We start from the raw sequence: 71,530 nt of genomic DNA, 5'->3' as shown, positions 1-71,530 counted from the left end.
AAGTTATGAAAGATTCCTAGCTTGTTGCAAAAGCTGATGAACTTCTCATTTTGAAATTCCTCTCCATGATCACTTCTGATAGCTCATATGTTGCTATAACATGTGTTCTGCGGTCTCTTTACAAGCTTTTTGAAATTTGGATATGCTTCCTTCTTTGAGTGTAGGAAAAGAGTCCAAGTAAACCTGGAAAAGTCATCTACAACTACAAGAGCATACAGATTTCCTCCAAGGCTCATAGTCCTAGAAGGACCAAAAAGATCCATGTGCAAAAGCTCAAGGGGTTTTGAAGTTGAAACACAATTTTTCAAATTAAAAGATTTTCTAGTTTGTTTACCCTTTTGACATGCTTCACACACATGTTCCTTTTTGAACTTGAGTTTGGGTAAGCCATGAACAAGTTCATTTGAATCAAGTTTATTTAAATGATTCATATGAATGTGTGCAATTCTTCTATGCCAAAGCCATGATTCCTCTTGTTTTGATAGAAGACAACCTATTGATGTAGAGATAGATATGTCAAGCAAATAAATGTTGTTAGACCTCTTACCAATGAGAAGAACATCCTTTGAATTAGGCAAACGAATCTCACACGAATTAGTTCTAAAGGTGACTTGATATCCTCTGTCACATAGTTGACTAATGCTGAGCAAGTTGTGCTTCAAACCTTCAACATAAAGCACATCATGAATAAGCAAGTTATTTTCATTAAGTATAGTTAGTACCTTTGCCAAGGATTTTTCCCTTGTTATTGTCACCATAGGTTACATGCCCATCTTGTTTGAGAGAGATGCTGATGAACTTGGATGCATCACCAGTCATGTGCTTAGATCAACAACTATCTAGATACCATAGGTGTTGTTTTCTCCCCAAACAACCCTACAAAAATTAAAACCAGGTTGCTAGATCTACTCCCCTTATGAATTTGGGTCCATGAGTGTTAATATGTTTCTAAGGAACATTAGAATCCTTAGGAACCCATTTCAGAATACCCTTAGGAACAAAAAACCTCCTGATCCTGCAGAACCTAACAGAGTGACCCTTTTTCATGCAGTGGAAACCACAAAGAACCGGTTGTTTCAACTAAAAGGTTTTGAAATCTTATTTCCTTTGTTTTGAGGATAGAACCCTAAACCAGCTTTTCCAAAAACACATTTTTGAGATGCAAGGACATCTTCAAAATTGGATTTCCCAGTTGTAAGAATATCCAAGGTTTTCAAAAGATAGTGAATCTTTCTTTCAAGATTCTCACAATTTTCACAAAGTTTTGATTCACAACTGCAAGAAGAGTTTTTGTAAATTAAATCAAGGTTTTCAAAATCTTCTTTTGTTTTCCTCAGTTCTTCCTCTAAAGACTTGACTTTATTTTCCAACCAGTTATTTAAACCTTTCAACCGGTTGAGTGAAAGTGCCAATCAGTTAGCTTTTTCATGAGTTTCATTAAAGGCATAAAGTAATTGATATCTTTACTTGAGGATGTAAAACTCATGCTACTTGATACTGAAGCTTTGAGCACATACACTAGTGCAAAAAGGAAAAACGAGTGCGGTTATTTTACATTTATAAGGGTGGCTATATAGCCGCACTTGATCATCACGCATTCTTAAATCGAAGATTTACAAGTGCGGCTATTTAGCCGCATTCGTAAATGTGATTTATAAATGCGGCTATGGTAAATAGCTGCATTCTTATTTAATTTTTAAAAAAAAAATTCAAACCCTAAACCCTAAGGCAGCAATAGCGGTGCCAGCAACAACAGCGGAGCAAATACGACATAGCAAAAACCCAAACAGCAGGCAATGAAGCAGTGGTGACCTTCGTCAATACAAGAAAACAAATTGATAAGAGAAACGAAAAAATATATATAAACCAATGGTGAAGAAGAAAGAGAACTCAAAACGAACTTACAATGGCACAAAGAAGACAATGAAGGCTCGTAGAAAACGAGAGGAAGCACGAGAGCAAAAACAAAAGAGAAAATGAAGAGTTAGAGAACCCTTTGTTAGAGTTAAGCAGTGTCTAAGTTCAAGAGGGGAGGGGTGAATTGAGCTTATCAAATTTTCGCAAAAGAGGCTGCTTTTCAGTTTAACAGAGGTGAAAAGAACAGATTGATATTAAATGAAACAGATTGTTTTACAGATGACTTTTAGCACAACCAGAACATGATCAACACGGTTTAGATCAACCAGCAGCAATATCAGAACCAAATAGATTAACTTTCACAGTTTATAAAGTTACAGTTTGTAGCACAAAATTAATCAATTTTACTTAACATAAGCCATCTAGAGTAATGAATCAAATGTCACAGTTCAGTTAAAGAAAACAGTTCACCCTTTTTACCCTATTACAGATTCACACAACAGCTTGATTTATGTTTAGAGAATTGATTAACAAATTAGAACAACAGATTTAACCAGGTCCAGAATTAACAGATTTTGTTTTAATAGAATAGATTCCTTTCTTGACAGATTATGTGAAAACACAGAATTAAGTGCAGGGATGAGAAAAGAAACACAAGAGAATTTTTATACTGGTTCACTCATCAAGAGCTACGTCCAGTTCACCTTACTCCAAGGTGGAATCCACTAAAAACAGATACAATCAATTACACACACACAACAGTTCTTGAACCCTTCAAGAACTTCAACAACCAAGGCTGAAAAACACTATTCCAGCATACCTTGCACTCCAAGAAACCCTATCTAGAGTGACTAACACTTATACCTATTACAAGAATGAATAAGGGAAAGATTACACCTGAAACTGTGTTGCAAGAACATAAACCAGTTGTTCTATTTGCTCCAAGGCAGTACCATCACCTTCAACCAGCACAAGGTTCTTCAAGAACAAGCTCACATGTATTTCTCTTTTGAAAAACCTTTGCAAAACCTTTTCAATTCTCTTTTTCACACACGAAATGTTGTATCTCTATCAAACTGTGATTGTTCAACATCCCTTCACGTGAGAAAGGCATTTTATTTTATAGAGAACAGTTTCTAACCACTTTTAAAAAACAATTACAGAGCAGTTTAAAAAACAACAGATTGATTCTAAAAACAACATGTTAAATGTTGATAAAACTGCCAGCTCAGCTTAACTGAAATAACAGACTGAGCTTTACCTTTGGTTCCCTAACAAAATTTCGAAAAGCCTTTAACAGAGAAGAAATAAACCGATTGCTTCTCAATAAAACAGATTTATTTTTGTACTGAATCAAACCATTTAAAAAAACTTTAAAAAGCTTTTCCAAAACCATTTAACCACATCATGAGCTTGATCTTACTACCTTGATTTGGCATCTAGGATGGGTCATGCAGCAAAAGGAAACCTTGAATACACACAAGCCTAAAATACATAAATACCTAAGACACATAGCCACTTTCAAAGCAACCTAGCTAAAGACTACATCAAACACACCAATGCAAGGTTGAGATGAGCTTCATCCATCTCCAACAATCTCCCCCTGTTTGATGGAGACAAAAACCTCTTTGCTTTGAATGGTTGATGATCAAAACTGCATTGAAATAGCTTCCAAGCAAACTCCACAACAACATTTAGAGATAAGACCAGAATATAACAGAATATGAGTTGTGTGCTACCTCCTTGCAGGTTGAGCCAAATCATCAACTTATGTGAGCACTCTTTCATCTGTCCTTCTCCCCCTTTGGGTTCATCAAACAGAGTAGAACATTGAATAAAAGAAGCACACCACAGATATGCATAACAGTTCAAACTAAAGCCAGTTTATAGGTCTATTACAAACCAAGACAGAATTAAAACCGATGCAGAAAGAAAAAGAGAACAAAAAAAACCAATTGTTCAACAAGACATAAAGGATAAAAACTTTGTAAAGATCACTTGTTATAGTGGTAGAGCTCGGCTAGCTGCTCCTGAACTCCTTCAATTTGTTCATCCAAGTGTTGAAACTTGGCTTGGGTCATTTCATAGTACTCCTTTTGGTCGTATGTGAGTGTATCTAGCCTTTTTAGCACTTGCCTTTCGAACATGGATAGAGGTTCACCTCTATGCACAGGTTCCTGATATGCTACCAATGCATTTTGGCTTGTAGCAGCAACATCCTCATTTGCAAAAGGGTGCACTGGTGACTCATCCATGTGCTGCACACCATCAGCATTTTCTTCTTCTTCATCTCCTGAATTAGCTGCTTCATTCTCAGCTCTATTTGCAGCATTCCTTCGAAAGATCCAACTGTCTTCCTCCTTTTGGAACCCCATTTTCAAGAGAGTGGAGTTGTCTATTTCACTGGCTGCCTTAATGGTGTCATTTCTCTCATTTGCAGTATCAACTTCAAAATAGTCAATTAGTTTTGATACAAAAATTGCATAAGGAAAACGATAATCGGGAAGCCTTGTGGATTTGAGCATATGCTCTACCATTGTACTTACCCAATTTACCTTGAGTTGATTCATTATACTGTATAGCATAATCAAATCCTCTTCATGAAGAGTAGCATGATTACTCCCTCTAGGAGTAAGCTGCCAAGCAATTATGTAGGCTAGAAGTCTTGGAATTAAGGTTAGATTACCAGCATGAAATCGAGCTACTGGTTCAACAGGATTTCTAACACAGCTCCTGTAAAACTGCATTTTGTTGAACCCTTGAATTCCAGCAGTATTCCCTTTGCTAACCTTCATTCCTGAATACTTGATTCCTCCCACATTGCTCCATATTTCCCTTATAATTTTCAGCTTCACACCTTTCACATGGGAGACCAGATTTTTGACATCTTGAACCAGATTGCTGTAGAACACTTTCACCAAGTCTGGATAGACATTTCCAGTCATTTCTAAGAAGCTTTTAAGCTTTTGATGCTTGAGCAGAGTTTTCGCTTCAATCAGATTTTCTTCTCTCAACCAAGAAATTCCAGCACCTTAGGCACATTGACTTGCTTTCTGCTTGTTTCATGGATGAACCTTGTCATAGCTTCAGAATCTCCAGCAAACCAGTTTTCTAGAATGCCTTGGCTGCTGTTGGATTGCTCTTTGGATTTCTTCTTTTTGTGTGATGAGGATGCCATGCTCTATCTGTTTTTACCTGCACCTGTTTATCAAATGACAATCCCAGCTAGAGAGAGAATCAGTAACAATTCACTTGTTCATGAGAAAATGGAAATTAATATTGTAAATGTTTTAAACCTGTACAGCTTGTAGTAGGGATGAGATAGTGTGCAAAACAATTGATCAATGCCAGGTTAATATAGAGCTTTAGATCAGATTTCAAGAATTATGGGTTTAAAAAAAAAATCAATTCAATCAGATATGCTTCAGATTTTATTCTTGTGGTACAGCAGGTTCAGGTGTTGATATACGCAAGAATATATTGGAACCAGATTTCAGTTTGACAAATCAAATCTGTTGCACCTACACAATATCCAATCAGTTAGGATACCCACATAATAATTGTCATAGACCTGCTGGTTAATAACCGTAAAAACAGTCAAAGATAAAAGGAGAGAGAGAGAGAGAGAAAAACAAATCTTTCTCTTTCCTAGTCACAGCTGTGATTCTGAAACAGAGAACAAAACACGTTAAAATATAAAATAACAGATTGAAATTTTTACTGCAGAGGACAATTTAAGCTAATGATACCCAATTCATTTAGAAGAAAATAAAACCTATCTTTAGCCAGAGGTTTAGTAAAAAGATCAGCCAATTGAAATTCAGTGCCAAAGAATTTGATATCACAAGTTCCATTAGCTATATGTTCTCTTAGAAAGTGATGTCTAATTTCAATATGTTTAGTTCTTGAATGCATGACAGGATTCTTAGACAGATTTATAGCACTAGTGTTATCACAGTTTATAGGTATCTTGTTTAATAGAATCCCAAAGTCACTTAGCAGCTTGTTGAAATAAGAGTGTTGATTGCCTTGCATTGCTCCATATCAAACCTCTTAATCAGCTCCTTGCAGTACTTTTCTTGACTTATGAAAATTCCATCCTTGAGTTGTTTCACTTGTAGTCCAAGGAAGAAATTCATTTCCCCTAACATTGACATCTCAAACTCGCACTTCATTGTTTTCACAAAGTCTTCACACATCTCTTCATTTGTGGATCCAAAGATAATATCATCCACATAGACTTGCACAAGTATAATGTCTTCTCTTTTCTTCTTTATGAATAGAGTTTTATCAGAATTGCCACGGTTATATCCTTGAGAGAGAAGAAACTCACTTAGTCTCCCATACCATTGCCTAGGTGCTTGCTTCAATCCATATAACGCCTTCTTAAGCATGTACACATGCTCTGGATTTTTATGATCTTCGAACCCTGGAGTCTGAGATACAAACAACTCTTCATTAATGTAACCATTTAAGAATGCACTCTTGACATCCATTTGAAATAGCTTGAAACCTTGTATGCTGGAAAATGCAAGGAGTAATCTGACAGCTTCAAGACGTGCTACTGGTGCATAGGTTTCACCAAAATCAATTCCCTCTTCTTGGTTATAACCTTTAGCAACCAGCCTTGCTTTATTTCTATTGATAGCCCCATGTTCATCCATCTTGTTCCTGTACACCCACTTGGTTCCTATGATATTCATCTCATGCCTTCTTGGAACCAAAGTCCACACTTCATTGTATTCAAACTGGTTTAGTTCTTCCTGCATTGTTGTTATCCAATTGTTGTCTTGTAGTGCTTCTTCCAGACTTTTAGGCTCAATCTGTGAAACAAAGGCCACTATTTTGCATAAATTATTAAGTGAATTCCTTGTTGAGACTCCTTTCTCAATTTTACCAATTACATTGTCTAGTGTGAGATCCCTGGGTGTCTTCCATTCTTTAAGCAATCCTGTATTCACAATAGATTCTCAGACAACATTTGGATTAGTTGCATCAAGCTCACTAGATTGATTCTTTTGCAAAATGGTTCTTAAATCATCCATACCAGGTTCATCCAGAACAGATTTAGGCACAGAACAATATGTTTCATCAAATACAACATGTATAGATTCTTCTACTGCAAGCAATCTTTTATTATACACTCTATAAGCATGTCCATTTATAGCATAACTAATATGTATTCCTTCATCTGATTTAGGATCAAATTTCCCCAAATTGTCTTTACCATTATTTAAAACAAAGCATTTGCAGCCAAAAACCCTAAGATGACTAATGTTAGGCTTCCTACCTTTATACAATTCATAGGGAGTTTTCTTAAGAATTGGTCTAATCAAGGTTCTGTTAAGCACATAAGAAGCAGTGTATACTGCATCAGCCCAAAAATATTTAGGTAAACCAGATTCATTTAGCATGGTCCTAGCTAACTCCTCTAATGACCTATTCTTCCTTTCAACTACACCATTTTGTTGGGGTGTCCTAGGAGCAGAATAGCTATGTGTGATCCCATGTTTTTCACAATATCTATCAAATTTTGCATTTTGAAACTCTCCCCCATGATCACTACGAATCTGTTTTATTCTATTTTCATTTTCATTATGCAGAACCTTAGCTAGTTTCTTAAAGGCTTTATATGCATCATTTTTATAAGCAAGAAACAAAGTTCATGTATATCTTGAAAAGTCATCAACAATCACCAAAGCATAGTAATTTCCAGCTAAGCTAGCAGTCCTAGATGGTCCAAACAAGTCCATATGTAAAACATCCAAGGCTTTATTTGTAGAAATCACATCTTTAGATTTAAATGAGGTTCTTATCTGTTTTCCCTTTACACAAGCATTACACAATCTGTTATTTTGAAATTTTATGTTTGGTAAACCAAAAACAAGTTCCTTAGACTTCTGCTTATTCAAGTGATTGGTATGGATATGAGCTAGCCTCCTATGCCACAGCCAGGACTCATCACTTTTAGACAACAAACACTCATTTTCAGAACAACTATTCATAATATCTAAGAGATAGATGTTGTTTACCCTTTTTCCTGTGAAAAGCACCTTACCAGAAATTTAATTTGAGATTGTACAAGTGTTGGCTTCGAAATTAACCTTGTATCCCTTGTCACACAGCTGGCTAATGCTTAGAAGACTATGCTTTAGCCCTTCAACATACAGTACATTCTCAATAGTGGTTGAGTCTTTAGTGCCAACATCTCTTCTTCCAAGAATTCTTCCTCTATTGTTATCTCCATATGTGACGTGTCCTTCAGCTTTGAGTTTTAGGCTTATGAATTGAGTCAAGTCACCTGTCACGTGCTTCGAGCACCCACTGTCCAGGTACCATTGATTTTTCCTGCTATTCTTCTGCAAAACAGATTCAACACATATGGTACCCCTTTTAGTCTAGGGTCCAGTATGATTAATACCTTTCCTTAGGAAGCCATTTGGCCAACCCTTTTGGAATAAGATACCTTCTAGCTTTACATGTTCTAGATATATGTCCAGACTTCATACAATAAAAACAAGTTGCAAAATACATTGTATTTGAACAGCTAAAAGAGGAAAAACCAATTTTGGAAGGAACAAAAAAACTGGACAGCTTTTTCACATTGCTTTTCATTCCAGGATTATATCCTAGACCATTTTTATTAAAAACAGCATTCTGTGAACCTAATAAAGTTTCAAGATTTTCTCTTCCTTTGGTGAAATTTGAAAGTGTTTTTAACAAATATTCAACCTGTTTTTCCAGCTTCTTACAATTATCACAGGTTTTTATTGATGCATGCAAACATGTTAATTCAAGGCTAACCAATTCAGTTTTAGCTTTGTGCAATTCTTCTTCAAGAGCTCTGACCTTAGGTTCAAGTACCCTATTTACTCTATTCAATCTGTTGCAAATGACAGCTAATCTGTTTGCTTCATCATGTGTTTCCTTAAAGGCAATTAACAGCTGATCATAATTTTCAGAATCAGTAGATAAATCACTTACTGAATTAGAGTTAGATTCTTCATCATTCACCATAAAGCACAAATTTGCTTCTTCACTTTCGGTTGAGGAATCACTAGATGAGGATACATCATTTTCTTCCCATGAGATGTATGCTTTTTTGCCTTTGCTTCTTTCACTCTTCTTGCTTGCTGATTTTTCTTTGTTTTGATTGTTTGGACAATCAACCTTTATATGACCTGGTTTCCACATCCAAAACAAGTGTAATTGGAAGAATTTGAATCATTGGATTTAGAATACCTCTTTCTTTGTTGAGTTCTGTCACGGTTTTTCTTTCTAAAAAATCTGCTGAATTTTCTGGTGAGCAGACTCAATGTCTCATCATGTTCAGGATTCTCTTCTTCCTCACTTGTATCATGTTCCATGGTAGTTTTCAAGGCAATTCCTTTGGCTCTCTTCTCCACAGTTTCTTGTTCTTTCAATCTTTTCAGCTCTAGTTCATGCTCCATCAACTTTCCAAAGAGTGCAGCAGTGGACATCTTGGATAGATCTCTGGATTCTGAGATTGCTGTTACCTTAGGCTGCCAGCTTCTATCAAGGCATTTTAGCACCTTTATGTTGAGCTCTTCCTTGTCAAAGACTTTACCAAGGCCAGTGAGGTGATTTACAATATGTGTAAATCGTTTCTGCACATCTGCAATACTCTCTTCTGATTGCATTCTGAACAGTTCGTATTCCTGAATTAGTGAGTGCTTCCTTGCTCGTTTCACATCATCCGTCCCTTCATGAGTTACCTCATGTACCTCCCACATCTCCTTAGCTGAGTTACATTGAGAAACTCTAAAGAATTCATCCATATTCAGTGCAGATGTGATGATATTCTTGGCTAGAGAGTCATATTGAGCCTTCTTCCTCTCGGTTTCACTCCATTCTGACCAAGGCTTTTTCACAATTTCTTCTTTGACAAGCTGCATAGGTATGAAAGATCCACTGACCACTGTATCCCAAATACCCATATCAATAGACTCCATAAAAAATTTCATCCTAATTTTCCAGAAAGCATAGTTAACACCACCAAACATAGGAGGTCTATTGATAGACGCACCTTCAGCAAAAGGCATTTTAAACTCAGACATCATGCATACACTTGAGCAAAATACAAGCCCTAGCTCTTGATACCAATTGTTAGAGTTAAGCAGTGTCTAAGTTTAAGAGGGGAGGGGTGAATTGAGCTTATCAAATTTTCGCAAAAGAGGCTGCTTTTCAGTTTAACAGAGGTGAAAAGAACAAATTGATATTAAACGAACAGATTGTTTTACAGATGACTTTTAGCACAACCAGAACATGATCAGCACGGTTTAGATCAACCAGCAGCAATACCAGAACCAAATAGATTAACTTTCACAGTTTATAAAGTTGCAATTTGTAGCACAAAATTAATCAATTTTACTTAACATAAGCCATCTAGAGTAATGAATCAAATGTCACAGTTCAGTTAAAGAAAACAGTTCACCCTTTTTACCCTATTACAGATTCACACAACAGCTTGATTTATGTTTGGAGAATTGATTAACAAATTTGAACGACAGATTTAACCAGGTCCAGAATTAACAGATTTTGTTTTAATAGAACAGATTCCTTTCTTGACAGATTATGTGAAAACACAGAATTAAGTGCAGGGTTGAGAAAAGAATCACGAGAGAATTTTTATACTGGTTCACTCATCAAGAGCTACGTCCAGTTCACCTTACTCCAAGGTGGAATCCACTAAAAACAGATACAAGCAATTACACATACAGCAGTTCTTGAACCCTTCAAGAACTTCAACAACCAAGGTTGAAAAACACTATTCCAGCATACCTTGCACTCCAAGAAACCCTATCTAGAGTGACTAACACCTATACCTATTACAAGAATGAATAAGGGAAAGATTACACCTGAAACTGTGTCGCAAGAACATAAACCAGTTGTTCTATTTGCTCCAAGGCAGTACCATCACCTTCAACCAGCACAAGGTTCTTCAAGAACAAGCTCACATGTATTTCTCTTTTGAAAAACCTTTGCAAAACCTTTTCAATTCTCTTTTTTACACACGAAATGTTGTATCTCTGTCAAACTGTGATTGTTCAGCATCCCTTCACGTGAAAAGGGCATTTTATTTTATAGAGAACAGTTTCTAACCACTTTTAAAAAACAGTTACAGAGCAGTTTAAAAAACAACAGATTGATTCTAAAAACAACAGGTTAAATGTTGATAAAACTGCCAGCTCAGCTTAACTGAAATAACAGACTGAGCTTTACCTTTGGTGCCCTAACAGAATTTCGAAAAGCCTTTAACAGAGAAGAAATAAACCGATTGCTTCTCAATAAAACAGATTTATTTTTGTACTGAATCAAACCATTTAAAAAACTTTAAAAAGCTTTTCCAAAACCATTTAACCACATCATAAGCTTGATCTTACTACCTTGATTTGGCATCTAGGATGGGTCATGCAGCAAAAGGCAACTTTGAATACGCACAAGCCTAAAATACAGAAATACCTAAGACACATAGCCACTTTCAAAGCAACCTAGCTAAAGACTACATCAAACACACCAATGCAAGGTTGAAATGAGCTTCATCCATCTCCAACACCCTTCGCCAATGCAAGAAAACAAACAAATAAGTGAAACGAAAAAAATTTATAAACCAATGGTGAAGAAGAAAGGGAGCATATCGAAACGAACTTACAACGGTACGAAAACACATTGAAACTCGCAGAAGAAGAGAGGAACACCAGAGCAAAAACAAAGAGAAAAAGAAAGAAAGTATGAAAGCGTAAGTGGCGCGCTTTAAAGTTAGGGTAAAAAATGATTTAAGAATGCGGCTATTAGTAATAGCCACATTCTTAAATCATGCACTTTGATTTATGAATGCGGCTATTATAAATAGCCGCATTCGTAAATCATGCGCTTTGATTTAAGAATGCGGCTATTTGTAATAGCCGCATTCGTAAATGAAATTAATTTCAAAAATGCCACCACGTTTTGAATGACATCGGCTAACCCTAAAACCGCATTAAATAAATAGTCATTGTTTATACATTTTGTGCTAGTGATATTTGCTTCTTCATCATCTGAAGAGCTTGAAGATGAAACTTCATTGTCATCCCATGCTACATAGACCTTCTTAGCTTTTCCCTTTTTCTCCTTCTTGAAGTCAGCCTTTTCTTTGACTTCATTATTGGGACATTCAGCCTTGATATGACTCTGTTCTCCACAACCATAATAAGTGTTGTTAGAATATATGGCCTTAAACAAGAGGGGGGTGAATTGTTTAAGAAAAATTTTCGCAAACTTTGAAGGTATAATGAAAGCCAATGAAGAATCACAGATAAGGAAACTATGGAAAACAATGCACAAAGTTGTTTTAGTTGATTTCTAGAAAATCAACCGGTTGTTTTTGCGATTCAACCGGTTGTTTTTATCATCAGTTAATAAAAACAACTTAAAATAGATATATGTGAGATCAGAGAAAGAGAAAATCACACAAACAGATTTATACTGGTTTTCTCTTACACCAAGAGCTACATCCAGTCCCCAGAAACCACTGGGTATTCCACTATGCAATCAAAACCAGATTACAAATACCACACACTAAAGTAGTGACCTTGATCCCCTCAAGAAACATACTACATTTGGCAAACCACACCAAAAGTGTTGATCTTGAACCCCTCAAGAACACACAACAGTCCCTGGCAATTATCAAGGAAGAAGGGAATAGAATACACATGGGTATTACAAAGCTAAAAGTTCATAATTACAACCCACAAAACTGGTAATTAACCCCACAAAACAGTGGTGGCCTGTTTATGGAAGCACCTTCCCCAAAAGGCATTTTGTCAACCATCAAAACTATTTTTCAGAAAAAAATAGAAACAAGAACTTGAGTAATTTTCAAGAACCTGGCTTTTGATGCCAATTGTAAGAATTGATGGCTTAAACAAAATGGGGGTGAATTGTTTAGTGAAAGATTTTCGCAAAGACTTGATTTAGAATGAATCTTTATCAAACAATCAAGATAAGCAATTAAGGAAAGCAATCAAACAATCAATCAGAAACTGTTATCGGAATTTTAACTGGTTAAAACTTCATTTTAGTTAGTTGTTTATACCAGCAGCAAAAATGAATTAACACAAACAGTTATAGAGAGTTTGATAGAATGAGAGATTTACACAATAGGTTTATACTGGTTCACTCACACAGAGCTATATTCAGTTCTCAAACAATCTCTGAGTTCCACTAATAATCACCACCAGATTACAATTCACCATAGAGAGGTGACTTTGAATCCCACAAAGCCTACTCACCCTCTTTGCAACACTTCACACCTCAAGATAGAACAACCCTCTGTCTTTACAGGATTTTCAAACACACAGAAGTTAAAAGAATTACTATTACAAGTAACTAAACAAGGATAGAAAACACCTGAATTTGCACAATACAGGAAACTCATATGATCAGAACTTGTTACCACAGCAAAGCTTGAACAACAATCTTGCACTTTTGGAAAACCCTTTTCAAAAAACGAATATCTTTCTTTGATCTCAAATCTATATCAATATTTGTTGTATTTGAATGTATATTTTGCTTTGAAAGAGAGACTATATTTATAGTTCTGAAATGTAGCCGTTTAAGACAGTTTTAATCACTGAATCAGTTAAAACAAGTTTTCAAAAAGTTGTTATGAAAGCACACATTTAACCGGTTGAAACCACGATTAAATCGATTGAATAAGTTAAGTTGTTGCATAACTAATTCAAGAAATCATAAACCTCAAGCCAGTTAAGTGACAAACAACTGATTATTTCGATGATTCAATCGGTTGTTTTCCCTTTGCTTGGAAAAACACTTTGTTTCTTTTAAAATTGATTGATCAAGCTTTGTGTAGAAATTAGAATTGATCTTAACAAAGATTCTAAACAACCTGATGGAGATCAAGCTCAAGTGGACATGGAGGCCAATCAACAAGATCAAGAAGAGGTAGAGGCACAAATGGAGGACGCCCATGGAGGTCAAAGCCCACCTCAAAGGCTTACAAGAAGCATGTTCAAAGCTTTAGGAGCTAGGGGACAATTATTTTCTCTTTTTGTAATTTCTTTGGTTGAAGGTGCTTAGAGGGAAACATTAGAAACTTCTTTTGTTATAGCATCTTTTAGGCTTTAGTTAGGAGCTTTAGGAGGGGGGGTGCGTTAGTAGATAGGTGTAGGAGTAGAATAGGAGGTGCCAAAGTGAAGGAAGAGGTCACACCTTCCTCATGCTTTGTAATTGGCGCTGGTTCTAAAAACTTTTTAGGAGGGAATTTTGAATTTGTGTAGCTTGCATTTCAGCACCTTAGGCTATAAATAGAGGTGCTCCCTTTGTAAAATTCAGATTGGAATTTAGAGTAAAGAAACTATACTCAAATTTTGAGTGAGCATTGGAGAGCTTTTGAGCCTTCTTCTCTAGTCTTATCTTGAAGGATCCATGGTGTCCTCAAGTGGCGGCAACACACTCATCTAGGAGCAACCATCCTTCTAGTGGCGTGATCATCCAACCTTACATCCATCTTCATGAGCATTCTTTTCTCCTTCCTTCCTTCTCTTTCAATTGTTCATGTTTAAGCTTGTTTCCTTGAAATTCTGTCTTGTGTTCTTGAGTTTAATGGTTCGTCTGTTCTTATTTTCCAGCAATCATTTTCAGTTCTTTGCCTTTTAATTTCATTTTGTTCGGTTCAATCTGTTTCTTATCCAATTCTGTTCGGTGTTTTTAAGTTTTACCTCTTTTTGTTGGTTCAATTTGACAATATGAGGAACTTCCATGTGAGTTTGGATTTGGTGCTAGTTTTGGTGAGTTCTTGACTTAGAACATTGATCCAATTCTAAGAAAAAGTGCCTAACAATTGTCCAACTCAAGTTGATTCCTAAGAATGTCAAGAATCATTCTCTTCTTTGCTATTGGAATCACATCATGTGGTATCAAGAGTTTAGGTGTGTTCTTGTTTAATTTTTGAGTTGTGTAGCACTTTAATTTCAAGAGCTCTTTATTTTCTTGCAATTTAAGTTTCTGTTTTAGGCTTATTTGAGTTTGCTTGCTGTTTTAATTCTTTTTCCTATCATATGTTTGAGTATTTTCCTTTTTGAATCCATACAAGTTTTGTCTTAGTCTTGTTTTTCCATAATTGTCATCACTTCTTGTAGTACTTTTATTGCTTTTGTTGTTTCTTGCTTTAGTGTCATATAATTTTCTGAGTTGATATTGATCCTTTGTGCATTTTATGTTTTAGTTTGAGTTCATGCTTGTATTCTAGACCTATACAAGTTCCTATACATCATGTTCCATTATGTCTTTGCTAGTTCATCATTCTGTTTTTCATTCCTATTAGGATTCCTCTGTTTCTGAAAAAAGTGCTTACTGTTTTTCCTTTTTGTAATTGATTTACTCACTGGAAAATTCTGAAATTCTGGATTTGTGATATTCAAAGTGTTAGAAAAAAGTAGAAAAAATAATTACTCAAAAATTCAAAGTACACAAAAAAATGATAAATAAAATAAAAAAAGTGTACAATTCTGCCGAAAAGAATACGGTAATCTGGCAGTGATTTTGAAAAATTTATCTCAATTAATTGGCTTACTGTTTTTAATTGATTCCAGTGCCATTATTGAGTTAACATCTTGAAGATTCTGTGGTTTAAATTTCATAATCCAGTTCGCTCTATATCATTCCAGTTAAATCAGTGAAAATCAAACACAGTTTGCATAAAAAAAATAAATTCCAGTAGCTAAATTTTTTGTTTTCTTCATCTACTCTAGTGCTTTTCCTTAAGTATTCTTTTGTGTGCCTACTTTCTCATTGAGTTCTTTATTTTTTCTTGGTTGTCTTTCATTCCTTACTCTTTGAGTTTGTCTTACATATAGTATTCCTTTTGCAATTACTTTTCTTTGCTTATACCTTTTCTTGTTTGTCTTTATTGTTTCATTGGTTTTGTGGTGGTTGCCTTTGAGATTGGTGTGCTTGCTTTGACAACTTTCATTTGAGGATTCCAAGACCTCAAGATCAGATTGGTGCAAGAACATTATTTCTTTGAGAGTGACCTCTTTTTCTGCCTCAATTCACTTCGGCATTTTGATTGAAACACTCACTGTTTTTGCTCATTTTATTTCTTAACTTGTTTGCTGTTTTGTGTGTTTGCTGTTTTTAATTCCAAATGGCTGGATTTTCAAGTGATGCATCCTACAAGCAGAATTCTCCTTCCAAAGCTTCCATCCTTGGTGAATTACATGAAGCACAAAGAACCATTAGACGCTTGGAAGAGAAATTGCAAAAAATGGAGGTGCAACAAGCTAGACCGTCTCCTTCAATCCATGATGAGCATCATAGACCTTCAACAAGAGCCTCTTCAAATGATTTTGGCCGTGAAGATGAACATAGGAGAAGAAGAACTCCACCCCAATTCCATGGACAAAGACATCATCATCAAGGGGAAAGACATCACTACGGCAATGGCTTCTATCAAGATGCAAAGTCTAGGCTTCCTTCGGTCAAGCTTCCTTGTTTTAATGGCTCTAGTGATCCTAATGTATATTTAGATTGGGAGGCTAAGTGTGAAAAAATATTTGAGATCCATGAGATCCAAGATGATCATAAGCTTAAGCTAGCCACCCTAGAGTTTAGTGATTATGCCATGAAATGGTGGCATGGAATTGTAAAGGACATTATCTATCACAAGGGTCCTCCCGTGGACTCTTGGAACTCCTTAAAGGATCATATGCGCGCTAGGTTTGTGCCCCCACATTTTAGGAAATACCTCATGTTGAGACTCCAACGGTTTCAACAAGGCACGCTAAATGTGGATGAATATTATAAGGAGCTAGAGACGCTTGTGCTTAAAATTGAATTAGAAGAAAGTGAGGAAGCTATGATTGCTAGGTTTGTGAGTGGTCTTAGGAAGGATATTCAAGACATTGTTGAGTTACAAGAGTATTCATCATTGGGCTCTTTAGTTCATCTTGCAATGAAGGTGGAAGCCCAACTTGCTAAGAAACACTCTTTCAAAAATGCTTCCAATGATGGATACTACTCCAAGTCTTGGAGAAACAAAAATTCTTTTTCTAAACATCCTTCCAAAGATTCTTCTTTCAAACCCAAGGAAACTAAGCCATCTACTTCTAGGCCTAAATCTCCCACTAGAACGTCTAATACTAAATGCTTTAAATGTATGGGTTATGGTCATATAGCTGCAAATTGTCCTTCAAAACGAAGTATGTACATGCATGAGGGCATTGTAGTTAGTGAGCATGATTCGGATTCTCCTAAGCATTCATTGCATTCTCATGCATCTAGTGAGGAAGAGAGCGAATGTCCACTTGAAGGGGACTTGTTAGTTGTGAGAAGACTTCTTGGACAAGTTTCACAACCTTTTGATGAAAGTCAAAGGGAAAATATTTTCCATACAAGATGTCTTATTCAAAACAACATTTGCTCTTTAATAGTGGATGGGGGTAGTTGTGCAAATGTGGCTAGTACAAGAGTAGTAGATAAGCTTGGATTGCCTACTATCTCTCATACAAAGCCCTACAAATTACAATGGCTTAGTGAGGTAGGAGAAATAATTGTCAATAAACAAGTCCTCATCCATTTCTCCATTGGAAAATACAAAGATGAGGTATTATGTGATGTTGTGCCCATGGAAGCCACTCGTGTTCTTTTGGGAAGGCCTTGGCAATTTGATAGAAAAGTTTTACATGATGGCTTTACCAACAAACTATCTTTTGAATTCCATGGTCACAAGGTTACTTTAAAATCTCTCTCTCCAAGAGAAGTCCATGAGGACCAAGTTATCATGAAGAAAAAGAGGGAGAGTGAAAAAGATAAAAAAGATAAAAAAAAGATAAGAGTTCTAAGCCTACACTCCTTGTGTCTAGGTGTGAAATTGAAAGGGAAATAGTGGCTCATCATCCTCTTTTCTTAGCCATCCCTAGAACTCTTAGAGTAGAATCACTTGTTGATAGTCCTCATTGCTTGGAAAATTTGGTAGAAGAGTTCCAAGATGTGTTTCAAGATCCTCCAAATGGACTTCCACCTTTGAGAGGGATTGAGCACCAAATTGATTTGATACCGGGCTCTTCTTTACCAAACCGTCCAGCATATAGGACCAATCCAAGTGAAACCAAGGAAATTCGCCAACAAGTTGAGGCTTTGATTGAGAAAGGGTGGGTGCAAGATAGCATGAGTCCTTGTGCTATGCCTATCATCTTAGTGCCAAAAAAGGATGGCACATGGCGAATGTGTTCGGATTGTAGGGCCATCAATAACATAACAATTAAGTATAGGCATCCCATACCTAGACTAGATGATTTGTTGGATGAATTACATGGTTCAAAAATCTTTTCAAAGATTGATCTTAAAAGCGGCTACAATCAAATCTGTATCAAACCGGGTGATGAATGGAAGACAGCTTTTAAGACCAACTTTGGTTTATATGAGTGGTTAGTTATGCCTTTTGGTCTAACTAATGCACCAAGTACCTTCATGCGCCTCATGCATCATGTTCTTAGACCATTCATTGGTAAGTTTGTTGTTGTTTACTTTGATGACATTCTCATTTATAGCTTATCTTTGAATGACCATAGGTTGCATGTTAGTCAAGTTTTAGAAACCCTTAGGAAGGAACATTTGTATGCTAATCTTGCTAAATGTATGTTTGCTCTTGATCATATAGAATTCCTAGGGTTTGCTGTGAGTTGCAAAGGGGTCCATGTGGACTAAACAAAGGTGATGGCCATTCAAAATTGGCCTACACCGAAATCTTTGAATGAGGTCCGAAGTTTTCATGGACTTGCTTCTTTCTATAGAAGATTTGTCCCAAACTTTGGTACCATTGCCGCACCACTCAATGACATAGTGAAAAAGGATGTGGTCTTTCAATGGGGAGAAGCACAACAAAATGCTTTTGACACTTTGAAAGAAAAATTGACTAATGCTCCCATCTTGGCCCTTCCTAATTTCACTAAGATATTTGAGATTGAGTGTGATGCTTCAAGCATAGGTATTGGGGCTGTTCTCCTTCAAGAGGGCCACCCCATAGCCTATTTTAGTGAGAAATTGAAGGGAAGTCATCTCAATTATTCCACCTATGATAAGGAATTATATGCACTTGTTAGGGCTTTGTTTACTTGGCAACACTATCTTTTTCCCAAAGAGTTTGTGATACATAGTGATCATGAATCTCTTAAATATTTGAAAAGCCAAAACAAACTTAACAAGAGGCATGCTAAGTGGGTGGAATTCATTGAGCAATTTCCTTATGTGATCAAACACACGCAAGGCAAAGTAAATATTGTGGCGGATGCTCTTTCTAGAAGATACACTTTGCTAAATCATTTAAGCTCTCAATATCTTGGTTTTGATCACATTAAGGAACTTTATCATGATGACCTTGATTTTTCCCTCATCTATCAAGAGTGTCTTAAGGGAGGACACAAAGACTTTTTTATACAAGATGGCTTTCTTTTTAAAGGAAAACGTCTTTGTGTTCCTCAATGCTCTATTAGATTATCTCTTGTTAGAGAAGCTCATGAGGGGGGTTTAATGGGACATTTTGGGGTTGCTAAAACTTTGGATGTGTTGCATGAACATTTCTTTTGGCCTCATATGCATAAACATGTTCATAGTTTGTGTGATAAATGCATAGCTTGCCGCAAAGCTAAGTCTAAGATGCATCCCCATGGTCTATATACTCCTCTTCCTATCCCTTCAATGCCTTAGGTAGATATATCTATGGATTTCATCTTAGGCTTACCCAAGACATCAAAGGGAAAGGACTCCATTTTTGTGGTAGTGGATCGTTTTTCAAAGATGGCTCACTTTATTCCTTGCCACAAAGTGGATGATGCATGCCACATTGCAAACCTCTTCTTCCAAGAAGTGGTTCGCTTGCATGGGATTCCTAGATCTATAGTGTCCGATAGAGATCCCAAGTTCTTGAGTCACTTTTGGAAGACCTTGTGGGGCAAGCTTGGGACTAAGCTTTTATTTTCTACCACTTGCCGCCCACAAACTGATTCAAACCGAGGTGGTGAATAGAACTTTGGGACAACTATTGAGATGTTTTATTTCGGGGAATCCTAGAGTGTGGGAGAATTTACTACCCCATGTTGAGTTTGCATATAATCGTGTCGTAAATTCTACCACCTCACATTCTCCTTTTGAGGTTGTCTATGGGTTTAACCCCCTAACACCTCTTGATCTTCTTCCTATTCCCCTTCTTGGAGATGTTTTGTGCAAAGATGGGGATGAAAAGGCTTCTTTTGTGAAAACTTTGAATAAAGACATCAAGAAGAGAATTGAGAAGAAGGTTGGCAAGTATGCTGAACTTGCCAATAAAAGGAGAAAAGCATTGTTGTTTGATGAGGGCGATTGGGTTTGGCTTCACTTGAGGAAGGATCGCTTTCCTACTCAAAGAAAGTCCAAACTAATGCCTCGAGGGGATGGACCTTTCCAAATCCTCAAGAGGATTAATGACAATGCTTATGAGTTAGATATGCCTGATACATTCTTAGGTAGTCATACTTTTAATGTCAGCGATCTAACTCCTTTTTCTGTAGGTCTCTAGAATTCGTGGCCGAATTCTCTCCAACTCGGGGAGTATGATGGAGATCAAGCTCAAGTGGACATGGAGGCCAATCAACAAGATCAAGAAGAGGTAGAGGCACAAATGGAGGACGCCCATGGAGGTCAAAGCCCACCTCAAAGGCTTACAAGAAGCATGTTCAAAGCTTTAGGAGCTAGGGGACAATTATTTTCTCTTTTTGTAATTTCTTTGGTTGAAGGTGCTTAGAGGGAAACATTAGAAACCTCTTTTGTTATAGCATCTTTTAGGCTTTAGTTAGGAGCTTTAGGAGGGGGGGGCTGCGTTAGTAGATAGGTGTAGGAGTAGAATAGGAGGTGCCAAAGTGAAGGAAGAGGTCACACCTTCCTCATGCTTTGTAATTGGCGCCGGTTCTAGAAACTTTTTAGGAGGGAATTTTGAATTTGTGTAGCTTGCATTTCAGCACCTTAGGCTATAAATAGAGGTGCTCCCTTTGTAAAATTCAGATTGGAATTTAGAGTAAAGAAACTATACTCAAATTTTGAGTGAGCATTGGAGAGCTTTTGAGCCTTATTCTCTAGTCTTATCTTGAAGGATCCATGGTGTCCTCAATTGGCGGCAGCACACTCATCTAGGAGCAACCATCCTTCTAGTGGCGTGATCATCCAACCTTACATCCATCTTGTACCGACCAGATAGTCGGGAGTGATGACGTGGTAGCAAGCGATAATATAGGCGTGTTGAGCGGAACACCTGGCTGGCAGAAGGGAAGTACATCGGGAAGTCTGTGTAGTCGCCAATCGTTAAGTTGGCGTACTCCGATCTCTAGCATATCTAAACCGGCGGTGACCAGGCTTGTATCATAGTCGCCGTATGTGAGTTTAGGCGACCAAGTGATCAGAGACCGCCAAAGGAGGGACATCGCCGAAAGATCAGGAAGGCTTGCTTAGGGCCTTCAGAGGGTACGAGTACGAAGGATAAAGTTATCAGATGATCATTCCCTAGCCAGAGGTCGAGGCAAGGGAACAGTTTACCAGAACATGCACGATGAGCAAGTAAAGCAGATCGTGATAGCGGCAGGCGAGACCACGGAGAAGGTGTGCATGGTGACACCCCGTGCTCGCCACTAGAAGAGATCGCGCTCCAAGGCAGCTATGCACCGAGTTGCTCCTCGCCTGAGAAACTTAGTCGAACAACCTGAAGAGTAGAAGTGACGCTCAAGTAGAAGACGCTCCAGATGATGACACGCGTACAGCTGGATGCGAGCCACGTGTCCAGAGGTGTAACCGTCAGGAGAGAGAAAATGCACAGGTATATAAGGAACTCTTAAACAGATTCTGAGGTACGCGCGTTTAGAACACTTCTTTACGCTTTTAGAACACTTGAGTACGCTGAGAGAGATTTTGCACGGTTCCTTGAGTTTTAGCTTTTCTCTCTTAGAGTTTTGGTGATTCCGTCACTGACTTGAGCGTCGGAGCGCGATCGGCCGCAGCGGCGCCACTCTTTCTTTTTCAGGTTCTTGAGGAGAATCGAGGTGTGAAGGACGGAAGCTAGCGTGGTGCAAAGCCGATCCAGAGGGAGATACCTTCGACGTGGCAAGACTCTTGCGCTCTGGTCAACCGGCAGGATCATCAGGCGCCCACCGTGGGGCCGTGTAAAACCTGTCCCCATCCACAGCGTGAGTTCTTGAAGTTTCTGCAGTTTCTGTGTGGTTATGTGCTGGTGCAACCATTTTTCACCGTTCGTTCGAGCTTCTGTTCGGTGAGTTGAAGTTTTCCACCGTTCGTTCGAGCTTTCGATCGGTTTCTTGAAGTTTCTCGCTGTTTGTGCGGTTTTCGATCGGTTGATTCGAAGTTTTACCGTTCGTTTGCGTTTCTGATCGGTGAATCGGGAGTTTTGCTGGAGAAGCGGTAGGTTCGTGGTGAGATTGCAAGTTTCTTTGAAGGTTTCGACATCCGAATCTATCGGCGTGCTGTTGTGGTTGCGTTCTTGGAAGTTCTTGGGAGTTTGAGAGCTTTTGACCGATTGATTGCTGGATCGATCGTTTGCTGGTGAAGGCTTTGTTCGCTGAAGTCTGATTTGCTGATTTTTCATGAGAAAAATGAGAAGCAACCGTTCAAGTCCCGTTGTGCCAGTTGCTGCAGAAGGCACCATGACCATGGTGCAGTTGATGGAGATCATGCGTGCGTTGCAGGCAAATGTGGAGGCATCGCGCATAGAGCAGGCGAAGATGCATGAAGACCTGGTCGCCTCTCAGGCCAGAAATGAGGAGCTCAGTAAAGTAACTGAGGAGTTGCATCAAGCTCTTCAGGAGCAGAGAGGACGCCCAGTTGTTGAAGAGGTCGCGCCGTCGTCGCCACCGCGCGTTTTCCCAATGCCGTTTGCTCAGGCGATCACGGACACGCCTATCCCTGCGAGCGTAGTACCTGTGAAAGCTTCTTTCACCGGCGTGGAGGACCCTGAGGCACATCTCACTACGTTCCACACGCAGATGATGCTGTCAGGAGGCTCAGATGCCGTATATTGCAAGATGTTTGTGAGCACGCTCCAGGGAACAGCGGTGGAATGGTTTGTGAGCTTGCCTACAGGTCACATAACCAATTTCCAGCAGTTTTCGAAGCTTTTCGTCAAGCAGTACATTGTGAACAAGGCGCCACCTAGGGTGTCTTATGACCTGTTCGACATAAGGCAGTACCAGGGAGAGTCCCTCAGGGACTATTTGAATCGTTTTGGAGCACAGATGGTCCGCTCGCCTGCTAAAGACGAGGAGATGTTGGTATACGCCTTCAAAAAGGGCGTGCTGCCGGGACCTTTCTGTGAGGCGCTGATTAGGGCTCACCCCGCCACGTTTGCTGAAGTTAGGCGACTTGCGGTGGCCCACATCGCCGACGAGAGTGAGGTCGTCGAGAAGAGAGGGAGCGTGGCCCCTGCTAGGCCACGTGCCCAGACTAGAATCCATCCACAGAGGGTGCTGGAGACGATGGCGGCCAAGAAGGATCAAAGGACTCGCCATCCTTATGATCCAAGGAAGAACAAGGGAAGGGGCCCAGGACGCCCCAGGGAGTATAATCGCCCACCAAAGTACAAGTTTGTCATGGGGTTGGCGGATCTGATCGCCATTCCCAACATAGCAGCCAGGCTTAAGGCGCCTGAGAAAGTGGGCGACAAGGTGTTGGGACCAAAACCAAACGCCTAGTGTGAGTTCCACCAGAGTTTTGGTCACACCGTTGATTCGTGTTTGGCCCTGGGATACAAGCTCGACGACCTAGTCAAGAGCGGTTTTTTGAATGATTACCTGCTGGACAAGAGGACGGGAGGTGCGTCGAGCTCCCAGCCGGCGAGTGGTGAGGCTCAGCAGCATGAGATGCCCACTCATGGCGAGATCCACACCATCGCTGGAGGTTTCTCGGGTGGTGGATGCACTGCATCACAGAGGAAGAAATACGCAAGGTCTGTGATGACGGTGGATATGTTCAAGGATCACTCGCCAGATGTGGACATCACATTCACAAAGGAGGATCTTAGGGACGTTGTGCCTCACGACAACGATCCCATAGTCATCTCGCTCGTCACGGCGGGAAGGAAAGTCCACCGGGTACTGGTGGACCAAGGAAGCTCGGCAGATGTAATGTTCTGGCCGACTTTCACGCAGTTGCAACTACCCCTTGACCAGCTAAGACCCTATGGAGGGTGCTTGTATGGGTTCGCTAGCGACCAGGTGGAGGTCAGGGGGTACATTGAGCTGAGAACAATGTTCACGAATAAGGTGGCCTCGAGGACGGAGAAAATCAAGTACCTCGTTGTGAACGCCCCTTCAGCGTATAACATTCTATTGGGGAGACCAACCCTCAACAGAATAGGAGTTGTGCCTTCAACCAGGCACATGAAGGTTAAGTTACCCTCAATGGAGGGGGTGGTGATCACCATCAGATCTGACCAGAAGGAGGCGAAGAAGTGCTATGAAAATAGCCTCAAGAATAAAAGGTCAGTAAGTTACATCACCACGACGCCGCCTCCCGGTGTGAAGCCCAGGCCAACAGAATGGCAAGTTGTTGACGCGGCGATGGAAGTGGCCGCCGGAGGCGATGTCACCATGGTGGATGCTGAGCCGGAGAGAGAGAGCGCCGGACGGGAAGAAGAAGCAAGGAACCGCCCAGAGGAAGCGAGGGAATCGGGAATCGCCAGGGCGGTGATCGCCAGGGAAACCAGACCCAAACCCGTCGAGGAGTGGCTCGAAAGGGAAATCGGGGGAAAGGTCTTCAAGCTGGGAAGATCTTTGGAGGTTGAGCTCCAAGACCAAATCGCCAAGGTGATAGAACGGCATCTGGATGCTTTTGCATGGTCTGCTTCGGACATGCCGGGAATTGACCCCGACTTCTTGTGTCACCATTTGGCAATGGACACACAAGTCAGACCAGTGCGGCAGAGAAGAAGGAAGTTCAATGAGGAGAGGAGACAGGCGATTAGGGATGAAACGCAGAAGCTCCTCGCCGCAGGCCATATCAGGGAGGTCCAGTACCCTGAGTGGTTGGCTAATGTCGTACTGGTGAATAAGAGCAACGGGAAGTGGCGCATGTGCGTCGACTTCACTGACCTAAACAAGGCTTGTCCAAAGGATTCATATCCTTTGCCAAGCATAGATGCCCTGGTCGACAGTGCAGCAGGGTGCAAGTTGCTGAGTTTTCTGGACGCCTTCTCGGGGTATAACCAGATAAAGATGCATCCTATGGATGGAGAGAAAACTGCCTTCATGACTGAGAGGTCGTGCTACTGTTACAAGGTGATGCCTTTTGGGCTGAAGAATGCGGGGGCCACGTACCAAAGATTGATGGATAAGGTACTTGCACCAATGCTGGGAAGGAATGTGCAAGCATACGTAGATGATATGGTCGTGACCTCGTCAGAGAAGAGCAAGCACGTCTCGGATCTGGAGGAGTTGTTCACCACAATTGCCAAGTTCAGATTAAAGCTAAACCCCGAGAAGTGCATTTTTGGCGTGGAGGCAGGGAAATTCTTGGGTTTCCTCTTAACTGAAAGAGGAATAGAGGCAAATCCTGATAAGTGTGCTGCCATATTGGCGATGAGGAGCCCGGCTGAAGTGCAGCAGCTTACAGGTCGGATGGCCGCCCTGTCTCGTTTTGTATCAGCCAGTGGAGAGAAGGGCCATCCGTACTTCCAATGTTTAAGACGAAACAACAAGTTTGTCTGGTCGAAGGAGTGCGAAGAAGCTTTCGTGAAGCTTAAAGAGTACCTGGCGAGCCCGCCGGTTTTGTGCAAACCTTTGGTGGGAACCCCTCTCAGGTTGTATTTTGTTGTAACTGAGAGGGCGGTGAGCGCGGTGCTCGCCCAAGATCAAGACCAGGCTCAGAAGCCTATTTATTTCGTCAGCAAAGTGTTGCAAGGCCCGGAGGTAAGGTATCAGGCCTTGGAGAAAGCTGCACTGACTGTAGTATTTTCGGCGAGGAGGTTGCGCCACTATTTTCACAGCTTTACAGTGCTGGTGATGACCGACTTGCCCATCCAGAAAGTCTTGAAGAAGCCTGATGTGGCTGGGAGAATGGTAAAATGGGTGGTGGAGCTGTCGGAGTTCGACATCAAATATGAGCCCCGAGGACCGATCAAGGGGCAGATTTTCGCTGATTTTGTGGTCGAGCTCTCGTCAGAAGCAGCACGAGTTGAAGGGGACAACTTTCGTTGGGTGCTTTCGGTGGATGGATCGTCTAACCAGCAGGGTAGCGGTGCTGGAGTCATTCTAGAAGGGCCCAACGGCGTGCTAATAGAACAATCCCTGAGATTTGCTTTTAAAGCCAGCAACAATCAAGCAGAATATGAGGCGCTGATCGCCGGAATCTTGTTGGCTAAGGAGATGGGGGCTAGGGTGTTGATGGCCAAGAGTGACTCACTGTTAGTCACGGGACAAGTAACAGGCGAGTTCCAGGCCAAGGATTCACAAATGGCGGCTTATTTGGAGTATGTGCAGGAGTTGAAGAGTTCCTTTGTCTCATTTGAAGTGGTGCATGTGCCCCGAGAACAAAATGCCCGAGCTGACTTGCTAGCCAAGCTCGCCAGTTCGGGGAAGGGGGGTAGGCAGAGGACAGTAATCCAAGAAACTCTGAAGACGCCTAGAGCATTTGTGGCAGACCACCTGGTCCTGCAGATAAGCAAGTCGACGGAGAAAGCGGCAAGGAGTCACAGGTCCTTGACCCAGGAGACCTTCAGATCGCCGAGAATAAGAGCATGTCGGGGGGAGAGGGTGAACATGACGCAGGTCTGCGCTATGCATGGGCCAGACACATGGATAACACAGTACCAGCGCTGCCTGGCAGATGGCCTTCTCCCGCTGGATTCGACGGAGGCTAGGAAGATAAAGAAGAACTCCAGCAAGTTCACCATGATAGATGGCGAGCTATATAGGTTTGGGTTTACACACCCACTCCTAGAATGTGTGCACGGAGAAAAATGCACTAGAATTATGGCCGAGCTCCATGAAGGGATATGTGGAAGTCACGTCGGGGGTCGAGCTCTGGCTGCAAGAACTCTCCGTGCAGGTTATTACTGGCCAACGATGAGGGAGGACTGCAAGAAGTATGCACAGTGTTGCAAGCAATGTCAGCAGCACGCCGATTGGCACAAGGCGCCTCCAGAAGAGTTAAAGTCAATTTACAGCCCTTGGCCATTTCATACGTGGGGAATTGACATTCTGGGACCTTTCCCATTAACGATCAGGCAGATGAAGTACTTGGTGGTGGCGATTGAATACTTCACCAAGTGGATCGAAGCAGAACCAGTAGCCTAGATCACCGCACACAAGATTGAGAGTTTTGTATGGAAGAACATCGTGTGCTGGTTTGGTGTGCCTAAGCGCCTGGTGTCAGACAATGGGACTCAGTTTGCAAGTCACCTACTGAAGAAGTTGTGCGAAGAGGTGGGAATACAGCAGGTGTTTGCATCCGTCGAGCACCCTCAGACTAATGGCCAAGTAGAGTCTGTCAATCGGGTGTTGCTAAGAGGTTTGAAGAGAAGGCTAGAGAAAGCTAAGGGATCGTGGGCTGAAGAGGTACCCCGCATAGTTTGGGCGTACCATACCACCGAGCAGTCAGGAACCCACGAGACCCCATTCAGCTTGGTCTATGGGTGTGATGCAATGATTCCAGTTGAAATCCAGGAGAGCTCGCCGAGATTCCAGAATTTTGTGGCGGAGGACTCGAACGAAGAAAGAAGGTTGAATCTGGATTTACTGGATGAGGTCAGGGAGGAGGCAAGGGTAAAGGCTGAGGCAGTGAAAAGGAGGATTGAGCGAAGATATAACTCGAAGGTGATGCCAAGGCAGTTTAGAGAGGGCGACCTGGTGATGAGGAAGGCCCATCAGTACGAGATGGAGAACAAGTTATCGCCTAAGTGGACAGGACCATTCAGAATAACCGAGGCGCTCGGGAACGGCGCCTACCGCTTAGAAACGTTAGAAGGAGGGGCGATTCCTCGCACCTGGAACGCCACGCACCTCAAGTTATATTACAGTTAAAGTTTTGTAAGTAAAAACGAACATGAAGAGATTTACAAGCTTTCTGTTAAAACAGTTTGAAGGGGGCACTCTTTTTTCCCTAAGGAGGGTTTTTAATGAGCCACCCAATAAAGAAGAGTTTTCAAAGTTTAAAGCTTCTAAGATTGCATGCTTGTTATTTCGAAAGTTTTAGAAAAAAGACCTTATCACTCGTACGTGATTCAAGGCAAGTTTAAAGTTATGCTGCATGCTTTCTAAGTAAAAGTTTTAAAGTCCCCATCGTTTTTCGACGATTGGCGGCATCAGTTAAAGTTTTAAAGTCCTCATCGTCTTTCGGCGATCGGAGGCACCAGCGATGACTAAAGACCTCAGCGCTCTCGTGCGTTTTGAGGCAAGAAAAGAAAAAGACCTCCTCGCCCTCGAGCGAGTGCAGGCGAGAAAGAGAAAAAGTCCTCAGTGCATCCAGGGGGGAGGAGATGTACACCCTGGGCAAGTTGAGGCACCAGATAAAGTTCTTCTCGCCTTTGAGCGAGTTCAGGCCAGATAAAGTCCTTCTCGCCGTTGAGTGAGTTCAGGCAAGAAAAAGTCCTTCTCGCCGTTGAGCGAGTTCAGGCAAGAAAAAGTCCTTCTCGCCGTTGAGCGAGTTCGGGCAAGAAAAAGTCCTTCTCGCCGTTAAGCGAGTTCAGGCCAGAAAAAGTCCTTCTCGCCGTTGAGCGAGTTCAGGCAGGATAAAGTCCTTCTCATCGTTGAGTGAGTTCAGGCGAGAAAAAGTCCTTCTCACCTCAGAGTGAGTTCAGGCAAGATGAACTGAAAAGTCAGGGGTGTTCGTGACCTTAAACGGCAGGAAGGGAAGGAAAACGCCTTTCCCCCTTTAAGTGAAACATCAATATTGACTTAGTAAGACCAGAGAAAACTTCCACGCTTGTAGGCGGTGTGAGGGCAGATAAAATCCTTCTCGTCCTGAACGAGTTCAAGTATAGCGTGAAGGGTGAAAGAGGTTTAAGAGATAGCTAAGGTAGGTTCAAAGAGAACACCTCGCTATCCAGTTCTTTGTTCTGAAACTCAGGGAGGTAGAGAAGGATCCGAAAGGCGCCTCTACCCCCTAGATGAGGGAACAATAGTCAAGTGATGAAGGCAAAGAAAGCTTACATCGCCAGAACCCTATGCCGATCAGAAGAATTCCAGGCGATGACGGGGGTAAAGGCTAACCCTGCCGGGCAGATCAGGTAAACTGTATTGTGACACCAGTTTAAGTTAAAACCTGCTGCCTAGTAAGTAGATTATGTTGAGGTTTATTGCCTTAAGTTTGCAAGTTGTATTAAATGTCATCGATTGAGAGTTAATAGTTGCTCAAGTTTTGGCTTTGAGTTAACAGTTTGATAAATTGTTATAAGATTAATAGTTTGTTCAAGTTCAAAGCAGTAAACGGTTAAGCCCAAGTATCATTGAGTTGATTTATTCGAGTAAGTTCTACCGGTTATGTTGGTTAATCACACAGCGAGTAAGGGTAAGAAGCATTCAGAGAGAAGTAGCATAAAATAACATCTTAGCAGAAGAAGTTATATAAAGCAGTATTAGTTCAAGTTTATACGCAAAACAGCTGTTACATATAAAGTTTTTACAAACAAAGATGAACGCCAAGTTTCAAAAAACAAGGTGATGGAGGGAGGCAGTTAGTCTTCAGTTGGCACGATCTTCCCATCCACCACCTCGTTGCAGATCGATACCATGGAGAGGTCGAGCTCGAGATATTGGCACGAGACTTGCTCCAAAGCGGCGTCGAACCCGGCGGCAAGGACTTGGGCGGAGCTTTGCTCGAGCTCTTGAGCTTGTTTCTTCAGCTCGTCAGTTTGTTTCTTCAGCTCTTCAGCTTCTTCACGAGCCCGAGTGATGTGAATGTAACTACAAGAACACATGATTCTTGACATTCTTAGGAACAACTTGAGCTGGATTTAAAAGGCACTCTACTTTAGAATTGGATCAATGTTCTAAATTCAAGAACTCACCAAAACTAAGCACCAACCAAGACTCATATTGAAGTCCATGTATTGTCAAATTGAATCAAAACAAAAGGAAAGAAGAACAAGAATTAAAACTGGACAGAATTTAAATGATAGCTACTGAACCAAAACAGAATTAAGAACACAATGCTGGAAACACAAAATAAATGGTAGAAAAAGAAGTAAACTCTAGGAATCAAAACTACCGAATGGAAAATTGAAGAAAAGGGAAGAAGAACACTTATAGAATAAGATGCTTGCTGGATTTTGAGAATTGGAAGAAGCCATTCACGCCACTTGGAACCTTGAACCAAGATAAGTGATGGAGTGCCACCACTTGAAGCTCACCATAGCTCACAAGATAAGGCAAAGAAGAGGAAGACTCAAAACTCACAAATTCTCTCCCAAATTGAGTATAGTCTCTCTACTATAAAATTCCAATCTGAATTGTACAAGCTAAGCACCTTTATTTATAGCCTAGAGGTGCTGAAAATGCAAGCTAAATGGCACACAAATGCAATGAAATTCGGTTTGGCACCCCCTAGGCTCCTATCTACACTCCCCACTAGACTCCCTTACTACTTACACCTTTTTATTACATTCACACCCCTATTCTATAAAAGAAATAAGAAGAGCCATTTTATTATACTCTTGTCCCAAAGCTCTTGCCATGCTCCTAGTAATTCGTTGGGCTTGGGCCCCTTGTTGGGCTTGGACCCCTTGATGGGCTTGGGCCCCTTGTTGGGCTTGGTCTTCATGGCCTAGAGCATCCTCTACTTGGTTTCCATCATGCTCCCCGGGTTGGAGAGAATTCGTCCACGAATTTGGGAAACCTGCAGCAAAAGGAGTGAGATCAGTAACATTGAAAGAATTACTACCAAGATAAGTAGAGGGCATATCTAACTCATAGGCATTATCATTAATCCTCTTGATGACTTGGAAAGGGCCATCACCACGAGGCATAAGTTTGGACTTCCTTAGAGAAGGAAATCTATCCTTTCTCAAATGAAGCCAAACCCAATCACCGAGCTCAAAGATTAATGCCTTTCTCCTTTGGTTGGCAGTGTCAGCATACTTACCAACTTTCTTCTCAATTTGTAACTTGATGCGGTTATGCAAATCTTTAACAAAAGATGCCTTTTCAAAACCGTCTTTGCATAGAACCTCATCAAGGACAGGAATGGGAAGAAGATCTAGAGGTGTGAGGGGATTAAACCCATAAACAACCTCAAAAGGAGAATGGTTAGTGGTGGAATTCACTACTCTATTATAGGCAAATTCAACATGAGGTAGTAAATCCTCCCAAGCCCTTGGATTCCCGGAAATAAAGCATCTTAATAATTGACCCAAAGTTCTATTAACCACTTCGGTTTGACCATCAGTTTGGGGGTGGCAGGTAGTAGAAAACAGAAGTTTGGTGCCAAGTTTCCCCCATAAGGTCCGCCAAAAGTGACTTAAGAACTTAGAATCCCTATCAGATACTATACTTCTAGGAAGTCCATGCAAACGAACAACTTCCTTGAAGAAAAGATTTGCAATATGGCATGCATCATCCACTTTGTGGCATGGAATAAAATGAGCCATTTTAGAAAAACGGTCCACTACCACAAAGATGGAATCCTTACCCTTCGATGTCTTGGGTAGTCCTAAGATAAAATCCATAGAAATATCAACCCAAGGCATTGTAGGGATAGGAAGAGGGGTATATAAACCATGGGGTTGGACCTTAGATTTAGCCTTCCTACATGCTATACATCTATCACAGAAGGTATGTACGGATTTGCGCATGTGAGGCCAAAAGAAATGTTCATGCAATGTTTCTAAGGTCTTAGCTACCCCAAAATGTCCCATAAGCCCACCCTCATGAGCCTCTCTAACAAGAGATTGTCTAATAGATCCTTGGGGAACACAAAGTCTTTTTCCTTTGAAAAGAAAACCATTATGTAAGAAAAAGTCTTTATGACCTCCCTTGGAACACTCTTGATAGATTAGAGAGAAATCTAAGTCATCATGATAAAGTTCCTTTATGTGATCAAAACCTAAATATTGAACATTTAAAACATTTAACAAGGTATATCTTCGTGAAAGAGCATCGGCCACTACATTAATTTTACCTTGTTTATGTTTGATCACATAAGGAAATTGCTCAATAAACTCCACCCACTTAGCATGTCTCTTATTAAGCTTGCTTTGGCTTTTCAAATATTTAAGGGACTCATGATCACTATGAATCACAAATTCCTTTGGAAAAAGATAATGTTGCCAATTTTGCAAAGCTCTAACAAGAGCATAAAGTTCTTTATCATAAGTGGAGTAATTGAGATGACTCCCTTTGAGTTTCTCACTAAAATAAGCGATGGGGTGTCCTTCTTGAAGGAGGACGGCCCCAATGCCTATATTAGAGGCATCACACTCTATTTCAAATGTCTTAGCAAAGTTAGGAAGGGCTAGAATGGGGGCTTTAGTTAATTTATCCTTCAAAGTTTGAAAAGCGTTTTCTTGCTCTTGTCCCCACTTAAAAACCACATCCTTCTTTACTATGGCATTTAAAGGTGCGGCAATTGTACTAAAGTCTTTCACAAACCGCCTATAAAAACTAGCAAGGCCATGAAAGCTTCGTACTTCGTTGACATTGGTGGGTGTAGGCCAATGTTGAATTGCTGCAACTTTTGTTTGATCTACATGCACCCCTTTATGACTAACCACAAACCCTAGGAAGTCTATATGATCTAATGCAAAGAAACATTTAGCATGGTTAGCATACAACTTCTCCTTCCTAAGGGTTTCTAGAACTTGTCTAACATGTGACTCATGATCTTCTAAGGACAAGCTATATATAAGAATATCATCAAAGTAAACCACAACAAACTTGCCAATGAATGCTCTTAAAACATGATGCATGAGTCGCATGAAGGTACTAGGAGCATTAGTCAAGCCAAAAGGCATGACCAACCACTCATATAAACCAAATTTGGTCTTAAAAGCGGTTTTCCATTCATCACCATGTTTAATTCGAATTTGATTGTAACCACTCTTAAGATCAATTTTGGAAAATATTTTAGACCCATGTAATTCATCCAACAAGTCATCTAACCTAGGAATGGGATGCCTATATTTGATGGTGATGTTATTTATAGCGCGACAATCCGTACACATCCTCCATGTCCCATCCTTTTTAGGGACAAGTATGACAGGCATAGCACATGGGCTCGTGCTATCTTGTACCCACCCCTTAGCTAATAAATCCTCAACTTGTCTTTGAATTTCTTTGGTCTCTTGGGGATTGGTCCTATATGCAGGGCGATTTGGTAAAGAAACCCCGGGCATGAAGTCTATTTGGTGTTCAATCCCTCTTAGAGGTGGTAAGCCTTTAGGAGGATCTTGAAACACATCTTCATATTCCTTTACCAAATGGTCCAAACATGTGGGACTATCCTTAGCCGACTCATATTCAATAGGTCTAGGAATAGCTAAAAAAATAGGCTTGTGAGTAACTATTACCTTTTGAACTTGTTGGGAAGATATGAGAAGGCTTCTCTTGGAATTTTTAATTTCTTTTTCTTTCTCTCTCTTTTCTCTCATTTTGACTTGGTCCTCATGTACCTCCTTTGGAGAGAGAGACTTGAGAATGACTTTGTGTCCATGGAAGTTAAAAGAAATTTTGTTGGTAAAGCCATCATGAAAACTTTTCTATCAAATTGCCATGGCCTACCTAAAAGGATATGAGTAGCTTCCATTGGAACAACATCACACAAGACCTCATCTTTATATTTTCCAATGGAAAATGTAATGAGGACTTGTTTGTTCACCACTATCTCACCCACCTCACTCAACCATTGTAACTTGTAGGGCTTGGCATGAGAGATGGTAGGCAATCCAAGTTTGTCTACCACTCTTGTGCTTGCCACATTTGCACAACTCCCCCCATCCACAATCAAAGAGCAAACTCTATCATTAATAAGACACCTTGAATGAAAAATATTTTCTCTTTGAGTTTCATCAAAAGGTTTTAACACTTGTCCAAGCATGCGCCTTATTACTAATAGGTCACCCTCATGTGGGCTTTCACTTTCACTCTCACTTGGGGATCTAGAAGGTGAGGAATGTCTAGAAGATTCGGACCCATGCTCACTACTATCTACCCCATCATGCATATACATAGTTCGTTTAGTAGGGCAATTAGAAGCAATATGTCCATAGCTTAAACATTTAAAACACTTCTTACTAGACGATTTTTGTGGTGATTTAGGCCTAGCATTGGAAGTGGAAGGCTTAGACTCTCTAGGTTTGAAAGTAGAGTCCTTAGAAGGGATGTTTGAAAAAGAGTTTTTATTTTTCCAAGAAGAGTGGTAGTAGTTATCTTTAGAAGAATTTTTGAAAGCATTTTTCCTTGCAAGTTGATTTTCAATTTTGCTAGCAAGGTGCACCACATTTTCCAAAGAAGAATATTCTTGTAACTCTACCACGTCTTGAATATCCCTTCGAAGTCCACTCACAAACCTAGCTATCTTAGCCTCCTCACTCTCATCCATATTAACTCGAATTAAAAGCGTGTCTAGTTGTTTAAAGTAATCATCCACACTTAGCGCGCCTTGATGAAACCGTTGGAGTTTCAACATAAGGTCTTTCCTAAAGTGTGGGGGTACGAATCTAGCGCGTAAACATGCTTTCAAATCGTTCCAAGAGACCACGGGCGGCCTCTTGTGTAGGTCAATGTCCATGAGGTATTGATGCCACCATTGCATGGCATAGTCCAAAAATTCTAAAGAAGCTAACTTAACCCTATGCTCATCCCTAACCCCATTTACATCAAAAATTTGGTCCACCTTAGCCTCCCATCCTAAGTATACATTGGGATCACTATCACCACTAAAACTAGGAAGTTTTACATTTGGAGAACAAGGGCCAGCCACATGTTGGCGCCTCTCTTCATGGTGATGATGTCTTGGCCTTGGATTGTCTTCATAATAACCATGGGAATGCCTTGAAGAATGCCGACTAGGAGGAGGAGTTCTTTTCTCACGGTTTTGATGCATTTCCTCTCGGTTTAACTCCAAACTTTGGAGCCGTGCTTCCATCTTCCTTATCACCTCAAGATAGTGAGCATTGGATTGCTTGGCATTCTTTAAGTCCTCATAAAGGGCTGCCTTTTGTGGTGAGCACGGTTTGGAGGACTCTCCACTAGAGAAATGAGCCATGAGCAGAAAATACACAAAAACAGAAAACAAAACAGTGAAAGAAACTTGTTAAACAATTAAAAACAGTGAGATATAGGTTGCTGGAAAAATGCCCAAGAAAGCACTCAAACCACTCCAAGAAAAAATTCTGTCCTCAACCAAGCCTTGCTTGTGAAATGGAGTAGCTTCAAGTGAAATATGTTACAGCAAACCAACTTACTTAAGAACAAGTCTCCACACAACTTTTAAGAAGAACAAAAAGACAAGCAAGAAAAAGGTGTAAACAATAAAAGCTAAACCAAAAACAGAGAGTAATGTATGACAAACTAGAAAGAATATGAATGAAAGACAATCAAGAAAAATAAGGAACTCAATGAATAAAGAAGGCACACAAAAAGAGTCCTAAAGAAAAGTGCTAGAGTAGATTAAAGAAAACAGAAAACAGCTACTGGAAATGTATTGTTTTTTTTTTTTTAAAGCAAACTGTGCTATGTTTACAGATTTAACTGTACCGATTGAAAGCGAACTGGACTGTGAAAAATTAACCACAGAAACTTCAATGTCTTAACTCAAAAATGGCACTGGAATGAGGTAAAAACAGTAAGCCAATTGAGAGAAATAATTTTTTCAAAATTGCTGCCCAATTACCGTATTCTTTTCGGCAGTATTGTACACTTTTCGTATTTTATTTATCATTTTTTGTGTACTTGGAATTTTTGAGTGATTCTTTTTTCTATGCTTTTGTAACACTTTGAAGTATGTAAATCCAAATTTTCACAAATTTTCAGTGAGCCAATTAATTGCAGTAAATTGAAAACAGTAGCACGTTTGTAAGAAAACAGAGTATCCTATTCAGGAAAGAAAAACAGTAAGATGAACTAGCAAAGACATAATGGAATTTGTGTAAAAGAACTTGTATAGAATGAAGATACAAGCATGAACTCAAATCTAAAAATGAAAATGCACAAAGGATCAAGCAATAAACTAAAAAACAGAAAGTAATACCAAAGCAAGAAACAATCAAAGCAATAAAAGTACTACAAGAAGTAATGACAATTATGGAATAACATGACTAAGACAAAACTTGACATGATTACAAAATTAAAAGACATATAACAAGGTATAACCACAAGTGAAAGGAAGCTTAAGGTCAGCTCTAGGAAGGAGAATGCCATTCCAAAAGAGCAGCCATACTCATATGAACAATGAGTGCTAGAGTCCTTTTCACAAACACATGGTGTAACAAAAGAAAACAGCAAGAAAACTCAAAATAAATCCTAAAACAGAATGGTAAACAACTTGAATTAAAGAGCTCTTGAAAGTAAAGTGCAATACAACTCAAGAATTAAGGAAAAACAAGCCTAGACTCTAGATACCACATGATGTGAATGTAACTACAAGAACACATGATTCTTGACATTCTTAGGAACAACTTGAGCTGGATTTAAAAGGCACTCTACTTTAGAATTGGATCAATGTTCTAAATTCAAGAACTCACCAAAACTAAGCACCAACCAAGACTCATATTGAAGTCCATGTATTGTCAAATTGAATCAAAACAAAAGGAAAGAAGAACAAGAATTAAAACTGGACAGAATTTAAATGATAGCTACTGAACCAAAACAGAATTAAGAACACAATGCTGGAAACACAAAATAAATGGTAGAAAAAGAAGTAAACTCTAGGAATCAAAACTACCGAATGGAAAATTGAAGAAAAGGGAAGAAGAACACTTATAGAATAAGATGCTTGCTGGATTTTGAGAATTGGAAGAAGCCATTCACGCCACTTGGAACCTTGAACCAAGATAAGTGATGGAGTGCCACCACTTGAAGCTCACCATAGCTCACAAGATAAGGCAAAGAAGAGGAAGACTCAAAACTCACAAATTCTCTCCCAAATTGAGTATAGTCTCTCTACTATAAAATTCCAATCTGAATTGTACAAGCTAAGCACCTTTATTTATAGCCTAGAGGTGCTGAAAATGCAAGCTAAATGGCACACAAATGCAATGAAATTCGGTTTGGCACCCCCTAGGCTCCTATCTACACTCCCCACTAGACTCCCTTACTACTTACACCTTTTTATTACATTCACACCCCTATTCTATAAAAGAAATAAGAAGAGCCATTTTATTATACTCTTGTCCCAAAGCTCTTGCCATGCTCCTAGTAATTCGTTGGGCTTGGGCCCCTTGTTGGGCTTGGACCCCTTGATGGGCTTGGGCCCCTTGTTGGGCTTGGTCTTCATGGCCTAGAGCATCCTCTACTTGGTTTCCATCACCGAACAAGCTCTTCAGCAGCCTTTTTGTTCTCATCCCGAGTCTGAGCCAGCTCTGCAGCAATCTTCGTGGCTTCTTCTCGAGCTGTAGCGAGCTCAGCAACGGCATCATCCCTCTCCTTTTCAACTTTCCCGAGGAGTACCTCTCGATCTGCTGACCTCTTTTCAAGGTTTTCCACCTTGGTTGCATCTGCTTTCATTGCAGCCTCCAAGTTGGCCACCTTGAGCCTGTAAGGTACAAGCTTACTCTCCAGCTCGATTTTCTCTTGGGCTTGGAGGTGCAGTTTTTGGCGCAGATCGGAGGCCTCCTTGCGCGCGCCTCTTAGTTCAGCATCCATGGCGTCCTCCAGCCTTGAATGGTCGATTTCCGCCATCATCAGGTTGCAAGAGAGCTTCTCCGCCTCCATCCTTATCAGGCGGTTTGACTCCTTAAGCGCTGCATTCTCGTCTTGGAGCTTCTTGTTGGAGTCCTTCACAGCCTTCAATATAATTGAGGGGAGATCCTCTGCCATCATCTTCAGCTTGGCTGTGAAGGGCCCCAAGACCTCTTCGATGGAGGATGGGAGGCTGGAAGTTGTTGCTGGTGGAGCTGCTGGAGGAGCTTGGTGCTGACTTTCACCACCACCCTCTTGAGTTTGAAGGGCGAGGGCGGCTTCGTGGCGTGGTGGTGAAGTCGAAGACTCTGTTATCAAAATTGGCGAGTTATGACCACCCTCATCTCCTCCTGGTGCGGCCCCAACGATAGAGGTGGTTGAAGGAGGACCCTCTCCAGCAGATACGAATTGCGTGGAGGCGCTTGGAGGGTTCTCAATAAAATTGGGGTCGCTGCTTTCAACCACAGGGGGCGCGACAGCCAAGGGTGTCGCTTGGACTGGTTGCGTTGGAGCTGGAGGTGAGGGCGGTGTTGGAGTTGGGAGTGCAGGTGGTGAAGAGGGAGCCACCCTTGTTCTTTTGGTGACAAGGCCATCCTCAGTCGCCTCGTCTTTTTCTTCCTCTTGTACCACCTGAGGAGTTTTTCTCTTGGGTTTCCTCAGGACAAGCTTTTTTCTTTGTGGGGCGGGTAGTGCCCCCGAAGGAGTTGGACCTTGGGGAGGAGTTCTGCCCTGCGCAACGGCGATCTCCACTACCGAGTTGGGCACGGTTTGGGAGCCCGTCGCCAGCTTGTGAGACCGGGCGATCGCCCTCAGTTCAGCTAGTTTACCTTTTCCCAACATGAAGTCTGCACAGGGTAGAAAATAGATGAGTAAGCACAAAAGCAGAAGCAAGATATACAAGTATATGCACGCAGGAATAACGCAAACAAGTGGCACATGGATTCAAAATCAAGACCAGAACAAGCAGAACGCCAAAGGATGGAATGGTAGAAACGCTAAGTTAGTTCCAACACAAAACAAGAGTCTTGGTGCTGGGGTAGGGGCTGACCTATGCGAGCTTCAAGTTGGCCCTCGGAGAACTCAAAGGAGATGATTGAGGCGGTAGGGAAGGTGATGTTGGCAGCTGCTACGCTCTTCCAGAAAAGGCAGAGATCTTTGTCTAGCTCGCCCATGTTGTCGGGACTCCTTGGCCTCCTGAAGCATTCCTTGGAGTCTTTGTTCCCCTTGTGTACCCAGTACAAGGGGAAACCGTCGAGCAGTGAGGGGTCTTGCTCGTTTGGGCGCACCTTGACGAACTTTCCTTTCCAGTCTTTGTAAGATTGCTGGAAGATTGAGAGGATTGACCTCCCAGCAATCCCGTTTAAGCTAATCCAGAGGCGATCTCCGGGATTCTTAGCCTCGAACAGGAAAAGAAAGACATCTACTGAAGCCGGCAGCCCCAGATGTGCGCAGATGATTTGGAACGCCCTTATAAACGCCCAGCTGTTGGGATGAAGCTGGGCGGGGGCGATGTCGAGCTCGGTTAGCAGCTCTCTCTCGAAGCGAGTAAAGGGAAGCCTGAGCTTCACTTTCTTGAAGAAGGTGGCGTAGAGGAAGCAGAACAACTCGCCGTTGTTCCCTTTGTCGTCCGCGCAAATTGGCTCACCCGGGAAGCAGGGCAGCACGGCCACCTTGCTATCATGCTCCTTGTGGAAGGAGAGGTCGGACTGGTCTCCTTTCCTTAATCGGTGCACGCCCAGCTCAGTGTTTATTGAAGAAGTCTCTTTTAGCAAGGTTGGGGTGGCCCAAGGATAGAGTTCTCCGTAGTCTCGTGGGGGAAGGGAAGCCCCTCCGGTGACTGGCGGAGTTGCCTGAGCGGGGTTGGCGTGAGAAGTTGCAGGCCTCTCAGCCTGGTTAGAAGGAGCATCAGAGGCTCGTGGTGGATTGCGCGCTGGTGGAGGATTTGCCCCAAGAGCAACCCTACGCGCTTGGGGTGGAGGGTTTCGCGACGAAGAAGGAGGGTTCGCGGTGGACTTCGTGTGAGCCATCGCAGGAACTGCAAACGAAAGAGAAAAGGATGAAATGAGGACAACAGAATGACTCGATTGAGGATGAAGAAGACAGGATGAGCGAAAAAGGGTTCGCTGGGATAAACGTTACGAAGAACGAAGCTCTAGGTTACGAGAAAAGGAGAAAAAGAAAAAACAACCCACAACGTATGCTCCAGACAGATAATGGATGATGCGAATCGGTTAAAATGCAGCAAATATCAACAGAAGAAGTAAAAGGGGTACCTTTTTATGATCGGATGAGCGTTGAAGAGAGTTGGAGATTGAGAGAGTTGAGAAGCTTCGTGGGTTTGCAGAGAGAAAACTTAGAACGTTTGAGAGTGCAGAAAGATGATGGAACAGTGGAAGCGCAAGGGGTTTAAGGGTTTTTCGAACGTTTTCGGAAACGCAAACGACAGCTGAAGACGACCGTTGATGAAGCCACGTGTCGAGCGATTGAAAAAGGGGGTTTGGTGGAGCGTCAGAAAGGCAGAAGGTATAGACCTACGGAAATCCGTAACAGCGCCACGTAGATCGACGGTGATGTGACCTCTTAGTCTTTTCGTTGGACAAGTCTCCGCTTAAGACTGGGGGGCTTGTGTACCGACCAGGTAGTCGGGAGTGATGACGTGGCAGCAAGCGATAATATAGGCGTGTTGAGCGGAACACCTGGCTGGCAGAAGGGAAGTACATCGGGAAGTCTGTGTAGTCGCCAATCGTTAAGTTGGCGTACTCCGATCTCTAGCATATCTAAACCGGCGGTCACCAGGCTTGTATCATAGTCGTCGTATGTGAGTTTAGGCGACCAAGTGATCAGAGACCGCCGAAGGAGGGACATCGCCGAAAGATTAGGAAGGCTTGCTTAGGGCCTTCAGAGGGTACGAGTACGAAGGACAAAGTTATCAGATGATCATTCCCTAGCCAAAGGTCGAGGCAAGGGAACAGTTTACCAGAACATGCACGATGAGCAAGTAAAGCAGATCGTGATAGCGGCAGGCGAGACCACGGAGAAGGTGTGCATGGTGACACCCCGTGCTCGCCACTAGAAGAGATCGCGCTCCAAGGCAGCTATGCACCGAGTTGCTCCTCGCCTGAGTAACTTAGTCGAACAACCTGAAGAGTAGAAGTGACGCTCAAGTAGAAGATGCTCCAGATGATGACACGCGTACAGCTGGATGTGAGCCACGTGTCCAGAGGTGTAACCGTCAGGAGAGAGAAAATGCACAGGTATATAAGGAACTCTTAAACAGATTCTGAGGTACGCACATTTAGAACACTTCTTTACGCTTTGAGAACACTTGAGTACGCTGAGAGAGATTTTGCACGGTTCCTTGAGTTTTAGCTTTTCTCTCTTAGAGTTTTGGTGATTCCGTCACTGACTTGAGCGTCGGAGCGCGATCGGCTGCAGCCACGCCACTCTGTCTTTTTCAAGTTCTTGAGGAGAATCGAGGTGTGAAGGACGGAAGCTAGCGTGGTGCAAAGCCGATCCAGAGGGAGATACCTTCGACGTGGCAAGACTCTTGCGCTTTGGTCAACCGGCAGGATCACATCTTCATGAGCATTCTTTTCTCCTTCCTTCCTTCTCTTTCAATTGTTCATGTTTAAGCTTGTTTCCTTGAAATTCTGTCTTGTGTTCTTGAGTTTAATGGTTCGGCTGTTCTTATTTTCCAGCAATCATTTTCAGTTCTTTGCCTTTTAATTTCATTTTGTTCGGTTCAATCTGTTTCTTATCCAATTCTGTTCGGTGTTTTTAAGTTTTACCTCTTTTTGTTGGTTCAATTTGACAATATGAGGAACTTCCATGTGAGTTTGGATTTGGTGCTAGTTTTGGTGAGTTCTTGACTTAGAACATTGATCCAATTCTAAGAAAAAGTTCCTAACAATTGTCCAACTCAAGTTGATTCCTAAAAATGTCAAGAATCATTCTCTTCTTTGCTATTGGAATCACATCACAACCTAATCTAAATCCAAACCAAAAAGCAACACAACTTCAAGCTTCATGTGGATTTGAAACATCAAAGCTCCAATGTTCAACAACAACCACCAATATATCTTATTGCAAGAAACAACCACCAGCAGTTGCATATAGAAATCAAATTGACTTTTATACTACTTATTGTGCACCTAGTGCCAAATTGAAGTTGAAAGAAAACTAAGTATGCAAAGTGAATACTTAATCACACCAAATGAAGACCGAAGAGTAAACCACCAATATCAAATTTAATTTTCTGGCAATAATTTTCCTCTTTGTATATCCAACTTTATTTTACTTCTTAAATTTATTTTTTATCTCATTATCTAAACCCAAATAAATAATTTATTCAAACTAAATAAACAACCATATTATATTATGTTTATTTTAGAAAACAAGTACGTAATAAACATTTATTTAACTTGGAATGATAAATGGTGTTCTACTACTTCTTTTCCAAATATTGCAGGGATATCTGATGGTTCTAACATTCCGGATACAGTCTCTCAGTTTTACAGTAGATGCCTCATCTTTTTAGTCATATCATGGTCAAGGTAGAACATGATATTCCTAATTGGGTTCTAGATGAGTCTGGTCGTTTCACTCTCATATCGGCTAGGACTTTCTTCTTGGAACCAGGAGTTCCCTGTGGTTGGGGTAAATTTATTTGGTCTTCATTTACTCCGCCTTCCAAATCTCTTGTACTTTGGAAAGTTTTTCATGGGCGACTTCCTACAGATCAACATATTTAGAATAAAGGTTTGCATATTTGTTCTACGTGTACACTTTATGAAAAACACGAGGAATCTATTTCACATTTGTTTCATGAATGCTCTAATGCTTTGAGTATTTGAAGTTGGGTTTGGGAGATTTTTCCTACTTCTCATTTCTTTAATAAGGATGATTTTCTTTCTTTTATTAAGAGTGATGGTAGTCCTTTGGTTAAATTGATTAAGCTTGTTGTGATAACTTTTTCTATTTGGATGATATGGTGTATGAGAAATTTTGCTCGTTTTCAGGATAAGATTGAGGTTTCTCAGGCTATTTCGATTATTAAAGATTTAACTTGTCTAGTGGGTAACTCGTCTAAAGCATTTATGAAAAATGATATGTTGGGTTTCAACGTGATCAAGTTTTTTGCTATTAATACTCGTACTGGTAAAGTTCTCCATCCTCTTCCTGTGAGATGAGAGTTTCCTTCACCAGGTTGAGTTAAAATTAACACTGATGGGGGCTGTTAGGGGATATCACTATAAGAAAATCATGAAATAAAAACCAATTTTAGAGACCAAAAATAATTAGTTGCTATAGTGACTAAATTAAAGACCATTTTAGAAACTAAAAAAAAATTGGTTTCTAAATTAGTTTCTATTATTGTTAAATAGTTTCTAAATTGGTATCTAATTAGTTATCAAGGTTTTAACTACCAATTATTTAGATTCTAAATTTGGTAGCAAAAACCTTGTAGCTAATTAGATACCAATTTAGAAACCATTTAACAATAATATAAACTAATTTAGAAACCAAAAAATTTTTTAGTCTCTAAAATGGTTGTTAATTTAGTCACTATAACAACTAATTATTATTTTTTTCTCTAAAATTGGTTTCTATTTCATGATTTTCTTATAGTGTATCCTGATCTTGCTACTTGTGGAGGTATTTTCTATGGGAGTATGGGGGAATTTATTGGAGTTTTCTCTGCATTCCTTGAAGTTCAAACTACTCTGGTTGCTGAGTTTTATGGGGTTATACATACTATGGAGGAAGCTCAAAAGATGGGCCTTACTAATGTGTGGTTGAAATGTGATTCTGCTTTGGTTTGTGTTGTGTTTACTACTAGGACAAATGTTCCTTGGATGCTTCGAAATCAATGAAATACTTGTCTTAATTATTGTGTGAAAATCAGGTTTAGGGTTATTCATATTTTTCGTGAAGGGAATGTGTGTGCTGATAAGTTGGCTAATTTAAGATTTATTCATAGAGAATCATTTCATTGGTATAATAGGCTTCCATGTAGTTTGTTCTTAGAATTCTTTATGAATAGGTATAGTCTACTTATGTATCGTTTTTGTTAACATATGGGTTTTGGCCTAATTCTCCCATATTTTTGTATTCTTTTTCCTTTTTGTAATAATACTTTTTTCATATGATGACAGATGATTGTTGTTACTTGAGGTGTTAGTCTAGCAGAGATGTCAAGTTGCATAGTGATACTTAACATAACATTTTTATAAAAAAGAAAATATTTAACCTTATATAATCTATCATAATTTTACTCCATCCAAAAAGAGAGAAGTTAATTATGAAAAAAAAAAAACACTACATCATTTATTTATTTACTTTTATGAAAATGACTTTTTTCATCTATTTTGTAAATTTTAAATTCTTCAATTTTTTAATTCTTTACAAAAAAATGTTTGGTATATTATGTATTTTGACGAGAATATTTCAATACAATTTTAGTCCCTAGCTTAATTATCTGAATATTCTTCCCTTCCAATCAGTAACGGTTATAATCAGACTGAAATGCAATTTAACTATAGTTGCGTCATAAAGTAATATTTTATAATAAAATTAAAGGGTGAAAGTTAAAATGAGTGGGTTATAATTGTTGCTGGAAATTGAACAAGTAGAGGCAAATTGAACCACATACTCTACTTAATTTGGTACCATGACAGATGATGGGAACCTTTTAAAATTCAACCTACTATTACTCTGAACCTGCGGTTGTAAGGACAATGTGGGTCCTAATTCAACAGAGTGCCATAACTCTGCATTAAATTATGCATATCACTAACCAGATATATAGAGCTTATTCCTACAAAATGCTTTTTTACATTTGGGTATATACTTCATTCTAATAAATTGTAATAATTATATAAAATAAGCATTTCTAGGAGTTGTTTTATGATGATTTCAGGATTTGTTTTTTAACAACAATGTTTTTAGGATTTTTTTTAAATATTTTATCACTTTCTATCTAGTTTCTATATCACATTCTAAATGTTTGCTTGTTTTTTTTTCACGTTTCTGCATAATTATATGTTTGCTTGTTTTTTTTCACGTTTCTGTATAATTACGTAGTTTTCTTCTTCACTTCATGTTTTTCATGTGCAACTAACTATGGTTGGAGTGATTGATATGTTTTCTTACATATTTTCCCTATTTTACATACATTTTTAACACTATGATTTTGCTACAATTAAGCACGTATAAGAGTCTTGATAAATTATCTAAACACATCACTAGGATCTAAAACTAATGGAGAATAATTCTGAAGTCACAAACACTACATGCAAAGCATGCCTACCTAGATGAACATAAAACTCAAAACTCACTCAAAGAAAAAAAAACATAAATTTTTTTACTCTAAACATAAATTTGATAAAACATTTTTACTCTATTCAATGCTAGGAGTCTAAAGGTGGTATCGGATTGTAATTCCGGTTACAAATGAGATTAGAAATCTAGAGAGAAAAGAAAGGAAAAAAAATTCTAGAAAAATAATAATTATTAAAAATGAAACACAAACAACTAATATTTATATATATGATTTATTTATTTTAATAATAAAATATTTTATATATAATTTTCATTATATCACTTTATTTTAAAGTTGTTTTTTAGATGTTTACATTATTAGTTGTATTTTTATTTTTTACCCAATATTTAAATAAGTTACTTAAATGTATTTATGTTGATTAAATTTATTAGTTTTATATAAAATATATTTTAAAAATGGTATATAGTGTGAGTAATTAATTGTGAGAGTAAAGTGTTAGAAGTTAACTAACCTCTTTTTTTGTTCTTTTATGATAAAAGAAGTTAAAATATAAATATCATCTAATTGTTATGCTACCTACCCTGAGGGAAAGTGATTAAAGATAGAAACCCTATATGTGGGTAGTCCAATCATCTGGAGCGGACCACCGTCTTCGCATGATCAACACCTCAACCAATCACACCCCTTTAAACCAGGCCACATCAAAATTATAAAGAAAAATGATTATTTTACACTCATTATTTTAACATTTTACATTTTTCTTATATTTTTATTAAAAATATTTTTTTATTTTTTTAAATTTTTTTATTACAAATATTAATATTTTAGTGTGGGTGTAAAGTGAAACAAGTATCAAAATATCATCACCCAGTTATAAATTACTGGTACTATAACGTTATAATAATAATTTTAAACATATTATAAAAGTTATTAAATAAATTTGTTTCCATCTTAAAAACGATATGATCAATTTACTAGTAGAGTGATTTAAAAATAATTATTCTTCATCTTTCTAAATTTTTATATTATTTTTTCTAATTAGTTATAAAATATAAGCTACTTAATACAACAATTAAATTAAGAGAATAAAATTTTAGAAATGAATCTTTTAAATATGCTTTAATTTCTTAGATGATATCAAAATATGGTAAATGTAAAATCTTCTTAAAAAAATCAATATATTTTTCTTCTTTATCATTTAGAGGAAACAAAATACTTTTTTTTAGTAAAATTAGCATATAATATTAGATTTGGAAAATATATATTAAAGTTACTATAAGTTCCTCTTAAAAGAGGAGAAATAAAAAAAATTAAAATATTTTCTTATAAATTAAGATTATATTATACTTGAATTAATTTTGTACAAGGTCTGATACGTATATATAATTTAAAATTTTATATTCTATTAATTAGATTGTTAAAAAGAAAAATAAATGGAATGAGATAACTGTTAGAGATTCTTTTAATAATTATACAATTATATGAAATATACTTAATTTTAGATATAGTTGAGAGATTATGGGGAAGGAGAATGTGATACCTCACATTGTTGAACTTTCTTTTAAAAGAAAGAAAAAGAGAGAAAACAAAAGAAATTATGGTGCAAGAATCATACCTTGATGACATGCAATCAATCTACAAAACAAATAAGGAGTAATCATAAGACAACTGTCATGAATCAGATGGAATTTAGTTTAATTCATCTTAATTGAAAATAAAATGGGAAAGTGGGGCCCATGTAAATACACCAATATGGGAGGGCATTTTGGTCATTCAACGTGATCCTCTGGCTCCCCTTAACTGTCTCAAACTCGTCGTTCATCATATTTTCATACAGAGTGTGTGTATATATAAATACATACAAAGTGTGTAGAGTCCAAATCTAAATCTGGGAACTACCATTTTCCATCTCTTCTCTGTCTGAAGAATTTCTCTTTCTTGCCTTCGTCTTTTCTCCTTCTACGCCTCACGGTCTCTAATTCGTAAGTTGTTTTTCTCATTTCCTCTGTTTTCCCCTGTTTCTCTCTCTATTTCTGTATCATCTGGGTGCCGCGGGTCCCATTTGCTGTTTCTGAATTTTACTGCTTAAAGATTTGAAATTTGGTCTAATGGGCGATTTTTGTGATCTGGGTGATGTTCTTTTGGTTGGATCTGTGATGATTATGAGGGTATTGTTGTTTGGTGGTTCTGATGGGTCTTGATCCACGTGATCGTTTCGGTTTAATCTTGTGAAATGATCAGATCTGTGCTGCATTTGCTTTTCTGAAGCAAGGGTAATTGGTTTTGTGAAAATTTCATTGCATCTCGTACTGTTAGTTTGGAATCTGAGTTATGTTTTTTTTTTAATCTCTTGTTTTAACATTGTTTATTTGTTTATTAGTTTATCTGCCTTTGTATTTATTACTAAGGGAGAGTGGGAGTTTAACTTTTTCCTTGTTTGTTTTTTCCTGAAAGTCGGTTGCAGAATTATTATATATAACAATAACAATTCCCTTGCCCGTTTTGTTTTTGTATTTTTACATCTTAACGAACTGGATCAAGAAAATATGTTCCCATATTCCCTTGGCTGTTTTGTTTTACTCTTTCCATTGGACTTGTTGTGTGAACTTTGCTGCTATACACTCTGGATCATCTCTTTTATCATCAGATAGACACTATCCTCGTGGTTTATTCAACCCTGCACACAGGGCAGGGAGGTTTCAAACTATCACCTCCTGCAATGCTGAACATTACCTTAACTTGTGCCGTAGTTGGTTGATTTTCTCATATTACTCTCTTAAAAGTTTGTGCAGAAGTGGCTTATCTTTAATGGGGCTGTCTGACTTAACTTGTGTAAAACTGGGGTTCTAATTCCAAATCAAATTTGGAGTTTTACGTTAGTAGTATGCAATCCCATTTCATGGGACTCTTTATCATACATATTACTACAGCGAAACTCCAATTCTAATGGGATAACACTAGAAAAAACAGAACCTATGGTACTGTATGAAGGTTTTCCCCATTTGTACTTGGAATAAAAAATATATTTTGGTTTTACTTTGTTTATTTTTTGGTGATTGTGATTCTGATATGTATATTGTGATTTTCCCTTATTTTTATTGTAGAAGTTGGTTGACATGGCTACGCACACACCAAAAAATATCCTCATTACTGGAGCTGCTGGATTCATTGCATCTCATGTTGCCAACCGGCTTATCCGGAATTATCCCCAGTACAAAATTGTTGTTCTTGACAAGCTTGATTATTGTTCAAATCTGAAGAACCTCATTCCTTCAAAATCATCTCCCAACTTCAAGTTTGTGAAGGGAGATATTGGAAGTGCTGATCTTGTCAACTACCTACTCATTACCGAGTCCATTGACACAATAATGCACTTTGCTGCTCAAACTCATGTTGACAACTCATTTGGCAACAGCTTTGAGTTCACCAAGAACAACATATATGGAACTCATGTCCTTTTAGAAGCCTGCAAGGTAACTGGTCAGATCAAGAGGTTCATCCATGTGAGCACTGATGAGGTCTATGGAGAGACAGATGAGGATGCTATTGTTGGAAACCACGAGGCTTCTCAGTTACTTCCCACGAATCCTTACTCTGCAACAAAAGCTGGGGCAGAAATGCTTGTCATGGCATATGGCAGGTCATATGGTTTACCTGTGATCACAACACGTGGGAACAATGTTTATGGGCCCAATCAGTTTCCTGAGAAGTTAATTCCAAAGTTCATTCTCCTGGCTATGCAAGGCAAGCCTCTTCCAATCCATGGGGATGGTTCTAATGTAAGGAGTTACTTATATTGTGAAGATGTTGCAGAGGCTTTTGAACTTATCCTTCACAAGGGAGAGGTTGGGCATGTTTACAATATTGGTACTAAGAAGGAGAGGAGAGTTATTGATGTTGCCAAAGATATATGCAGGCTTTTTAAGATGGACTCAGAAGCTAGTATAAAATTTGTGGAGAACAGACCATTTAATGATCAGAGATACTTTCTTGATGATGAAAAGCTGAAGGTCTTGGGTTGGTCTGAGAGGACCACTTGGGACGAGGGCTTGAAGAAAACCATGGACTGGTATATCAACAATCCTGGTTGGTGGGGTGATGTCAGTGGTGCATTGCTTCCTCATCCAAGGATGCTGATGATGCCCGGTGGATTGGAGAGACATTTTGATGGATCTGAAGAAGAAATACATGCATCATATGTCTCAACTAATACTCGAATGGTGGTTCCAACATCCAAGAATGTTACCTCTTCTCAGAAGCATCCTCTCAAGTTCTTGCTTTATGGAAGAACAGGTTGGATTGGGGGTTTGCTTGGGAAATTGTGTGAAAAGCAAGAGATTCCCTATGAATATGGAAGAGGGCGCCTAGAGGATCGTTCATCACTTGTGGCTGATATTCAGAATGTGAAGCCTACACACATTTTTAATGCTGCAGGAGTGACTGGCAGACCCAATGTTGATTGGTGTGAATCCCACAAAACAGAAACCATTCGCACCAACGTTGCTGGGACTTTAACATTGGCTGATGTCTGCAGAGAGCATGGTATCTTGATGATAAATTATGCTACTGGGTGCATATTTGAGTACGATGAAGCTCATCCACAGGGTTCTGGCATTGGCTTTAAGGAGGAAGACAAACCCAATTTCATTGGTTCTTTCTATTCCAAAACTAAGGCTATGGTAAGGTCACTTACATGTTATTGCCTTATTCCCTTTCTATTATTCTTACAATTATATCATATAATTTGGATGTGAATGTTAATCAGGTTGAAGAGCTCTTGAGAGAATATGACAATGTGTGCACCCTCAGAGTTCGCATGCCAATTTCATCTGACTTGAGTAATCCACGTAACTTCATCACCAAGATTTCTCGTTATAACAAAGTCGTGAACATTCCAAACAGCATGACCATTTTGGATGAACTTCTGCCTATTTCGATTGAGATGGCGAAGCGAAACTTGAGGGGCATCTGGAACTTCACAAATCCTGGGGCAGTGAGCCACAATGAGATTCTTGAGATGTACAGGGATTACATTGATCCAAGCTTCAAGTGGGTTAACTTCAACCTTGAAGAGCAAGCCAAGGTGATCGTAGCTCCACGGAGCAACAATGAGATGGATGGAGCCAAATTGAAGAAAGAGTTCCCTGAGCTTCTTTCCATCAAGGATTCACTGATCAAGTATGTCTTTGAGCCAAACAAGAAAACTGCTTAAAAACATTTTAAGCAGTTTCATGTTTTAGACATCACAGGTTATGCATTTTTGTGGCGGGCTACATAGATCACTCATTATTTCATTGTTATGTCATTGGGTTTCGATAAGAACCATACCGCAAAACTTGCCGATGTAGTTCTTGTTGTCTTAGCTATAATTGGTTCCAATTTCAGCATAGTTGCATCATGTTACTTTGTTTAGAAGGTGGCAAGTATTATAATTGGGCCAGATGTGGTTTCTAAGTTAACACTTATGCTGCTTTATTATAGTTTGTAGAGTCTCTTCAAGAGCAGCTTTTTAGATAATAGTGGTTTTGGTACCTAAAAGGCTTATTCGTGCATCTTTTCCATTGGAAGACATGTATTCTTTTATTGCTCATATATTATATCGTTTTTCTGAGGTATGCAGTTATGTTTGTATTGCATTTGCATTGTATATTATGCAGTGCAATGGATGCTTCTGAGGTATTCATTTATTTTCCTACGGTTAAGACATGGAAAATAATACTAAGTATTTTGTTTACATGGTATGAAAATATTTGGAATTGGGATGAACCAAAGTAAAATTTACATGGTTTTGGAAATTAAATTAGACTTACTTTCCAAAAAGAATAAGTCGTGAGATTTTCCTTAATGTAATAAAGGTCAATCTAGTTGAATTCCCAAAAAAATATATTAATTGAATTTTTTTATTTAATATTATTTTTTTACAAATTAAGAAGGGAGAAATTGAAATTGAAACAAGAATGCAAAGGGAAAGATAAAAATTTAATGTAGTGAAGAAGATTATAAACATACATAAAAATTTAATGTAGTGAAGAAGATTATAAACATGCAAAATTTAATTATAATAGATTGTTTAATATGTGATCGCAAAGCAGACTCTCTAATGTAGTTTATCTAGAATGAATTATGTAAAAAATGAATTTGGCATGCAATTTCTAATGTAGTTTATCTAGAATGAATTAGGTAAAAAATGAATTTGGCATATGTAGAATGAATTATGTAAAAAATGAATTTGGCTTGCAATTGTGAATTTGGTCGATTAACATTACTTACGCGATATGACTTTCACTTAATTATTAAACAATTTGAGATCAATCGCTTAAAAAATTGTCTAATGAAAAAGTGAATATGAAAAATAACATAATTTGTAGGAAACATATAAATGACAAAAACTTAATTGCTTGAAAGGTAAAATAACATTGAATTAAATGTAACTGTTGGAGATCCCACATCGACTAGAGATAAGGGCATTTCATAATATATAAATGGATGCAAACCCTCAACCCTATGAGTCGGTTTTATGGGGTTGAGTTAGGCTATCCATAAAACCGGCTCATAAGATTGAGGTCTGCACCCATTTATATATTATGAAATGTCCTTATCTCTAGTCGATGTGGGATCTCCAACACACCCCCCTCACGCCGAGAGTGATAGATAGAAGCTCGTGCGTGGGACTATATATTTTGGGTGGTCCGATAGCGGGTGGCACGATAGGCTCAACAAATACTCACTAGGATAGGCTCAAAATGGCTCTGATACCATCTTAAGAAATGGACTTTAAGCCTAACTCAACCCCATAAAACCGGCTCAATGAGGTGAGGTTTGCACCCACTTATATATTATGAAATGCTCTAATCTCTAGTCGATGTGGGATCTCCAACAGTAACTGAAACGAAAAGGACTTGTAAACTAGAATTATAAAGTGCAAAAAAGTAAACAAACAAAAATTAAAATAAATTAAAAATAAAAAAAAGCAAAATTTAGAATTGAAATGAAAAATATAGAACAAAAATCATGGTTAGTAATCTTCATCTTCAATTTCCAAGAGACCTAAATATATAAAAAAAACAATAGGTTTGTATGCTCCTAGAAAAGTTTCTTTCAATCGAAAATAAAGTTTCCAAAAAGATTTTGTAGAATAAAACACTAACACGACATCATTTGACATTATTTTCATTTCTATATTACCCATTTCCAAAACCAATTTCAACTTTGAAAAACGATAACAAAACCTAGAACGTAAAGAGAAGAAGAAACGATGAAGAAAAACATAGAAGAAAATAAAGAACTTTTACTATAACTAGAAACGTCAAAAACCAAAGACGAATAAGAGAAAACTAATCTAATCTACTTCATTGTCTAACTCCCAATCTATCTTTAATCTCATTTTCTCTCCGTATATCAATTATATTTATATAGTTTCCACATTGGAATGAGTTTAAGCATCGACACTTAATGATCCCCAATTTCCAGTTACATCTAACTAACTTCTGCAAATTTCTCTTTCCAAGCAATGTTTACCCTCTAGGACCAGTTACTGCTACTGTTGACTGTCTACAACATGTTTTCAGTGAAATGTTGACTTTCTAAAGCTCGTTCCTAGAGTTTTCATCATTTTAGCTCCTAGTTTTTAAGTCCCCCTTCTTCAACAACTTCATCCACGATTCTTAGATCAATTCAAGCTCCAAATTAACTCTTCAAAAGGTCAAAACATTACATTAGACAATTTAGGAAAATTAAAAGCTACAAGAAATATTTTTTAAGAATTGTTTGCAAAAATTATATTTTTGAAACAATAGAAATCTAATCTAAAAAGAGAAAATTAGAACATAGGAAACTTCAAAGAAATGAAATTACTCTAGAAATATACTGAAAAACTGAGTTATCACACCCCCTCAATTAGACATTTTGCACTTATGGTTAAATAATAAGAAACTAAAGAAGCAATTTTTTCTAACTTTCAAGAAACTTTACAATCTGCATGGGAAAAACAAGAGAAAATTTTCATCAACCAAAGTTTCAAATAATCAAACTAGTGAAGATGTTTTCACACACAAAGCTATGAAAATTTTCAATCAAATTAAGTTGTGAATAAGAACTAATAGCCTCATCAGGTATGTGTATCACTCATTCTCTCAAGTGTTTAGGTTGGTGTTTTCACTGAAAGCACATCATGAATATAAGCATTACCATAGGCTTGAAAAGCCTCTAATTTCCATAATTCAAAATACATGCAACTAAAAATCAAGAGGACTTTTATATAGCTAATAATGTGGTCAGGGTAATTGTGGGATAAATGAAACGATTCTAGGCTTTAACATCTAAATATATTTAAAGAACAATAGAGAATTTTACTCATAGAATAAGTAGGAAACTACCTCTTTTTCTTATATATAGAATTCATCATTTTCACCTTAACTTTTTCTATTTTTCTTTCTTTTTCTCTCTTTTTTTAGACAACAAATATTCTTTTTTTATGTTGTAACTTCTCATAATTTTCTCTTTTTAGACTACTTTCCAAATCAACCTTTCATTGCAACACAGTTTCAAATTCATGTATTTCTCATAAAGCTCATAGTAGCATCCCCACACTAATATTTTAAACCAATTCTCAAGATTACATTACAAAAATCAAGCATAATTTGTTGAAGCTAGATGAAGCTTTTTATTTGTTGTCCTAGTGTGTGTTTGATGTAGAAAATAACAAGTTTGCTTTGAAGGTTGTAATGTGTAATTAGGTGATCTTGTATATAGGTTAGAATGAGTTTAAGGTTGTTTTTTGCTTCATGACCTACCTTATATGCCTAATCAAGGTGGTAAAATCAAGCACAAGAAGTGATTCAATGTTTTCCTAAAAGATCTTTAAGTTTTCTCATAAAAATTCAGGTTAATGCACAAAAATAAATCTGTTTATTTGTAAAACAATAGATTTATTTTTGAACTGCTAAAATGTTTCTCAAAATTCTGTTAGGGCACCAAAAAAGTTTGTTTCAACCAGTTATTTCTGTTAAGATGAGCTGACAGTTTTTCAGAGAAATAATCTGTTTGTTTTGGATTTAACCTTTATAACAACTTTTTAACTGTTTTTTGAAAAGTCGTTAGAAACTGTTTTCTATATAAAGAAAGGCACATCTCACATGAAAGGTAGTTGTGCAATCACGTTTTAAACAGAGGTCAAACGATTTTCAGTGAGTAAGAATGATTTGTATGAGTTTTTTAAACGTTTTCAAAAAGAACTTCAAGCGTGCTTGTTCTTTGAATGCCTTGATCTTGGTAAAGGTGTTGGTGCTGTTGTGCTGCAATTCGGGCTACTGGTTTTCAGTTTCCTGCATCTTCTTTCAGGTGTTATCCTTCTTTAATTCATTCTTCTGTAAGAGTGTTTGTGTAAGTCACTTCTTGATATGGTTCCTTGAAGTGTTCTTGAAGTGCAAGTAGTGCCGAAATAGGGTTTTTCAACTTTGGTTGCCTTGTTCTTGTAGGGTTCAAGAATTGCAAGGTGTTGTATTTGATTTAAATTGTTTTTAGTGAATTTCACATTGGTGTGAGGTGAAACTGGATGTAGCTCTTTATGAGTGAACCAGTATAAATTGTGCTTGCATCATTATTCTCATCCCTGCACTCTTGCTCATACTGTTCTTCTTTGTTTTGAAAAAATATTTTAATCACAAATAAGCTTTCTGACTAGTTTAAGAACAAACAAATTTCTTTATAATATATTGGTTAAACATTCACTTTCTTTAAATAATTGTATCAAAAGAACTTGTGTTGATCTCTTGATGTAAATTTTTTTCTTATAGCTGTTGTAAAAATAACTCATCTTGTTCTGAAGAATTTCTTTGTTTGATCTCAATGCTAATATGAACAAGTTCTGATTTTGATAAAGTGTGTTGAAAAATAAATATGTTCTTTTCAAAATCAATCTGTTCTTTTTCTTCTGAAATACTGTAAGTCAGTTTGTGTTTGCGAAAATTTTATATCTTCAATTCACCCCCCTTTTGAACTTAGACTCTAATAGACCCATAATTGGTATCAAGAGCCAGGACTTGTATTTTACTCAAGTTTGTGCATTATGTCTGAGTTTAAAATGCTTTTTGTTGAAGGTGCGTCTATTAATAGACCTCCTATGTTTGGTGGTGTGAATTTTGCATTCTAGAAAATTAGAATGAAAATCTTGATGGAATCTATTGACATGGAAATTTGGGATGCAGTGGTCAATGGACCTTTGGTGCCTATGCAAGTTGTCAAAGAGGAAAATGTGAAGAAGCCTTAGTCTGAATGGAGTGAAAGTGAAAGGAAGAAGGCTCAATAGGATTCTCTAGCCAAAAACATCATCACCTCTGTATTGAATATGGATGAATTCTTTAGAGTGTCTCAATGCAACTCGGCTAAGAAGATGTGGGAAGTACTACAAGTAACTCATGAGGACACGAATGATGTGAAATGAGCAAGGAATCACTCACTCATTCAAGAATATGAACTTTTCAGGATGCAATCAGAAGAAAGCATTGCAGATGTGCAGGAACGGTTTACACATATTGTAAATCATCTCACTAGACTTGGTAAGGTATTTGACAAGGAAGAGCTCAACATAAAGGTGCTGAAATGTCTTGACAGGAGCTAGCAACCTAAAGTAACCTAAAGTAACAACAATCTCTGAATCCAGAGATTTATCCAAGATCTCCACTGCTGCATTGTTCAAGAAATTGATGGAGCATGAGCTAGAACTCAAAAGATTAAAAGAAAAAAGAAACAGTGGAGAAAAGATCCAAATGAATTGCTTTGAAGACTAGCATAGAGCATGATACAAGTGAGGAAAAGGAGAATCCTGAACATAATGAGACATTGAGTCTTTTTACCAGAAAATTCAGCAAATTTCTAAAAAGGAAGAACCGAGACAGAACTCAACAAAGAAAAAGGTACTCTAAATCAAATGATTCAAATTCTTCTAGTTATACTTGCTTTGGCTATGATAAACTAGGCCACATAAAGATTGATTGTCCAAAGAATCAAAATAAAGAAAAACCAGCCAGCAAGAAGAGTGAAAGAGGCAGAGGAAAAAGAGCATATATCTCTTGGGAGGAAAATGAAGTTTCCTCAACAAGTGACTCCTCAACTGGAAGTGAAGAAGAAAATTTGTTCTTCATGGTGAATGGTGATGGATCAGTCTCTGATTCAATGAGTGATTTTTTCACTGATTCTGAAAGTTATGATCAGCTATTAATTACCTTTAAGGAAACACATGATGAAGCAAACAGATTGGCTGTCATACGTAACAAACTGAACAATGCAAAGAAAGTACTTGAACCGAAGGTTAAGTCACTTGAGGAAGAATTACACAAAGTTAAAACTGATCTTGTTAGTCTTGAATTGACATGTTTGCATGCATCTATAAAAACCTGTGAAAATTGTAAGAAGTTGGAAAACCAAGTTGAATATTTGTTGAAAACCTTATCAAATTTCACCGAAGGAAGAGAAAATCTTGAAACACTGCTGGGATCACAAAATGTTGTTTTAATAAAATTGGGATAAGATATAATCCTGGAAGAAAGAACAGTGTTAAAAAGTTGTCCAGTTTTTTTGTTTCTTCCAAACTAGGTTTTTCTTCTTTTAACAATTCAATACAATGCATTATGTATCTTCCTTTTACTTATGAAATCTAGACATATCTCTAGAACATGTAAAGCTAGAAGGTACGTTGTTCCTAAAGGATTAGCCAAATAGCTTCCTAAGGAAAGGTATTAATCCTGCTGGACCCTAGACTAAAAAGGGGTACCATGTGTGTTGATTTTGTTTTGCAGAAAAACAACAGGAAAAACTAGTGGTACTTAAACAGTGGATGCTCAAAGCATATGACTGGTGATTTGGCTCAGTTCACAAGTATGAAACTTAAAGCTGAAGGGCATGTCACATATGGAGACAATAACAGAGGAAGGATTCTTGGAAGAGGAAATGTTGGTACTGAGAATTCAACCACAATTGAGAATGTCCTATGATCCTGCCGGTTGACTTGAGTGCAAGAGTCTTGCCACGTCAAAGATCTCTCCTTTGGATCAGCTTCGCACCACGTTAGCTTTTGCTCTTCACGTCTGAATTCCTCGCAAGAACCTGAAGAAAACAAAGTGGCGCCACTGCGGCCGATCGCGCTCCGACGCTCAAGTCAGTGGAAGAATTACCAAAAAATCAGAGAGAATATCTCAACTCAAGGAACCGTGCGTAGTGAATCTCAGTGTACTGGAAAGTGTTATGAAAGCGTACCTCAAAAGTCTGTTAAGTGTTCCTTATATACCTGAGCTTTTTCTCTCTCTTGACCGTTACGCCTCCAGACACGTGGCTCGCATCCAGCTGTACACGTGTCACCATCTGGAGCCTCCACAACTTGAGCGTTACTTCTACTCTTTTTGCCATTCGACTAAGTTATCCATACAGGGAGTAACTTGATGCACAACTTTCCTTGGAGCGCGACCCCTTAAGTGGCCAGTACTGGGTGCCACCACGTACACCATCTCTGTAGTCTCGCCTGCTGCCATCACGATCTGCCTCACTTGCACACCATGCATGTTCTAGGAAACTGTTCCCTCGACCCGACCTCTGGCTAGGGTGTGATCATCTGATAACCTCATCCTCCGCTGCTACGTGACAAACATATCACTCGTCTTCCATACTTGTACCTCTTGAAAACCTTAAATAAGCTTTCCTGATCGTTCGACGATGTGCCCCTTTCGGCGGTGTGTAAACCACCCGATCTCCTAGCATTCCCTGGCGATCTCTAACCACCTGATCTCCTAGTACTCAGAGACGGCGACTGTGACGCAACTCTGGTGACCGCCGGTTACGCACCCTAGAGATCGGAGAACGCCAATTCAGCGATCGGCGACTATACTGACTTCCCGATTTACTTCCCTTCTGTCGGCCAGGTGTCCCGTTCAACACGCCTATATTATCGCTTGCTGCCACGTCATCACACCCGATGACTTGATCGGTACACAAGCCCCCCAGTCTTAAGCTGAGACTTGACCAGCGAAAAGACTAAGAAGTCAAATCATCGTCGATCTACGTGGCCCTTGTACGGACTTCCGTACGTTCGTACTCCTTTGCCTTTTTGATGCTTCACCAACCCCTTTTTGATCAAACGACACGTGGCTTCATCAACGGTTGTTTTTAATTGTCGTTTGCGCTTCCTACAACGTTCGAAACCCTTAAACCCTTCGCGCTATTCACTGTTTCATTATCTTTCTTCATCTTCAAGCATTCTAAACGCTCTCTCTGCGAACTACGAAACCTTCGTCTCCCTCAATCTTCAACTTCCTTCAACATTTACCCGATCATCAAAAGGTAACTCCTTTACTCCTTCTACTAATATTTGTTGCATTTTAATCGGTTTGCATCATCCATTAACTGTCTGGAGCATACGTTGTGGGTTGTTTCTCTTTTCTCGTAACTTAGAGTTTCATTCCTGATAACATCTACCCAGTGAACTCTCACTCGTTCGTTCTATCTTCTTCGCCTTCAATCGAGTCGTTCTCTTGCTATCCTCATTTCCTCCCTTTTCTTTCCTTTGCAGTTCCTGTAATGGCTCAGACAAAGTCCATCGCTAATCCTCCTTCCTCATCGCGAAACCCTCCTCCCAAAACTCGTAGGGTTACCACTGGGACAAACCCTCCACCAACACGCAACCCCCCACGAGCCTCTGGTGCTCCTTCCACACAGGCTGAAAGGCCTGCCTCTTCCCATGCCAACCTTACCCAAGCAACTCCACCACAAGCCGGGGCAGCCTCCCTTCCTCCACGGGACTACAAAGAGCTCTACCCTTGGGCCACCCCAACTCTACTGAAGGAAACCTCGTCAATAAATACTGAGGTGGGGGTGCTTCGCCTGAAGAAAGGGGAACGACCCAACCTTTCATTTCACAAGGAGCACGATGACAACGTGACGGTGCTGCCTTGCCTCCCTGGAGAACCAATCTGTGCGGATGACAAGGGGAACAACGACGAGTTGTTCTTCTTCGTCTACGCCACGCTGTTGAAGAAAGTGAAACTTAGGTTTCCTTTCACTCGTTTCGAGAGGGAGTTGTTGACCGAGCTCGACATCGCCCCTGCCCAGCTCCATCCCAACAGTTGGGCATTCGTGAGGGCGTTTCAAATTCTTTGCGCGCACTTGGGACTGCCGGTTTCGGTTGATGTCTTCCTCTTTCTATTTGAGGAAAAGAATCCTGGAGATCGCCTCTGGGTCAGCTTGAATGGAATTGCTGGGAGGTCAATCCTCTCCATCTTCCAGCAATCCTACAAAGATTGGAAGGGGAAGTTCGTCAAGGTGTGCCCGAACGACCAAGACCCTTCGCTGCTTGATGGCTTCCCCTTGTATTGGGTAAACAAGGGGAACAAGGATTCCAGGGACAACTTCAGGAGAGCAAGAAGTTCTGACAACATGGGGGAGTTGGACAAAGACCTTTGTCTCTTCTGGAAAAGCGTGGCTTCTGCCAACATCACCTTCCCCACTGCTTCAATAATCTCCTTCGAATTCCTTGAGGGCCAACTTGAAATGCACATAGGTTAGCCCCTACCCCAACACTAAGATTCTCATTTTGTGCTGAAACTGACTTAGCATTTTTACCATTCTGTTTGTTCTGTATTGGTCTTGATCATTTATCCATGTGCTATTTGCTTATGTTACTTCTGTATGTATATACTTGCATGTTCTGCTTCTGCTTTGGGGCATACTCATCTATTTTTTACCTTGTGCAAACGCAATGTTGGGAAAAGGAAAACTGGCAGAATTGAGGGCGATCGCCCGATCCCACAAACTTGCGGCAGGCTCCCAAACTGTGCCCAACTCGGTTGTGGAGATCGCCATTTCCCAAGGAAAAACTCCTCCCCGAGGTCTAACTTCTTCTGGGGCCCTACCCCCCCAGAAAGGAAAAAACTGGTGTTGAAGAGACCAAAGAGGAAGACTCCTCAGGTGGTGTCGGAAGAAGAAGACGACGATGAAGCCGCCGAGTCATCACCAAGAGAAAAAGGGTAACCACCTCCACACCACCTGCACTTCCAACACCAACACCGCCATCACCTCCAGCTCCGTTAGAACCAGTCCAAGCAACACCACTGGTCGCCGCGCCCATAGTGATCGAAAGTAGCAGCCCGAATTATGCAGAGGACCCTCCAAGCGCCTCTACACCGTTTGTATCTGTTGGAGAGGGTCCTCCTTCCACCACATCCATTGCTGGGGCCACATTAGGAGAAGATGAGGGTGTTCAGGCTTTGCCAATGCCTATAACAGAAATTCCAGCCTCACCACCACGCCTGGAAGCCCCCCTTGCTGTACAAGCTCAAGAGGGTGGTGGTGAAAGCCAACATCAAACTCCACCAGAACCTCCAGCATCAGCCTCAAACCTCCCAGATCCCTTTAAGGAGACCTTGGGACCCTTCGCAGCTCAACTAAAGACCATGGCGGAAGATCTACCTTTGCTTGTATCAAGAGCTGTGAAGGATTCACTCAAGAAGCTCCAAGAGGAAAACTTCGAGCTCAAGGAGTCAAATCTCATGATAAGGGCTGAGGCTGAAAAGCTTACTTGCAATCTGCTGATGAATGAGATGGAACATTCAAGGCTGGAGGATGCGCTGGACGCTGAGCTAAGGAATACACGCAAGGAAGCCTCTGATCTGCGCCAAAAACTGCACATCCAACTCCAAGAGAAAATTGACTTGGAGAGCAAGTTGGTCCCATTTAGGGTCAAGGTGGCAGATTTGGAGGCTGCACGAAAGGCTGAAGCTTCCAGGGTGGAGAAAATTGAAAAGAGATCGGCAGATAGGGAGATCCTCCTGGGGAAGGTCGAGGCAGACAGGGATAACGCTCTCGCTGAGCTCTCCCAAGCTCGTGAGGAAGCCACAAAGGTTGCTGCAGAGCTTGCCCAAGCTCGGGGTGAGAGTAAGAAAGCTACTGAAGAACTTGCTCGAGCTCATGAGGAGAAGGAAGAACTGAAAAACCAAATACATGAGCTCGATCAGAGTGTTGCTCAAATCCTCACCTCTGGGTTCGAAGCTGCTCTGGAGCAAATGTCATGCCAATATCCTGAGCTCGACCTTTCCATGCTGTCGATCTGCAACGAAGTGGTGGATGGGAAGATTGTGCCTTCTGAAGACTAACTGCTTTTCCTCATCACCTCTTCTTTGAAAACCTTCTGTTTGTCTTTTGTTTGTAATGACCAATCTATGTAAAAACCTCAATTGGCACTGCTCATATAACTTTTATTGCTTGAACGTTGTATTTCTATTTCACCTTTTACGCCTCTGCCTCTATTTGCTGTGTGGTTGACCAACACAACTGGTGAAACTTACTCAACTGAATTAACTCAGCATTACTTGAACTTTAAACTTCCACCCATTTCATTAACTCAAGCAAGCTGTTAATCTTATAACACACTTAACAAACTGTTAACTCAAAGTAAATTTGAGCAACTATCAACTCTTCGGCGATGGCATTCAATTAAACTTGTGAACTTAAGGCAACATACCTTATCGCGAAATCACTTGCTAGGCAGCAGGTTTTAACTCAATTTAATGTTCTAAACACAGCTTACCTGATCTGCCAAGTGAAGTTCACGCTTCTCCTGTCATCGCCGATCTGGTACTCGCCATACGACCCCCCTCTCTATCTCAACCTTCACGCCATAGGGTTCTGGCGATGTTGCCCTCTTTTGCATAACTTGATCATGGTTCCCTCATCTGGGGGCAGAGGCGCCTTTCGGATCCTTCTCTACCTTCCTGAGTTTTAGAACAATGATCTGGATAGTGAGGTGTTCTCCACGAACCTACCTCAGCTATCTTTTAACTTCTTCCACCCTTCACGCCATACCTGAACTCGTTCAAGACGAGAAGGATTTTATCTATCTTCACACTGCCCGCAAGCGTGGAAGCTTTATCTGGTCTTACTGGGTCAATATTGATGTTTCACTTAAAGGGGAAAAGGCGTTTTCCATCAACCTTCCCTTCCCGCCGTTTAAGGTCATGAACACCCCTGACTTTTCAATTTCATCTTGCCTGAATTCACTCTAAGGTGAGAAGGACTTTTTCCGATGCCTCAACTTGCCCAGGGTGTACATCTCCTCCCCCCTGGATGCACTGAGGACTTTTAATCTTGCCTCAATCTGCTTATGCAAAGAGGTCTTTCAATCTGTTCTTGCCTGCACTCGCTCAAAGGCGAGGAGGACTTCTCCTCTTTCTCGCCTGCACTCGCTCAAAGGCGAGGAGGACTTCTTCTCTTTCATGCCTGCACTCGCTCAAGGGCGAGGAGGACTTCTTCTCTCGCCTCAAGACGCACGAGAGCGTTGAGGGCTTTTTACATTACTGGTGCCTCCGATCGCCGAAAGACGATGAGGTCTTTAAAACTTTTAATTATTGCCGCCGATCGCCGAAAGACGATGGGGACTTTAGAACTTTACTAGAAAGCATGCAATATAACTTTACTGTTGCCTTAGATCACGTACAAGTGATAAGGTCTTTTTTCTAAAAACTTTCAAAACAACAAGCATGCAATCTTAGAAACTTTAAACTTGAAAACTCCTCTTTATTGGGTGGCCTCATTAAAAACCCTCCTTAGGGAAAAAAGAGTGCCCCCTTGAAACTGTTTTAACAGAAACTATTTAAATCTCTTCATGTTCGTCTTTACTTACAAGGCTTTAACTGTAATACAATTTGAGATGTGTGGCGTTCCAAGTGCGAGGAATCGCCCCTCCTTCTAACGTCTCCAAGCGGTAGGCGCCGTTCCCGAGCACCTCGGTTATTCTGAACGGTCCCGTCCACTTAGGCGATAACTTGTTTTCCATCTCGTACTGATGGGCCTTCCTCATCACCAGGTCGCCAATTCTAAACTGCCTTGGCATTACCTTAGAGTTATACCTTCGCTCAATCATTCTCTTTACTTCTTCGGCCTTCACTCTCGCCTCCTCCCTGACCTCGTCCAGCAAATCCAGATTCATTCTTCTTTCTTCGTTTGAGTCTTCCGCCATAAAGTTCTGGAATCTCGGCGAGCTTTCCTGGATTTCGACTGGAATCATCGCATCACATCCATAAACCAGGCTAAACGGGGTCTCGTGGGTTCCTGACTGCTCAGTGGTATGGTACGCCCAAACTATGCGGGGTACCTCTTCACCCCACGATCCCTTAGCTTTCTCTAGTCTTCTCTTTAAACCTCTCAGCAACACCCGATTGGCAGACTCTACTTGGCCATTCGACTGTGGGTGCTCGACGGATGCAAACACCTGTTGTATTCCCACCTCTTCACATAGCTTTTTCAACAGGTGACTTGCAAACTGAGTCCCATTGTCTGACACCAGGCGTTTAGGCACACCAAACCGGCACACGATGTTCTTCCATACAAAGCTCTCGATCTTGTGTGCGGTGATCTGGGCCACTGGCTCCGCTTCGATCCACTTGGTGAAGTATTCAATCGCCACTACCAAGTACTTCATCTGCCTAACCGCCAATGGGAAGGGCCCCAGAATGTCAATTCCCCAAGTATGAAACGGCCAGGGGCTGTAAATTGACTTCAGCTCTTCTGGGGGTGCCTTGTGCCAATCGGCGTGCTGCTGGCATTGCTTGCAACATTGAGCATACTTCTTGCAATCTTCCCTCATCGTTGGCCAGTAATAACCTGCACGAAGAGCTCTTGCAGCCAGAGCTCGACCCCCGATGTGACTCCCACATATACCCTCATGGAGCTCGGCCATAATTCTTGTACATTTTTCTCCGTGCACACATACTAGGAGTGGGTGTTTAAACCAAAACCTGAACAGCTCATCGATCAGGGTGAACTTGCTAGAGTTCTTCTTTATCTTCCTAGCCTCCGTTGGATCCAGCGGGAGAACACCATCTGCCAAGCAGCACTGGTATTGCGTTATCCACGTGTCTGGCCTATGCGTAGCGCAGACCTGCGTCATGTTCACCCTTTCCCCTAGACATGCCCTTATCCTTGGCGTTCTCAAGGTCTCCTGGGTCAAGGACCTGTGACTCCTCGCCACTCTCTCCGTCGACTTACTTATCTGAAGAACCTGGTGATCTGCCACGAACGCTCTAGGTGTCTTCAGAGTTTCTTGAATAACGGTCCTCTGCCTACCCCCTTGCCCGAACTGGCAAGCTTGGCTAGCAAGTCAGCTCGGGCATTTTGCTCCTGGGTACATGCACCACTTCAAACAAGGCAAAGGAAGCCTTCAACTCCTACACATACTCCAAGTAAGCCGCCATCTGCGGGTCCTTGGCCTGGAACTCGCCTGTTACTTGCCCCGTGACCAACAACGAGTCACTCTTGGCCACCAACACCTTAGCTCCCATCTCCTTAGCCAACAAGATACCTGCAATCAACGCCTCATATTCTGCTTGATTGTTGCTGGCTTTGAAGGCAAATCTCAGGGACTGTTCTATCAACACGCTGTTGGGCCCTTCCAGAATGACTCCAACACCGCTGCCCTGCTGGTTGGACGATCCATCCACCGAAAGCACCCAACGAAAATCGTCCCCCTCAACTTGTGCTGCCTCTGAGGAAAGCTCGACCACAAAATCAGAGAAAATCTGCCCCTTGATCGGTCCTCGGGGTTCATATTTGATGTCGAACTCCGACAGCTCCACTGCCCACTTTACCATCCTCCCAGCTACATCAGGCTTCTTTAAAACTTTCTGGATAGGCAAGTCGGTCATCACCAGCACCGTAAAGCTTTGAAAATAGTGGCGCAACCTCCTCGCCGAGAATACAACCGCCAGCGCAGCTTTCTCCAAGGCCTGATACCTTACTTATGGGCCTTGTAACACCTTGCTAACGAAATAAATAGGTTTCTGGGTCTGTTCTTGATCTTGGGCGAGCACCGCACTCACCGCCCTCTCAGTTACAGCAAAATACAACCTGAGAGGCGTTCCCACCAAAGGCTTGCACAGAATCGGCGGGCTCGCCAGATACTCCTTAAGCTTCACGAAAGCTTCTTCACATTCCTTCGTCCAGACAAACCTATTGTTTCGCTTCAAGCACTGGAAATACGGATGGCCTTTCTCTCCACTAGCTTACACGAAACGAGATAGGGCGGCCATCCGACCTATAAGCTGCTGCACCTCCTTCACGGTAGCCGGGCTTCTCATCGCCAAGATGGCAGCACAGTTATCAGGATTTGCTTCAATTCCTCTCTCAGTCAAGAGGAAACCCAGGAACTTCCCCGCCTCCACGCCAAAAATGCACTTCTCGGGATTTAGCTTCAATTTATACTTGGCAATCGTGGTAAACAACTCCTCAAGATCTGAGATGTGCTTGCTCTTTTCTGGTGAAGTCACGACCATATCATCAACGTACGCTTGTACATTCCTCCCTAGCATCGGTGCAAGTACCTTATCCATCAGCCTTTGGTACGTGGCCCCCGCATTCTTCAGCCCGAAGGGCATCACTTTGTAGCAGTAGCACGATCTCTCAGTCATGAAGGCGGTCTTCTCTTCATCCATAGGATGCATCTTAATCTGGTTGTACCCCAAGAAGGCGTCCAGAAAGCTCAACAACTTGCACCCTGCTGCACTGTCGACCAGGGCATCTATACTTGGCAAAGGCTACGAGTCCTTTGGACAAGCTTTGTTTAGATCCGTGAAGTCGACGCACATGCGCCACTTCCCGTTGCTCTTCTTTACCAGCACGACATTAGCTAACCACTCAGGGTACTGGACCTCCCTGATATGGCCCGCGGCGAGGAGCTTCTGCGTTTCATCCCTAATCGCCTGTCTTCTCTCCTCATTGAACTTTCTTCTTCTCTGTCGCACTGGTCTGGCCTGAGGGTCCATCGCTAGGTGATGACACAAGAAGTCGGGATCGATTCCCGGCATGTCTGAAGCAGACCATGCAAAAGCGTCCAGATGCCTTTCTATCACCTTGGCGATCTGGTCTTGTGTCTCACCTTCCAAAGATCTCCCCAACTTGAAGACCTTACCCCTGATCTCCCTCTCAAGCCACTCTTCGACGGGTTTGGGCCTGGTTTCACTGGCGATCACTGCCCTGGCGATTCCCGACTCCCTAGCCTCCTCTGGGCGGTTTCTCGCTTCTCCCTCCCGACCGGCGTTCTCTCCCCCCGCCTCGGCGTCCATCATGACCTCGTCACTTTCGGTGATCACCTCCATCGCCGTATCAACAGCCCGCCCCTCTACTGGCCTGGGCTCCACACCGGGAGGCGGCGTTGTTGTGATGTAGCTCACCGACCTCTTAATCTTGAGGCTATTTTCGTAACACTTCTTTGCCTCCTTCTGGTTCGATCTTATGGTGATCACCACTCCCTCCATTGACGGCAACTTAACTTTCATGTGCCTCGTTGAGGGTACAACTCCTATCCTGTTGAGGGTCGGCCTTCCCAACAGAATGTTATACTCCGAGGGGGCATTCACGACGAGGTACTTGATCTTCTCCGTTCTCGAGGTCGCCTCGTCCGTGAATGTAGTTCTCAACTCAATGTACCCCCTGACCTCCACCTGGTCGCCAGCAAACCCATACAAGCATCCTCCATAGGGCCTTAGCTGGTCAAGGGGTAGTTGCAGCTTGCTGAAAGTCGGCCAGAACATGACATCTGCCGAGCTTCCTTGTTCCACCAGCACCCGGTGGACCTTCCTTCCCGCCGTGACTAGCGAGATAACTATGGGATCGTTGTCATGAGGCACAACGTCCCTGAGGTCCTCCTTGGTGAACGTAATGTCCACATCCGGCGAGTGATCTTCAAACGTTTCTACTGCCATCACAGACCTTGCATATTTCTTCCTCTGTGATGCAGTATATCCACCCCCTGAAAAACCTCCAGCTATGGTGTGGATCTCGCCGTGAGTGGGCACCTCATGCTGTTGGCCTTCACTGCTCGCCGGCTGGGAGCTTGACGCTCTCTTCAACAGTTGGCACAACGGGACTTGGACGCGTACTTCTCATCTTTCGCATGAAATATCAACATATCAAACTCCAACGACCAGAACCTTCACCACCGGAACGACTGATCCAGCAATCAATCTGATGGAGATCAAGCCCAAGAGAACATGGAGGCCACTCATCAAGCTCAAGAAGAGGTGGAGGCACAAATGGAGGATGCCCATGGAGGTCAAAGTCCACCTCAAAGGATTACAAGAAGCATGTTCAAAGCCTTGGGAGCAAGAGGACATTTATTTTCTCTTTTTGTAGTGTCTTTAGTTGAAGGTGCTTAGAGGGAAACCTTAGAAACCTCTTTTGTTATAGCATCTTTTAGGTTTTAAATAGGACCTTTAGGGGGGTGTATTAGTAGATAGGTGTAGGTGTAGTTTTTGGGAGGTGTCATAGTAGAAAAAGGTCACACCTCCCATGTGACTTGTTTTTGGTGGGAATTTCAAATGAGTTTATTTGAAATTTCCCACCTATTTTTCAGCACCTTAGGCTATAAATAGAGGTGCTCCCTTTGTAAAATTCAGATTTGAATTTTATCTAAAGAAACTATACTCAAAATTGGAGTGAGCATTTGGAGAGCTTTGAGCTTCTTCTCTAGTCTTATCTTGAAGGACCATGGTTTCCTCAAGTGGCGGCTTCCACACTCATCTAGGAGCATCCATTCTTCTAGTGGCGTGATCATCCAACCATTCCTCCATCTTCATGAGCATTCTCTTCTCCTTCCTTTCTTCTTCTTCAATTTGTTCTTATTGCCTTGAGTTTTGAGTTGTTTTTGTTTCGGTTCCTTTAATTTTCCAGCACCTATTTTCTGTTTAGTTTTTAAATTCTGTTCGGTTCTTTTGTTTTGAAGTTCAATTCTGTTCGGTTTGTTCTTTTCCTTCTCCTTTGTTGATTCAATTTGACAATATTTGGTTCATCCAAATGAGTTTGGGATTTGGTACTTGTTTTGGTGAGTTCTTGATCTTAGAACTATGATCCAACTTCTAAGAAAGTGCCTCTACATTTTCCAGCTCAAGGTGATTCCTCAAAGTGTCAAGAATCTTGTTCTATGTGGCTATTGGAATCACATCATGTGGTATCATGAGTCTTAGGTTCATTCTTGTTTAATTGTTGAGTTGTGTGCACTTTATTTCAAGAGCTCTTTAATTTTTCTTGCAATTTAAGTTTCTGTTTTAGAATTTTAATTGAGTATTCTTGCTGTTTTTCTTTTGCTCCAAGTGTTTGTGGAAAGGTTTATGGCACTCATAATTCTTATGAGTATGGTTGCTCTTTTGGAATGGCATTATCCTTCCTAGAGTTTACCTTAAGCTTCCTTCCACTTGTTACAATTTGTGTTGTGTCTTTTAATTTTTGAATCTTGTTAAGTTTTGTCTTAGTCATGTTATTCCATATATGTCATTACTTCTAGTAGTACTTTTATTGTTTTGATTGTTTCTTGCTTTGGTGTCATATATTTTTTCTGAATTGATGTTGATCCTTTGAGCATTTTCTTTTTAGCATTGAGTTCATACTTGTATTCTAGACCTATACAAGTTCCAATACATCATTTTCTATTATGTCTTTGCTAGTTCATCATCCTGTTTTTTTATTCCTATTAGGATTCCTCTGTTTCTGAAAAAAGTGCTTACTGTTTTTCCTTATTGCAATTGATTTACGTACTGTAAAATTCTGAAATTCTGGATTTGAGATATTGAAAGTGTTAGAAAAGAATAGAAAAAAGAATCATTCAAAAATATGAAGTACACAAAAAATGATAAATAAAATAAAAAAAGTGTACATTCCTGCCGAAAAAAATACGGTAATCTGGCAGTGATTTTAAAAAATTTATTTCTCTCAATTGGCTTACTGTTTTTAATTGATTCCAGTGCCATTTTTGAGTTAACATCTTGAAGTTTCTGTGGTATAAATTTCATAATCCAGTTCGCTCTACAACGTTCCAGTTAAATCAGTGAATATCAAACACAGTTTGCATTAAAAAAAAAATTCCAGTAGCTAAATTTTTTTTGTTTTCTTCATCTACTCTAGTGCTTTTCCTTAGGTATTCTTTTGTGTGCCTACTTTTCTCATTGAGTTCTTTATTTTCTTGATTGTCTTTCATTCTTACTCTTTGAGTTTGTCTTACACATAGTTTTCCTTTTGCAATTACCTTTCCTTGCTTATACCTTTTCTTGTTTGTCTTTATTGTTTCATTGGTTTTGTGGTGGTTTGCTCTTAAGATTGGTGTGCTTGCTTTGACATATTTCATTTGAGGATTCCAAGGCCTCAAGATCAGATTGGTGCAAGAACATTATTTCTTTGAGAGTGATATCTTTTCAGCCTTAAATTCACTTCGGCAGTTTCAATTGGAAAGCTCACTGTTTTTGCTAATTTTTAACTTGTTTGCTGTTTTGTGTGTTTGCTGTTTTTTAATTACAAATGGCTGGATCTTCAAGTGATGCATCCTCCAAGCAGAATTCTCCTTCCAAAGCTTCAATTCTTGGTGAATTACATGAAGCTCAAAAAACAATTAGAAGGTTGGAAGAGAAATTGCAAAAGATGGAGGTCAAACAAACTAGACCATCTCCTTCTATCCATGATGGACATCATTCTCATAGACCATCTTCAAGAGCTTCTTCAAATGATGTTGGCCGTGAAGATGAGCATAGGAGAAGGAGACCTCCACCCCAAGTCCATGGACAAAGACATCATCACCAAGGGGAAAGAATTCACTACGGCAATGGCTTCTACCATGATGCAAAGTCCAAGCTTCCTTCGGTCAAACTACCTTGTTTTAATGGTTCTAGTGATCCAAATGTGTATTTAGATTGGGAGGCTAAGTGTGAACAAATTTTTGAGATCCATGAGATCCAAGATGAGCATAAGCTCAAGCTAGCCACCCTAGAGTTTAGTGATTATGCCATGAAATGGTGGCATGGGATTGTAAAGGACATTATCTATCACAAGGGTCCTCCCGTGGACTCTTGGAACTCTTTAAAGGATCATATGCGCGCTAGGTTTGTGCCCCCACATTTTAGGAAAGACCTCATGTTGAGACTCCAACGGTTTCAACAAGGCACGCTAAATGTGGATGAATATTATAAGGAGCTTGAGACGCTTGTGCTTAAAATTGAATTAGAAGAAAGTGAAGAAGCCATGGTTGCTAGGTTTGTGAGTGGTCTTAGGAAGGATATCCAAGACATTGTTGAGTTACAAGAGTATTCATCATTGGGCTCTTTAGTTCATCTTGCAATGAAGGTGGAAGCCCAACTTGCTAAGAAAAACTCTTTTAAAAATGCTTCCAATAATGGATACTACTCCAAGTCTTGGAGAAACAAAACTTCTTTTTCAAAACATCCTTCCAAAGATTCTTCTTTCAAACCCAAGGAATCTAAGCCATCAACATCTAGACCTAAGTCTCCCACTAGAACATCTAACACTAAATGCTTTAAATGTATGGGTTATGGTCATATTGCTGCAAATTGTCCTTCAAAACGAAGTATGTACATGCATGAGGGCATTGTAGTTAGTGAGCATGATTCGGATTCTTCAAAGCATTCATTGCATTCTCATGCATCTAGTGAGGAAGAGAGTGAATGTCCACTTGAAGGGGACTTGTTAGTTGTGAGAAGACTTCTTGGACAAGTTTCACAACCTTTTGATGAAAGTCAAAGGGAAAATATTTTCCATACAAGATGTCTTATTCAAAACAACATTTGTTCCTTGATAGTGGATGGGGGTAGTTGTGCAAATGTGGCTAGTACAAGAGTAGTAGATAAGCTTGGATTGCCTACTATCTCTCATACAAAGCCCTACAAATTACAATGGCTTAGTGAAGTAGGAGAAATAATTGTTAATAAACAAGTCCTCATCCATTTCTCCATTGGAAAATACAAAGATGAGGTATTATGTGATGTTGTGCCCATGGAAGCCACTCATGTTCTTTTGGGAAGGCCTTGGCAATTTGATAGAAAAGTTTTACATGATGGCTTTACCAACAAATTATCTTTTGAATTCCATGGTCACAAGGTTACTTTAAAATCTCTCTCTCCAAGAGAAGTCCATGAGGACCAAGTTATCATGAAGAAAAAGAGGGAGAGTGAAAAAGATAAAAAAGATAAAAAAGATAAGAGTTCTAAGCCTACACTCCTTGTGTCTAGGCGTGACATTGAAAGGGAAATAGTGGCTCATCATCCTCTTTTTTTAGCCATCCCTAGAACTCTTAGCATAGAAACACTTGTTGATAGTCCTCATTGCTTGGAAAATTTGGTAGAAGAGTTCAAAGATGTGTTTCAAGATCCTCCAAATGGCCTTCCACCTTTGAGAGGGATTGAGCACCAAATTGATTTGATACCGGGCTCTTCTTTACCAAATCGTCCCGCATATAGGACCAATCCAAGTGAAACCAAGGAAATTCGCCAACAAGTTGAGGCTTTGATTGAAAAAGGGTGGGTGCAAGATAGCATGAGTCCTTGTGCTATGCCTATCATCTTAGTGCCAAAAAAGGATGGCACATGGCGAATGTGTTCGGATTGTAGGGCCATAAATAACATAACCATTAAGTATAGGCATCCCATACCTAGATTAGATGATTTGTTGGATGAATTACATGGTTCAAAAATCTTTT

At 40.2% G+C, this 71,530-nt stretch overlaps 4 protein-coding genes across 5 annotated transcripts; 2 read left to right on the top strand and 2 right to left on the bottom strand.

The window, feature by feature from the left end:
• Nucleotides 1–30,617: 30,617 nt before the first annotated feature.
• LOC137835215 (uncharacterized) lies at nucleotides 30,618–36,422 on the bottom strand. Its single transcript, XM_068643609.1, has 2 exons — nucleotides 33,410–36,422; nucleotides 30,618–30,741 (listed from the first exon to the last, which is right to left on the bottom strand). Exon 1 carries the CDS (start codon nucleotides 35,104–35,106, stop codon nucleotides 33,487–33,489), a length of 1,620 nt encoding a protein of 539 aa, XP_068499710.1. The 5' UTR covers nucleotides 35,107–36,422; the 3' UTR covers nucleotides 30,618–30,741; nucleotides 33,410–33,486.
• Nucleotides 36,423–37,364: 942 nt separating this feature from the next.
• On the bottom strand, nucleotides 37,365–39,766 carry LOC137834035 (uncharacterized). The gene is made up of 3 exons (XM_068642101.1): nucleotides 39,385–39,766; nucleotides 37,613–38,584; nucleotides 37,365–37,555 (listed from the first exon to the last, which is right to left on the bottom strand). Exons 1-3 carry the CDS (start codon nucleotides 39,764–39,766, stop codon nucleotides 37,365–37,367), a joined length of 1,545 nt encoding a protein of 514 aa, XP_068498202.1.
• A 6,937-nt stretch (nucleotides 39,767–46,703) lies between these two features.
• Nucleotides 46,704–50,636, top strand: LOC137835214 (trifunctional UDP-glucose 4,6-dehydratase/UDP-4-keto-6-deoxy-D-glucose 3,5-epimerase/UDP-4-keto-L-rhamnose-reductase RHM1). 2 transcript variants are annotated; one of them, XM_068643607.1, is made up of 3 exons: nucleotides 46,704–47,003; nucleotides 48,126–49,700; nucleotides 49,787–50,636. In XM_068643607.1, the coding sequence occupies exons 2-3, from the start codon at nucleotides 48,138–48,140 to the stop codon at nucleotides 50,231–50,233; spliced, it is 2,010 nt and encodes a 669-aa protein (XP_068499708.1). In that variant the 5' UTR covers nucleotides 46,704–47,003; nucleotides 48,126–48,137; the 3' UTR covers nucleotides 50,234–50,636. The 2 variants fall into 2 exon arrangements, with proteins under 2 accessions (XP_068499708.1, XP_068499709.1); XM_068643608.1 differs by having other exon boundaries at nucleotides 46,850–47,003; nucleotides 48,129–49,700.
• A 9,642-nt stretch (nucleotides 50,637–60,278) lies between these two features.
• Nucleotides 60,279–61,157, top strand: LOC137834034 (filament-like plant protein 1). The gene has a single exon (XM_068642100.1). The coding sequence runs from the start codon at nucleotides 60,279–60,281 to the stop codon at nucleotides 61,155–61,157; it is 879 nt and encodes a 292-aa protein (XP_068498201.1).
• Nucleotides 61,158–71,530: the final 10,373 nt, after the last annotated feature.

This window comes from Phaseolus vulgaris, chromosome 5, assembly GCF_000499845.2.
Source record: "Phaseolus vulgaris cultivar G19833 chromosome 5, P. vulgaris v2.0, whole genome shotgun sequence".
In the NCBI taxonomy this organism is placed as follows: domain Eukaryota; kingdom Viridiplantae; phylum Streptophyta; class Magnoliopsida; order Fabales; family Fabaceae; genus Phaseolus; species Phaseolus vulgaris.
Note: the sequence above shows the minus strand (reverse complement) of the source record. Positions and strands in the feature narration are given on the sequence as shown.

What these genes read in the sequence shown, in the direction of transcription:
- LOC137834035 (XM_068642101.1), bottom strand. Translation starts at nt 39,766, where the DNA reads ATGGCTCACACGAAGTCCACCGCGAACCCTCCTTCTTCGTCGCGAAAC. An exon ending in CGTGCTGCCCTGCTTCCCGG is followed by an intron (nt 38,585 to 39,384) that starts GTGAGCCAATTT and finishes TACCCTGTGCAG; the next exon opens with ACTTCATGTTGGGAAAAGGT. An exon ending in AGAGAAAATCGAGCTGGAGA is followed by an intron (nt 37,556 to 37,612) that starts GTAAGCTTGTAC and finishes CAATGAAAGCAG; the next exon opens with ATGCAACCAAGGTGGAAAAC.
- LOC137835214 (XM_068643607.1), top strand. Translation starts at nt 48,138, where the DNA reads ATGGCTACGCACACACCAAAAAATATCCTCATTACTGGAGCTGCTGGA. An exon ending in ATTCCAAAACTAAGGCTATG is followed by an intron (nt 49,701 to 49,786) that starts GTAAGGTCACTT and finishes AATGTTAATCAG; the next exon opens with GTTGAAGAGCTCTTGAGAGA.
- LOC137834034 (XM_068642100.1), top strand. Translation starts at nt 60,279, where the DNA reads ATGCCTATAACAGAAATTCCAGCCTCACCACCACGCCTGGAAGCCCCC.
- LOC137835215 (XM_068643609.1), bottom strand. Translation starts at nt 35,106, where the DNA reads ATGGCTCATTTCTCTAGTGGAGAGTCCTCCAAACCGTGCTCACCACAA.